The sequence below is a fragment of the Cajanus cajan genome, chromosome 3, assembly GCF_000230855.2.
Source record: "Cajanus cajan strain Asha chromosome 3, NIPB_CcT2T_4, whole genome shotgun sequence".
Classification (NCBI taxonomy): Eukaryota; Viridiplantae; Streptophyta; class Magnoliopsida; order Fabales; family Fabaceae; genus Cajanus; species Cajanus cajan.
In genome coordinates this window covers 41,062,617-41,134,705 of record NC_138519.1, presented here as the reverse complement: position 1 = coordinate 41,134,705, position 72,089 = coordinate 41,062,617, and the positions used below count along the sequence as shown (strand labels likewise).

At 36.0% G+C, this 72,089-nt stretch overlaps 2 protein-coding genes and 1 pseudogene across 2 annotated transcripts; 2 read left to right on the top strand and 1 right to left on the bottom strand.

Moving 5' to 3' along the window:
* Positions 1 to 35,397: 35,397 nt before the first annotated feature.
* LOC109793892 (G-type lectin S-receptor-like serine/threonine-protein kinase RLK1) lies at positions 35,398 to 37,932 on the bottom strand (annotated as a pseudogene).
* A 2,676-nt stretch (positions 37,933 to 40,608) lies between these two features.
* On the top strand, positions 40,609 to 43,649 carry LOC109793893 (small ribosomal subunit protein eS6). Its single transcript, XM_020353358.3, has 6 exons — positions 40,609 to 40,756; positions 40,850 to 40,914; positions 41,820 to 41,877; positions 41,981 to 42,089; positions 42,240 to 42,512; positions 43,156 to 43,649. The coding sequence occupies exons 1-6, from the start codon at positions 40,751 to 40,753 to the stop codon at positions 43,392 to 43,394; spliced, it is 750 nt and encodes a 249-aa protein (XP_020208947.1). The 5' UTR covers positions 40,609 to 40,750; the 3' UTR covers positions 43,395 to 43,649.
* A 2,797-nt stretch (positions 43,650 to 46,446) lies between these two features.
* LOC145955762 (protein FAR1-RELATED SEQUENCE 5-like) lies at positions 46,447 to 49,705 on the top strand. Its single transcript, XM_083070915.1, has 3 exons — positions 46,447 to 49,091; positions 49,184 to 49,316; positions 49,479 to 49,705. The coding sequence occupies exons 1-3, from the start codon at positions 47,007 to 47,009 to the stop codon at positions 49,493 to 49,495; spliced, it is 2,235 nt and encodes a 744-aa protein (XP_082927041.1). The 5' UTR covers positions 46,447 to 47,006; the 3' UTR covers positions 49,496 to 49,705.
* Positions 49,706 to 72,089: the final 22,384 nt, after the last annotated feature.

Here is a 72,089-nt window from a genome sequence, read left to right as displayed (position 1 = left end):
AATGTTGCATGGTCTTATCATGAACCTAGATATAGCCAATCTAAACCCAAAGATTCCATCCTTGGCCACCAAGTTGCATCTAGGGTTCATTTGCATTTCATTTGGAATGCATTTGCCTACTCCAAATGCAACCCTAGATGCCTCCCCTCCTATATACCCAACACCCCACACCTTGTAAATACTTTGGATTATATAGATTTTGAGTGAGCATTTTATGCCTCAACATCTCTTCCTTAATCACTAGGTTGGATTCGTCTAACCCCCTCCTATCTCCACCCTTGGAGAGTAGGAAACCTAGAGTGGCCTCCACCTACACTTGGAGTGAGCCAACCTTGAGCAACCATACACCACCACCCTAAAACACTTCCGCCACCATACTCTTGTTCACGCCTATCTTCCTTTTCCCATCCTAAATCATCCTTTGTCTACCCTTTGGTGAACCTAGATCAAGGGCAAGGAGTCTCCTTTCAACCATTGTCATCACCCATGGAAGAAACTACTCCATCAAGTTGTACCCGATCTACTGATCGTAGACCAGTCTCGTAGTTGATTCTTCGGCTGTTATTGATTTTTCTTTAAAGGATGCACTGAGTCTGTCCCGGGATTGAATCTTGTTCAGTGAAGCGAAGAAGGGTATTTTACTTACTCCTTAGAAGATTGGATTCGAGTGTCACACTCTTTAGCTGTTGTTAAGCGGTTAAGTAGGAAGGATAGGTCTATAGTTGTTGTAGTAAAAGCTAAAGGTTGTCAACTTACATTCTGTTCCAGGTTTTCCAGCTTGAAAGTGAAGACGAAGCCAGCCGGTGAGTCGAAAGTTTTAGCGCTGTGTTGCGGCATGGGCCCTTCCGCTTCTTAGGCAAACTCTTTCATAACCTTGTCCCTTGTGTCGTTGAAAGGAGTCTAAAGCCAGAGGGATCATTCCCTAAGGGACTAGTCCTTCTATCTGACTTCTTCTACTCAATCAACATGAAAAGGCATTGAAGGGTGCAATACTTCTATCTTTCTTCCACTTCGTCTTGTACCTGTCCTTTTGGGACAGTCTCTCTCTTCACACCTTGAACCAGGACTAAAACCTATCCCTTCTATTATGAATAAATCCTACTTAATCGCTAAAGGAACGTAGTTGCATTTCTATAAGGAGAGGGATTTAAGCTTGTTTGATAGAACCTGGGAGAGGTATGTTTAATTGCAAGTTCTTTAGAGCTTGGAGTTTAGAAGCATACTTGTTAGAGTAAGGAGTGGAGATACTCGACTGATAAGGAGAGGAACGAAGTAGCGTGTTGTTGATAGAACAAGGTATGAAGTAGCTCGACATTCTAAAAGGAGAGAGGTTGGCTGGCTTCCCACCGATCGATAGGTGATCCCCTAATTATAGCATGCTTCCTTTCTCTAGGTATGCCCTCGGCTTCTTCCTCAGGGTCATCCCCTTCATGAGAATTATGGGACTACAGAAAGGCCTAACCGGTGTTAGCAGCTTCTCAATGCCATTCTTTCTCTTACTCAGAAAAGTAAGCATCTAAATCCGAGGTTGGAAATAACATTTTTTGATGAAATCACTTATATCTTTGCTTTAGAAATGATCTTGGGAGGCTCGCTATCCCGATTTATTCTAAAGTGCAGGCGGGGTAAACTAATCATAGCGAGGACCTCCTGTGAATCTTTGACTCAGTCAGCTCTATGCCTTTATCTTGCCTTTGTTTACCCTATCCGATTCTTTACTTATAGTCTCTACCTTTGTATCTGATGTTCCTGCACCCTTTGCTTTAGCATATCCATCTGGATGGCAGTGAAGAAGCATAATAGCCTTCTCCATAAGTCTAACTATAACCATTGGTTGGTTCAATATAATTAGGATCACCTTCTATCTTTGGACTGATTATCTACATCACCTGAGACTTGGGGTTCTTCTCCAACTGTCTCAGAAACCTAACATTGCTCTGTCGAGGATGAGGAGCCATCACTCTGACTGCTAGAACAAAACAAGGACCTTCTCCGATGACGCAACCTTCAAGAAGGGAATTCGGAATCATAAGACGACTTTGCAAAAAAGAGAAAAAGAGTGCTTTCTCAGAAAAGAAAGAGAGATTGGCATTCCTCCGATCAGCATGAGAGCTCGATCCAGCTGAAAGCGATCCCTCAGAAAGTCCTTATAAACGGACTGCTCCTCTATGTGCTCCGAGACCCTCTCCTTGCTCGAGGGAAGATGTGCGGTTCTCTACTTCAGCCGCGGGATGAACACTGGCAAAGAAAGATGATTCTTTGGAGTAATACACTGTGTGGGATGGAGTAAGGGCCCAAGAAAGAAGAGAAGACTGCCTCTTTTCTGTCTTACATGGACTCCGGTCTCCCTACCTTCAGCGTGCCAAATCCCAATCTGCAACAGAGCGAGTAGCCTGGTCAACAAGTGCGAAGGGAGGTTTGGTTACGAATTAGGTTTTTCTATCGTAGGAAGTGTAGTCGCCAAAAGGCGAGTTGAACGAAGGGCCTAGGGAAGTCGGGGCTGAGCAACCTTTCTCTAGCTTTTTCAGTGGGGGAACTTGGCCTGGGAAGGGCTTCAGATGAGCTCTTTCGACCTTTTCGATAATGATGTCTTCTCTTCTAGCTTTGGTGGTCGTGGTATAGCCTTTTTTTATAATATAAGATCCTCTTCCCCAGGAAAGCTAACTCAATAGGAATTCTCTCTCTCGCCGATGCTATTGAATCCGCTCTTTTCATTATCAAGGGCAATTAACAAATGTATTAAAGGAAGAGAGTGGTCTTTCCGGACCCATCCTTGGTACTTAATGTGAGACCCATCACATGGTTCATGACTAGGAGAATGGAGAGATACCATGTATGGATCCACCTCCTAGGCCCAATTTGAGTAGTATAGAATTTTATTACCTTATTCCAATTTTACCCTTGTATTTTGGGGTGTTTAGGACTTAGAATTTATTTTCTCTTGTATTTCCCATTTTACCCTTGTATTATGGGGTGCTTTAGATTATTAGGGTTTTAATTTTGGGCTAGGATGTTAATTAGAGGGTGACACATGTTTTTGGTGTTATTGGGTCTATTTTTGGTGTTAGAAAGGCTTAGGCCCAAGTGGAGGGCAAAGGTTGCATGGTCTTATCATGCACCTAGATATAGCCAATCTAAACCCAAAGATTCCATCCTTGGCTACCAAGTTGCATCTAGGGTTCATTTGCATTTCATTTGGAGTGCATTTGCCTACTCCAAATGCAACCCTAGATGCCTCCCCTCCTATAAATACCCAATGCACCACACCTTGTAAATACTTTGGATTATATGATATTGAGTGAGCATTTTTGCCTCAACATCTCTTCCTTAGTCACTAGGTTACCTTTGGCTAACCTTCTCCTATCTCCACCATTGGAGAGTGAGAAACCTAGAGTGGCCTCCATCTACCTTTGGAGTGAGCCAACCCACCTTGAGCATCCATACACCTCACCTACACCCTTCCTCATCTTTACGTCCAAAACCATACTTCACCCTAACATCCACATTTCCTTTTTCCTTTGGTGAGCCTAGATCATGGGCAAGGTGACTCTCTTCAACACACCGCTATCAACCATGGAAGGGAGGTCTCCATCACTTAGTTTTACAGAGACTTAAGCTTGAGTGTTTGGGTTACTCTCATGGAGAGGATACATAAGTTTACAACACTCACTAAGGTTTAGTCCCTCACTGACATTTTGAACACCTTAGTCTATAGAGATAAAAATACAATATTACATTGTACATATGACTATGTATGCTCATCTCTGGTCTTTGTCTCGTGGGCTTGATATCACTTTTTTTTTTCCAATCAAAAAGCCCAAGGCAAAGCTTATGATTATTCTTTTGTTGTTCTTTGCCTTTCCTTTTTTGATTTGATGTTGTTGCATATTTATAGGCCTGTAAAGTTTTCCCATTGCATATGTCCGTTAAGGCTAATATAGTCGTTCATGACTAGTTTGATCCTTTCATTTAATGCATTTGGTCTTGCATTAAATGCTGCTTCCAATCTTTAGACATTACGTGTATTCTTCTCTATCCTGTTGTAGTAGTGTTTGACTTTATCAAAGACCAAGAAATTATTTGTCTTTTTCTGGTTATGCAACAATATAGCCGTTGTCCTTTTCTAAAAAGGTAATGCACTTTTTCTGACACATGCATGCTCTGCTTTTATGTGTTTTTCTTCATCTTTGTTTCTTCTACTATTATGTTGAGGATGCTTATGTGATCGTATATGATGCTTTGAATAATCTTTTGAGACTAGATAAGTGCTTGCTCAGTAGTCTTCGTTTGCATCTCACGTTTAGTTCTCCATCTGAGTATTTGTCATTGATGCTTTGGTGTCTTATATGATTTGGTTGGTATTACAGGCAGACTTGTCTTTGTCCAGAGTTTCTTTTAGTTTGTGCTGCTCTTGGTCCTAATGCTTGATTGGCTTTCTTCTGGCCTTAGACATATCCCTCGTCTAATCTGTAATTTAGAGCAGTTGCACTTGACCCAGGTTTGTTTGGATATTTTGTGATCATCTGGTACATGTTTGTGCTCCAGCTATTCATCTCTTGACGTTTGGTTTCCTATGTCATTTGCTTCATCTGTCTCGACTTCATTAGTTCATGTCTCGCCTTGACTATTCCTTATAGGCTTCGTCTGATACTTTAGTGTCTAATTTTGGTAATAGCAGACTTTGTTCTTATGCTTGATTTCTTATCATCTGATTTTTTCATCTGGTTTGTACAATCTTCATGAATTGTGACATTTAATGCTGCTGACTTAGCATTTGATGTTTGCTTGCTGAATCTGCACTTCTCGGGATCTTCTATACTTTCTTGGTACAGTTGTTGCAGAGGTGTTGTCTTTTCCTGGCTGGTAGGTGGACTTGCTCTGACACACGCTATTTTGATTTATGGATAAGCGCTCGTCTATTTGTCTTATCTTCCTTCTTCTATTTTGATGTCTTTATGTATTCTTCCGAAAGTGCGGATGTTATGTAGTTTGTCTCATTGTGTCTTCAGACGCAATACAACTTTCTTGATCTTTGTCTGTGTATCGAGTCTCTATCTGGTTAGCTGTTGTAGATACTTGACTTTGTCTAGGGTGCTTTAACTTTAGTTTTGCCCATCGTCCATGGTCTTGTATTTTCTGAGGCTTTATTATTTTTCTTATTGTGGTGGGCTTGATTCCGTTTGATTGCTTGATCTCCTCATCTGACGTCTTGTCACCTTGGTTGTTCATTCTATTTTTGTGTCTTCGTCTAATGTATCCCTTTCGTTTGTTAAGCCTTTATCCAATGCTTGGCTCATATCTCTTGATTCTGGTATGGATATATATTCTTTATTCTTCAGTTTACCTGAACTTATATTTGAAACACTATCACACTTGTTAGTAATAACAATATGTATTATATTTGTCTCATTCAAAACCTTGCTAAGAATTGCTTCCGTCTTCATCTGACTTAACAAAAGCCACACAAGTAAAACAAACAAAGTAAAAGGGTAAAATATATTTGAACTATTATTCTTATTTTGCTAATTTCATCATTTATTTGGGTCTGACCCTCTTCAAGCATCCCTAGTGGAGTCGCCATCTATCGTAACCCGAAAAATTCTAATCTTACGACCAATGGTTTGGACTACCTTTTTGAAAAATCACATTAATTAAGGAATTCCTGGAAGCCAGACTAATCCTCAAATAATAATTTTGAAAAACAAGTTCATGGAGTCACCACCAATGGTTTACTCAAAACATTGGAAAAAGAAAAGATTTGAAATTAAAATAGAGGTCTTCATAACCAAAATTGGATTTAGGGATCGATTACGTGTAGGGAAGATGTTAGGCACCCCTAAACGCCCTAAATTGGTATCCTATGATGAAATTAGCATAATAATAAATAATATTTTAAATATCTTATCCTCTATCGTTATTTAGTATTATTTACATAATAAAAGAAAATACCTATTATCTACATGATTATTTATTGGTATATAAGAATTATAAATAAAATGATAAATAAAGAAATAAATAGAATAATAAATGAAATAATAAATAAAATAAATAAATAGAATAAGTAAAAGAATAAATACAAGAGAAGAATTTAGAACCTCTAAAGCAAGCCTTTTATAAGGGAATCTTCCCAAATGCTTGCGGGGCGCGTTTTGGCAGCCCTTCGCTCTACAAAAACCTCACTATCACTCAAAGGTTTATATAGAGAGGGGAGAAGCTATGCAGCTTTTTTCTTTCCCTCATCCCTTGGCTAGAGGGTTTCTTATATAGCCAACTAGGAGACAAAAGCATAAGAGAGTTATTCGATGTGGGATTAAAATTTATAAAAATATCATCTTTTCCTAGGTACCTTGCAGGACCTCTAAAGAACTTGTTAACCGTCAGATCGTGATGGTGTTTTAATGGTACACTCAAAATATATTGATATTCAATTTCAACGGTTGGATCATTGAAATTAGGTTTGTTGTGAGAGATACTATCATAACAAAAACGTTGTCTGGTATAGGATTTATATTTTCCAGCTGCAATGTGAGGCCTTTAGAGAAATCATTAACCGTTGGATCATGCTAAAAATTTGATGATATCTTCTTAAGACATTGATATGTAACTTAAATGGTCGGATCATGAATATGATGTCTTTAGAGGGAGATATTATCAAAACAAAAACGTTGCCCAGCATAAAATTTTCTGGAAAGGAGAATGGGCCGTTCCGGTTTCGAAACGGTTCCAACATTGGGAATGGCCATTCCAAACCTTAGATAAGTTTTTTTGAGTTTTCTAGGCCTTCCAGAGCCATCATGGCCCATTTAGGTGTTTTATTGGGCCCTTAGGGGTTGTTCATGCTATTTTTTCCAGATGCACTGCGAGGCTTCTAGAGAACTTGCTAACCGTTGGATCAAGTGGGAATTGTGATGATATCTTTTCAATACATTGATCTTTAGTCTTAACGGTTGGATTGGCAGAATTAGTTTTGTAACAAGAGATATTATCATAACAAAATTGTTTTCCAACGTGTTGGGCCCCTCAAGGGTTGTTTGTCTCGCTCTAGTAGACCTTTGTCCTTGGTTTGGGTACCCCAGACGAAATTGGGTGTTTACAACTAGAACAACTATTCCAATTAGATTTGAGGCCTATAAATAGATGCCTCATGCACAGTGCTTAGGGAGTAAAGTGGAACAAACGTTTTTGCCTATTTTAGACTATATAGCTCAGAATCTCTCTCTTGCTCTCTCTCTCCCTTTTCTATTTCTTGAATTTGTGAGGATATTTGTTAGTGAGAAAGGCTACCAAACCGCGCCTACAAACCACCATTAAAGGATTTTTATAAAGCTTGCTTCGGAGGTATTTTCATCAAATTCTTCTCTTCTTCTTTACTGTTTTTATTAGTATTGTATTGCTATAATATAAAGCAACCATGTACATATATTAGTTTTAAATGTGTAAAATTAATATGTAAATAATAATTATTAAAATGGATTAAATATTCACACTTTTATTTTTTATTGGGCTAATTTCATCATAGGGTACCGATTTAGGGCGTTGTAGGGTGCCTAATACCTTTCCTACACGTAACCAACTCCCGAACCCAATTCTAGCTTTGAAGGCCATTTTGGTATTTTTAAAATTCTTTTCTTTTTTCGATGTTTTGAGTAAAGCATTGGTGACGACTCCTTTGAACTTTTTTTTCTAAAACCATTGGTTAGAGATTAGTTTGGTTTTTGGGCATTCCCTAACCGATGAGATTTTCAAATGAAAGTCCAAACAATCTATGGGCAAGATCAAAAATTTTCGGGTTCCAACTGTGTCACAACTATAAATCTATAGAGCAATTCACTTTGTCTTGCTTGTTTTTTATTCATACATCAATCTTTTTGAATCAATATTGTTGTATGATTTTAGGTTATTACTGTACCTGCATTTTAATGTTTTAGGTTTGCTTTAATCTTGTTTGAACTCCTAAACAACTCGGTCAAAGAAAATCCTAAAAAAGAAACTAGTATTGAAAGCATTTTTCATTTCTTAATCTCCTAGTTTTGTCTTAGAAGTTTTGTGCAGTTGCTTTACTTGTCATAACTTCTCTTGTGTGCCTTTTTCTTTTGAAATCTATAAACATTGGTCTCTGTTTTGTTGTGTTAACATTGTTGGGTGAACATGTATTAAATCTTAGAACTGCTCATTAAATGATTCTATGCATGTTATTAGACCTAACATGTTCTAGTGTCCATTTTTATGAACTTCAATTGCTAATTCTTTCTTAGCATCATAAGGCTAGCAATTCTTTGTGTCTTGTGTGCTTATTTTGAGCAACAAAAACAAAGTAAGAAGTGTAAAAACGAAAATCTAAGGAGGTGTACAAAAAATAAAACAAACTAGTAGTAAAAACTAGTAACTAGTAACATTGAAACTTGTCTTGTACACTTACACTTCTTATTCCTTTTCTCCACCACTTGGAAACCTTTTAATTCATTGTTTAGCCTCTATTTTAAGTGATTATATTCTGTAAAAAAAAATCCAAGAAGGCAATTAAAAAGAAAAATAACAATAGTATACAAAAGATTATGAAAATAGAAAAGTATAAAACAAAGAAAGTTTAGAATCACTTAGCCTTGTAATTTTGTGAAATTTTTCTTGTGTTGTACTCTTTGTCTAGTGGCTGGAAATAACTCTAAATTTCTAAAAAATTTTAACACAATTTTTTTTCATTTTGTAATCAACTCTAGTGTCATTTCTAGGACTATTCCTTTGAAAGCTAGTGTTGAAATTGTCCTTTATTTGTTATTTTGTGTCTTTTAATATTCTTTGAGTTTGTCACATCAATTCATATTTGAGTTTAGCCTATTCTAATTGTTCTTTTAAGATTTTATTTTGTTGGCTCCTACTCTCTCTTGTTTTTTTTTATTTCTTAGTGGTGGTAGATCTATTTTCAAGTCATTACACCCAGAAAGGAGCTAATAATTTGAGACACATTGGATCCACCTCAAAGGGGATGCAATTTGTGGTAGATTGAGGTACCATAAAACTTAAGAGAAACACATTGGAGAGACTAACTTGTGTTTTCTTTTTGTAGGTACAAAATCAACAAAAGCGGATTAGAGACCAAATTTAGAGATGGAAACTTCCATCACTAAACTAAATCCGTCTCTAAAGCAATCACTAAAGCTGTCACTTTTTTTTCTTGGTTTTCATTTCACTTGTATTTCATTTGAGTTTCAATTAGTTTCTAGAATTTTCATTTCCCATGGATAAATTGTATTGTATTGACTAGTAGGAGTGTCTTGGAAAACCTTTGGTGTTCTCTCATCTCTCCTAACTTTTTTTTTTCTAGTGAAACTTAATTACCCAACTCTGGTTGTAATGGCCGAAGTTGATTTATAAAATCAATTGCCTTATCCCTTTTTCCAATGTTTTGAGTAAAACATTGGTGGCGACTCCATGAACCCTTTTACTACGAAAACCACTAATCCATGGAGGGTCCCGCTTGGGATTAACATGGATTGGTGAGACATTTAATAAATAAATTGGATAAGATCGACAAGGTCTCAGTTTGAGAACAAGTCGTTCTAATAATCCAATACATTTTCAAAACTAAAATAAAAGCGAGCTCGACCGTCTTCGCGAATGCCGAAAGTCCGTTTCGGGCCGGTGGTGACAGATGGCGACTCCACTGGGGAAGCCTCGAGAGTCAGTCCCATTTAGTGACAGATTGTTTTTAACAAATAATAGTTAAAAATTACTTCGTTACCCCTTGCTTGTATGATAACATGATTTATTATATGGCTTTAAATAACTGTTGTATTTTTAAATTTACGCAATTGTTTGAAATAAAAACTGCACACAAACCTTTGCACACAACAGTTCCCTCTATACCCGGGGGCATGAGTGATTAACCATAGGGAGTGGATGTTAGTACGGCCGGTTGTCGAATGGGTCTATAGGTGCCCGTAGACCGTTGTCGGAAAACATCACTCAAGGTGATAACCATGAACTTGAGTCCGACGGTGCGTTGGAGCTTTCCATCGACCTACGATGAGAGGAATTGGGTCCCTATAATGGGGGCACCTTGGGGGCCTTGGACTGGTGAGAACAGTTAGAACCTACCTTGAATATGCACCTTTCTGCAGGATACCCCTACCTCGTGATTCGCTCGTGACTGTTCGTGGATGAGTGAATTGTTTGTGCATTCGTTATGTGACATTGTTTGAGCATACATTGCATTTCTTTAAACATACAACATTAAAGAATAAATAGGAATAAAAATCTTCCATTACATGGTGTTAACATCTACCTTCATCACATTCATATAGGTAGTTTCCCTTTTCACCCAAAAAATACAAAAAGATACAAAATACCCAAAGAAATAAAGAAAAAGGGTTATTTATCCAAACCAAGCAATATCATGCATCATCTTAGGGACATCCCGAAAACATGATAATGCTTAGTTGAATAAACACTATGCATGCATATTCACCACCATCATCTCATATCATGCATATAGATCATGGAGGGATCTAGGAGTCATTCATACATCTCTCCTAGTAATCCATTAATAAACATTAATAAAAAGAAATTAATAATCGATGCGTATGTTCAAGATGGATCGCACGCCATTTGTTATTAAGTGTAAGCCAACAACCGCGCCAAGCGAGCGCACATCAACTCCGTTGTTGGTAATCAAGACGAATAAAGGGGAAGGTCCGACACCATTAAGGATCACAGTTCCAAGGCCTTTCCCTTACAAATCAAATAAGGCTGTGCCGTGGATATACGACATCCACTCTTCTGCCGACAGCGATATCTCCAACATCGCTGGACTTGGGGGCATGACTAGGAGTGGCAGGATCTACACTCCCAATGATCTTCATAACAAAGCTCCCAAGAATAAAGAAAAAGAAGAAAAGAAAACCGAGGAAAAAGAATCCGAGGAGGAGACTGACAAGCTGTTAAAATTTATCCAATAGAGCGAGTACTCCATCGTGGATCAACTTCATAGGACGCCAGCAAAGATTACGCTGTTGTCGTTGATCCTATGCTCCGAACCGCATCGGCAAGCTCTGTTGAAAGTCTTGAACGAGGCATACGTGTCGCACACTATCTCCCAAGACGAGTTTGAGGGGATTGTTAGTCACATCAAGGCTAATGATCACCTCACCTTCATCGATGAAGAAATCCCCGCCGAGGGATCAAACCACAACAAGCCCTTGCACATCTCTATAAAGTGCAAGGAGTATCACATCGCTAAAGTCTTGGTAGATAATGGATCTTCCTTGAATGTGATGCCCAAAAGAACTCTTGATCAAGTGGCAATCAAGGGAGTCCAAATGCGCCCGAGCAACATGATCGTTCGAGCCTTCGATGGATCTAAAAGAGAAGTAGTGGGAGAAATCAATCTTCCAATCCAAATTGGACCCACTATCTTCAACGTCGAATTTCAAGTGATGGACATTACTCCGGCATACAGCTGTCTCCTTGGCCGACCTTGGATTCATGATGCGAAAGCTGTACCCTCTACGCTCCACCAGAAAGTCAAATTCATTGTGGGTGACAAGCTGGTGATTGTACAAGCTGAAGACGATATACTCATCAGCAAGCCATCCAACATACCTTATGTGGATGCAGCAGAGGAAGCTTTGGAAACCGCCTTCCAAGCATTGGAAATTGCCAATGTTGAAACGTTTCCCCGAGAAATGAATAAGGTAGCTCATATGCTCACAAAGAACGGATACTTGCCAGGACAAGGATTAGGCAAGGACTTCCAAGGAATCCCGGAGCTACCCATTATCAAGGACAATCCGGGGAAACAAGGGTTAAGATACAACCCTAACAAAGATCAAAGGACGAAGAGGAACCAAGATCCTTCTCGACGTTCTTTAAGCCAGATCTTTAGGAAGGCCGGTTCACAATCGTCAAGGCCGGTTGTCGTCATCAAGTGTCCTTTTCCTTCTAATAGGGATGTGTAAATTCAGTGACTATTAGAGATCACTCCTCGGGGACAGCCCGACCCCCGAGCCTCGATAGGGCACATGTTTCCACTATGATTATAATAAAATCATTCTTCATTATTTCTTATTGCTTCTTTTCTTGCTTGCAATAGAATTCTAAACCACATTATTTAACCCTGTTTGAATGAACATAAGTGAGGTTAAAATCGTCTTAATAATCAATAAACCCGCATCATTTTTATGTGGAAGTGTGTGTGACAACTTGGAGCACCTTTCCTTGGCCTCAATAAGTGCCGTCATGGATAAAAAGAAATCCATTCAGGACAAAAATCCTAAAAAACAAAAAGCTCGGCAGGAAACCCAAAAAGGGGACTGCGCAAAAATAAGAGCAAAAGACCCGCTAGGAATCCCACAAAAGGGTGACCTAGGCAAAAATTAGGGTTACAAAATAATGAACAAAAACAAAAGCCCGCTAAAACTCCACAAATGGGTGTTTTAGGCAAAAGTTAGGGCAATCGAAAAACAAAATAAATCCATGATGGTACCATCAATTGAATTCAACAAGGGGCTCAAGAAAAGCTATCCAAGTTATCAAAGCACAATCATTAATAACAAAGATGTGCTTAACCTCATAAGTGTTTAATCGAACAAACCTAAACATTTAAGCCTACCATTGGCCAGCCATTCTTACAAAATCCATTTTTCAAAAAATAAAATAATCCCCTCTAAAACACAAACTTTTGAAAAATATACCCTTTCCTTCTTTTCTCTCTTGTCCCAGCGATTTTTGAATAATCTAGTGGAAACATGGAGATATAGTGGTCAATAGGAGGGTTGACACATCTTCTAAAGAAAGGGAAGGATCATTTGGTTGATGACACCAAATCCCAAAATCAAATACGCATCATTCCTCGGTTACAGAAATCGGCAAAGCACAGTCTGTCTGGAGGAATGGCAAGATCCAAACAAAGAACGCATCGATTAATTCTTTTGAAAAACTGAATCAAATAGAATTAGGTGCATCTCATTTGCATACATGCATACAGATGATAGGTGTACTAGAAGATCACTTATTCTCTGTTTATATTTAAAAAAAAAAAAAAAAAAAAAAAAAAAAATCAAAAATCAAAAATCAGAAAAATCCAATAAGCCCGTATTGGTATTAATACGGTCGTATTGGAGTTAACGTTAAGTACAACGTTTCAACTCCAATACGGGCGTATTAAAATCCAGTACGCCCGTACTAAACCCCAATACGGTCGTATTGAATCCAATACGGTCCATATTGATTGTAAACTTTGTACATCAACGGAAAGGCCAATACGGCCGTATTGAATCCAATACGGGCCGTATTGGCGGAATTTGGCCTATAAATAAGACCTCCCCTCCCTCATTTTTGCATACCTTTCTTCATTCTCCACATTCCTTGCTTGTGAGTGCATTCCTACAAAGATTATCAAAAATGGCAGAATCTTCTCGCAAAAGGCAGAGAGCCCCGGCCAGACGTGTAATGACAGATCGACACCGAGACCGGCTACAGCTTATAGAGACGTTCACCATCGAGCCGTCAAGAGTGCTCGACTTTGAGCTTCTCCAAGCAGTGGGCTTGGAGAATGATGTCAGGAACTACTTCGACGCCATAGGATGGGGATTTGTCCCTAATCCACCATCCCAGCTATATTTGACGGCCACGAAGGAATTCTTGGCCACAGTCGGCGTCACGGAGTCGACTAACAGCTATGGGGAGGATGTTTGCGCGGTGGATTTTTGGATGAATGAAGGATACCGCTCGCTGACGTTGGACGAGATCAACGTCCAGGCAGGGTTTTTCAGCCGCACTGATCAGCTGGCATTCCGAGATGCCATATGCGAGTGGCCTGATCAGTGGACTCCGGTTGAGATGTGGAGTTTGCTCACTGGCCGACGGGATTATCATTCAGGGGTGAAGGGCTCCCGGCTCCCGACTGCTCTTAGGATCTGTCACAAGATCCTCACCAGTACTATTCATGGCAGGTCCAAGAGTCCGGAGTCGATTACACGGCCGGATCTGCTGGCCTTATATTGCATGGCCACCGGCCGGAAGGCCAATCCTGGATATTTCTTCCTCGAGCACGTGAAGAAGCTTGGGGTACGAGAGGGAGGAGAGTCCAGACAGGGGTACATCTTGGTGGCCCCACTCCTCTCACAGCTGGCGGAGACATGGGGATGTCCCGATGGTGCAGAGCCAGGGGCATTGGCGCCGAAGCTGATTGGTGCCTCCACCCTGATTAACATGAAGATCATCGCTAGATCGCCAGGAGGGGGGTTTGTGCGAGTAGATGGCCTCGAGACCTTCGACGACCTCCTCAACAACCTCGACTTTGAGGGAGGCGACGCCCCGCAGCCAGAGGCTAGCACATCACGGTCGGACAGGGGATACTTTGACGCCCGCTTCGACACACTGCAGCAGAGCATTGACACGCGATTCGATGCTTTTCAGCAGAGCATCGACACGCGATTCGATGCTTTTCAGCATAGTGTCGGTACATGGCAGCAGAGTACCGATACTCGACTAGACAGCTTGGTGCAGGGTTTTGACAACCTCTCAGTCTGGCTTCATAGCCACTACCCCACTCCTCCTCAGGATCCGCCGGCCGATGAGTGAAGACCGGATTGCTTCCTTTAATTTTTATGTATTTAGTTTGTTTGGGCTGTGTCCCATCTTTTGATTTCTTTTGATTTCTCTCGTACAAACTTATTTTCTATTTAATGAAAATTTCCACTGTTTGATTTTAAATTCTCTAGCAATTTAAATTCTGTACAGCAAAAGCCAAAAACATAAAAAAAGGCAAAATACAGAAAAAGCCAAATCAGAAGAAAAGGCAAAATACAGAAAAAAGCCGAAAATGAAAAAGGCAAGGGTATAGAAAATCCAACAAAAAGATTGCACAGAATAACTGAGCCTGAAGAGGCTTGCCGAAATAATACTCCCGCAGAATAACCGAGCCTGGAGAGGCTTGCCGAAACAATACTCATCAGTTTGTACAGAATAACTCAGTCTGGAGAGGCTTACCAAAATACTCCTCATCCTCCACATCAAAGAATAATTGAGCCTGGAGAGGCTCGCAGAAATAATACTCCCCAGAGAAACCTCAACTCACGCTCTTGGACTCAAAATCCCCAGCAAGAGCTATCAAAGCAAGATCGACGACATTCCCAATGGAAGCACGATCACCCAAGCAGTATATTTAGTCAAAGGACTTAAAACTTCCTCAGTGGAAGATAACTCTCTGACTCAAGCGCTGAGTGAGGCTAAGCCTGCAGAGGCTTCCTAAAAAATACTCTGGGATACATAAGATCCCCAAATCCCCAGTCGCCTACTCAAGAGGCATCCCTGCAAAAGGAGAAAAATCAAAAAATATCAATAAATATTCCCCAAGCGGAATCCGGCACTCAGCCGAACACTGAACCCCATTCCCCAGTCGCCTACATAAGAGGCACTCCTTCAAAAGGAAAAATCATAAAAAGATCAATAATCATTCCCCAAGTGGAATCTGGCTCTCAGCCAATCGTTGAACATCAAGGTGATATGCCTAACAGAAGAGGCTAATCAAAATCAACGACAAAATCCCCCAGTGGATAACAGCCTACACAGAGGCAGCAAAATCAGAAAACCAAAAGAGACACCCGAACAAGGATAACCGGGATACTCCACCAACGTCGAAAGGACGTCAGCCAATCATAAGGCACCGCTCACATCAGAAAGAGCATCTTTGTGTCTGCACCCCAAAGGAATCAGAAATTCCCCAGTGGGCACCAACTACGCAATGGAAAGTTGGGACACAAGAACCTATGAGTAACTGCACATCCCCTAGACGGATCCCTGCGTTATCCAGCCCTCAGTGGCACAAAAATCAAAAAACAACCGTCGAAGCAGCATCGTGGACTGTGGAGACAAAATCATCACAAATCCCTGGAAAAGAGATATTCACGCTACCCCGTCGTCACAAACACGGAGGTATGCAGCTTCCGGCTCGAGCAATGAGCGAAGCTATCTCTGGAAAGGAGGTACTCATTGCTCACCGTCGTCACAAAGGTACTTAGCTTCCGGCTCGAGCAAAGAGCGAAGCTAAGCCTGGAGAGGCGGTATTCACAGCTTCCAGCTTGGGCAGCAAGCAAAGCAAAGCCTGGAGAGGCAAAACTCACACTGCTCACCATCGTCACAAAGGTGCTTAGTTTCCGGCTCGAACAAAGAGCGAGACTAAGCCTGGAGAGGCGAAACTCACACTGCTCACCGTCGTCACAAAGGTGCTTAGTTTCCGGCTCGAACAAAGAGCGAGACTAAGCCTGGAGAGGCGAAACTCACACTGCTACCGTTGTCACAAGGGTACTTAGCTTCCGGCTCGAACAAAGAGTGAAGCTAAACCTGGAGAGGCGGTACTCACAGCTTCCAATTTGGGCAGCAAGCAAAGCAAAACCTGGAGAGGCTACTCGACAATTTTCCACCGGAAGACGCTACAAGTCAGAAGGTTGGCACATCACCCGGACAATTGGGTCAACTCCTTTACTTGTCAGCCGGTACACCAAAAGACCGTTTGACTAAGTAAAGGGGGGGCAGCTGTAGACCCCTAAAATTGTCCGGGTCGGAAATAAAACTCGAAGACCCTCAAAGATCGAAGGAAAGTCAGCCAGAAGGACTCCTAGAAGACCATAGGATGGCTATCTGTAGATTTAGAGGTCTTAGAGTAGCTTAAAATAAGGAAGTGGAGGGAATGAAGCCCAATACGGCCGTACTAAACTTAATACGGCCGTATTGAAGCTTCAACACGGCCGCAGTGAACTCAATACGGTGTATTGAAGTTTCTGAAACTTCAATACGGCCGTACTGAAATCAATACGGCCGTATTGAAGCTTCAATACAACCGCAGTGAACTCAATACGGGCGCATTGAAATTTCTGAATTTCAATACGGCCGTATTGAACTTCAATACGACCGTATTGAACTTCAATACGACCGTATTGAAGTTCAAAAATTTCAATACGGCCGTATTGATTCTGTAGCCCGTATTGCGCCTATTCCCTATAAATATGACGTCAATTGGACGTCATTCCACACTGGGGAACATAGTTTCAACCCTCTCCTTGAGTATTCTGGGGTTTTTGAGCAGTGTTCTGCCCTAGAAATCACTCGGAGAGTTGATCCGACGAAGTTCTTGAGCCCCGAGCCATTTTGCTTGAGGATCGAACCTAGTCGAAGGGAAATCCTCCGGATTTCCGTAGTCAAAATTTTATAGGAGGGAGCGAGCGGGCTTGTAGAGCGAGGGAACGCCAAAAAGCTTCCCAGTTTTACGAAATATATAAAAGCACGCTTCAAAGGTTTCTTCTCCAAAATCCTTCCTTTTACTGCTTTCTGATTGTTGCATAGCATATCTAATTTATTCGCCATGTAGATATCTTGTTCATAATCGTTTAGAATAAATAGGGGTAATTTAGTAATTTTGTACTATTATTTTTAGAAATAATCTGTCATAGGGAACCCGAAAGGGGCGTTGTGGGGTGCTAACACCTTCCCCACACGTAACCGACTCCCTTACCCAACTCTGGTTGTAATGGCCGAAGTTGATTTATAAAATCAATTGCCTTATCCCTTTTTCCAATGTTTTGAGTAAAACATTGGTGGCGACTCCATGAACCCTTTTACTACGAAAACCACTAATCCATGGAGGGTCCCGCTTGGGATTAACATGGATTGGTGAGACATTTAATAAATAAATTGGATAAGATCGACAAGGTCTCAGTTTGAGAACAAGTCGTTCTAATAATCCAATACATTTTCAAAACTAAAATAAAAGCGAGCTCGACCATCTTCGCGAATGCCGAAAGTCCGTTTCGGGCCGGTGGCGACAGGTCCTCCATCACAACTTGACCTTACCCGCTTCCGATTTGGTTGGTTTTCAGTCTACCGTGTACGGTAGATAAAAGAATGCATGTTCACCCGGGCATTGAGTCACAGGGCCCTATGTCTTATCTTCCTTAGTGATCTTTCTATCCAGGTTGCTTGCTCTGGGTGCAGCTATCACGGTTAGGCTGGTTGGAAGCAGATCATTCCTCGTCGATGAAGCCGGCATTGCCCTTTCCGTCGCTAACCTGTGAAATGGAGCTTTGTCACGCCGGTTCTTTCTTGATATCAAGGAGGTGGCGATCTTTCTTTGCATCACAATGAGTAGGCCGGGACAAAGCCAGATTTCAAAGGAAGAGAGGGGATCAGCTCTTTCACCGGAGAGTCGAGAAAGCAGGTCCTTCTTGGAGAGGGGACTTTGGCTAACCCAACCCGCCTACCTCAAAAATGGATAGGTGGGGAGAGGGTCTTAGCCGGATCATGGTGGAAGCTTTCCTTGGTTGAGCTGTGAACTTCTTGTCACCGGTAATGAAGGAAGGGAGAGTGCTCTTACCTTCCCACCACCCGTCTTTCTGGCATTATCTCCGCAAGAGCGGATCCCTATTATAGTATAGAGATATTCCTATATAAAGAAGTGAATCCTGATACAAGATCTGAGCATGCGGGTCCTTTGGCTGGCTCTTTAGGATGGTTTAGCTATAGGAGACCGAGGTAGCCGTTGTTCCATCATCAAGGGCAAGTCTTCCTCATGGAAAGAGCATGAGCGTAGAACAAGGATGAATCCATAGAAAGAAGCAAAGATAAGATAAACTCAGAGCATAACAGAGTACAAACCCACTCGAGAGAGCCTAAGAAAGAGCTGAAAAGAGGCAGCCCTAGTGAAGACCTTTCATAGATGCCTACTCAAAAAATTCTTAGAGTTCCCACTATCGGCTAAGCGGAAGGAAGTGAAGAAAGAAAAATGGACTGGACCGGCGGGAAAGGGTGATCGATCATAAGGAAGGCTTACGTCTTCATCTCTTACTTCCAAGTGAGAGTCAGGAGGAAGAAAAAGACCAAGCAAGGGTTAAGATTCGTTCTCGCAGAGAATTAGGGAGAAGAAAGAAGACCGTAGGACTCTGAAGTCAGGGATATGAGGCTCAGTCTACAGGCCTTACGTCAAAGCCCGGGAACAGATGGGAAGTGCACCAACGCTCGGATATGAATTGGAACCCCCTCCTAAATTCGGTTAATACTAAAATAGATTCCCAATCCCATTCCACAATCTACGCTATGGGTCAGGGAGGCTAACCATATGAGGAGCCCTACCACTAGGACTTGTTCAAGCAACAAGTTGGTATGGCCCATTTCATACCTAATCCCATGGACATATCTGATCATTGAATGGGGGCCCTCCACAGGGATAGATACCCGAGTTAGGTATCAGTCCCACCTACCGATCATTAGTACAACGACCTGTCATATCATATACCCCAGACGGCTTGATCAGATGTTTCGGTACCAATGCAGTTAGTCTAATGCATTCTGGACTGGATATGGCCCACCTATCTTTCGAGGTCACTAGTTTACACTTTCACCAACCTTTCCCATATCCGTTTTTTATGAGCAAGGGATAAAGGCCAGACATTAATCAAGCTACTTACAATTGGATAGTACCCCTTCCATCGGAGGACTGGGTAGAGAGTGACAAATACGAGAAAAGCCTACTTACTAGCCTCCGTGAGAGGATACCACTTAGGTAGATGCTAGGGATTGGTGAGTTAGGGCAGCGAGGGATGGTGTGACATGTCTGGTCATCGCATCGATGAGAACGATGGCCGATGATATTCGAGGAGATTAGGCACCGTCAGCTTTTTTACCTCAAAGTAAACTCGTGCTTTTCGTCGTCCTTCCCTATCTAGAGCTGGAACTTGACTAGAAAAAGACTTTTTTGGATCCCATACTGACTGACTTGTCTTCCTGTTGGTGGTTGTGAAAGTTTAGATTTTGAGCTTAAACAGCGGAGAAGCGGATAACCTTATCTTTTTGGGGGAGTCTTTCAGGATCGATTCAAAATGCCAGTGAAAGTACGCGGACGGAGAAATCCAACAAAACCACACCGTACCGGGCTAGTAGACCTTCTTTCTCTTAAAGGCTGTCTCCTGCCCCCAACTAGCGAGCGGCTATAACCGATGGGCGCATGGCGACCACTACTCTACCCGAAAACTAGGGTTAAGTGGGGAACCTTCTCATCGTGTTAAGCTTGCGAGCCTGTCTGTAATAGGCCCAAGCGTCTCTTGTGCTTAATCTCGAGTCTATTCCAGTGAGAAGCTTCGCAATACCCTAACACTCCATAGGCGAAATAAATCAATAAGGATAGATATATCGATTACGCACATAGTGGTCTGGGCATTGATTTCATGTAGTGCGTACCACTGGCGGAAAGTGATTCGCTTAACACACTTGTTCGCTTGAATACAGTAGGTAGGGAAGGACAGGATATTACTCTTCGGTTCTATTCGGTGGTGGTGGCTTAGCTTTGAATTTCTTTCCACTCATTTTGGCTTTTTCCTTTTCTTATTCATGCTTGCTCCACTAGCCTCAAACTCCATTCCAATTTCGAATCGACCCATTAGAGAAGGCTTTTCTGCTTAGCAGAACCGCTCAAAACATCTGATCTTCCGACTTAAACAACCGATTCCATTTCTATCCTTTTTTTTCTATGATCAATTCAATAAAGACTTCCTTCTCAACTGACAACCCTTGGGCCTGTTCATAAGCGATATTCTTTTTAGGGCTTTCGGCTGCCTTTCTTTATTTTTGGGCTAAGGCTAGCTTTCCTAAGTAAGTTTCAGAGTGCATGAGTGAATCTTGATCTGTATTCAAGGTATGCCCTTTCTAGTTCTGTTAGATATTGACTTCGGTTAAGCTGAGGTTAGCGAAGTCAATCCGGTCCTAGGAGGTTAGAGATCAGAGTGCTTTGTTTAAGTTGTCTGGCCGTAAGAAAGACTTTCTCTACGCCAGTAAGAGTAAGAGCTTGAGAAGAAGGGAAAGAGGAAGAAGTATTCAAATCATTCACTCCTTTCCCGAAAGCTTGACTTTATTCTTTCTTTATATTAAGAAAATACTATAAAAAAAAAAAGACTTGGACGAGAAAAGTCAGATTGAGAACTATGAATAGTAGGAATAGTCTAAAGCAGTGGTTAACTAGAAGTAGAGTCAAACTTTTTCCTAGCCGCTGATGGAGACAATGTGGGACCTCGTGCTCAGCCGGTTGCTCTTTTAGATAAACCTAATTTTCGAAACATTGCCTCGGTAGAAGCTGTCGCCACCCGCCGAAACGGACATTGGCATTCGCGACGATGGTTGGACTCTTTTTAAGTTTTGAAAAATGATGGATTGTTAGAACGACTTATTCTCAAACTGAGACCTCATCGAGCTAACAATTTTGTTTAAATGACTCTCACCAATCCATGTTAATCCCAAGCGGGACCCTACATGGATTAGTGGTTTTCGCAAAAAGAAGGGGTTCTTGGAGTCGCCCACCAATGTTTTACTCAAAACATTGGAAAAAGATATAAGGCAATTGATTTTCGCAAATCAACTTCGGCCATTACAACCAGAGTTGGGTAAGGGAGTCGGTTACGCGTGAGGAAGGTGTTAGCACCCCACAACGCCCCTTTCGGGTTCCCTATGACAGATTATTTCATAAACAATAGTGTAAAATTACTAAATTACCCCTATTTATTAGAAACAATTATAAGTATAATATTTACATGATGAAAGCTTTAAACGTGTAATGCAACAATCAAAAAGCGGTAAAAGAAAGGATTTTGGGAATAAACCTTTGAAGCGTGCTTTTATATATTCAAAACGAAGTTTAGGAGGCTTTTTGGCGCTCCTTCCCACTACACGTCCGCTCGCTCCTTTCCCTAAAGATAATTTTTACTATGGAAATCAGAGAGATTTCCCTTCGACTTGCTCGAGTCTCAAGCTAATGGCTCATGACTCAAGAACTTCGTCGGATTGGCTCTCGGAGAGACTTCTAGGGCAGAGAATAGCTCAAAAACCCAAGAATACTCAGCACGAGGGTCCAGAAGTCTGGAAAAAGTGTGGGAGGACGTGCCAATGACGTCCTATTTATAGGATTGAGGCGCAATACGGCCTGGGAGTTCAATACGGCCCGTACTGGGTTTTTGAACTACAGTAGGGCCGTATTGAATTTGGTACGGTCCGTACTGAGCCATTTTGAACTACAGTACGGCCGTATTGAGTTCACTACGGCCGTATTGAAGTTCAAATGGCTCAGTACGGCCGTACTGAACCTCTGGGAAGGTGTATTGAGCTCCAATCCTCGCACACCCTTATTCTAAGCTACTCTAAGACTTCTAGACCTACAAAGAATCATCCTAGGGTCTTCCAGGAGTCCTTCCGGCTGACTTTTCTTCGGTCTTTGAGAGTCTTTGAGCTTTATTTCCGACCCGGACAATTTTAGGGGTCTACAGCTACCCCCCCTTTACTTAGTCGAACGGCTTTTTGGTGTACCGGTTGACAAGTAAAGGAGTTGACCCAATTGTCCGGGGAGTAAGCCATCCTTCCGACTTGTAGTGTCTTCCGGTGGGAAAATTGTTGAGTGGCCTCTCCAGGTTGAGTATTAGTCGTCGCCTCTCCAGGCTCGTGCATACCTCGGTGTTTCTGACAACCTCGGTAGCGTGAGTTTGCCCTCTCCAGGGTCTGCATACCTCGGTGTTTCTGACAACCTCGGTAGCTGCATACCTCCGTGTTTCTGATGACGGGGTAGCTGAGTACCGCCTCTCCAGGCTCGTGCATACCTCGGTGTTTCTGACAACCTCGGTAGCTGCATACCTCCATGTTTCTGACGACGGGGTAGCTGAGTATTAGTCGTCGCCTCTCTAGGCTCGTGCATACCTCGGTGTTTCTGACAACCTCGGTAGCTGCATACCTCCGTGTTTCTGACGACGGGGTAGCTGAGTACCGCCTCTCCAGGCTCGTGCATACCTTGGTGTTTCTGACAACCTCGGTAGCTGCATACCTCCGTGTTTCTGACGACGGGGTAGCTGAGTATTAGTCGTCGCCTCTCCAGGCTCGTGCATACCTCGGTCTTTCTGACGACCTCGGTAGCGTGAGTTTGCCCTCTCCAGGGTCTGCAGTTTGCCCTCCCCAGGGTTGCATACCTCCGTGCTTCTGGTCACTTTGGTAGCGTGAGTTTGCCCTCTCCAGGGATTTGTGATGATTTTGTCTCCACAGTCCACGATGCTGCTTCGACGGTTGTTTTTGATTTTGGTGCCGCTGAGGGCTGGATAGCGCAGGGATCCGTCTAGGGGATGTGCAGTTACTCATAGGTTCTTGTGTCCCAACTTTCCATTGCGTAGTTGGTGCCCACTGGGGAAATTCTGATTTCTTGGGGATGTAGACACAAAGATGCTCTTTCTGATGTGAGTGGTGCCTTATGGTTGGCTGACGTCCTTTCGATGGTGGTGGAGTATCCCGGTTATCCTTATTCGGGTGACTCTTTTTGATTTTCTGGTTTTATTGCCTCTGCGTAGGCTGTTATCCGCTGGGGGATTCTATTGTGATGATTTTGTCTCCACAGTCCACGATGCTGCTTCGACGGTTGTTTTTGATTTTGGTGCCGCTGAGGGCTGGATAACGCAGGGATCCGTCTAGGGGATGTGCAGTTACTCATAGGTTCTTGTGTCCCAACTTTCCATAGCGTAGTTGGTGCCCACTGGAGAAATTCTGATTTCTTGGGGATGCAGACACAAAGATGCTCTTCCTGAGGTGAGCGATGCCTTATGATTGGCTGACGTCCTTTCGACGTTGGTGGAGTATCCCAGTTATCCTTATTCGGGTGACTCTTTTGATTTTCTGGTTTTGCTGCCTCTGCGTAGGCTGTTATCCGCTGGGGGATTCTGTTGTGATGATTTTGTCTCCACAGTCCACGATGCTGCTTCGACGGTTGTTTTTGATTTTGGTGCCGCTGAGGGCTGGATAATGCAGGGATCCGTCTAGGGGATGTGCAGTTACTCATAGGTTCTTGTGTCCCAACTTTCCATTGCGTAGTTGGTGCCCACCGGGAAATTCTGATTCCGTGGGGATGCAGACACAAAGATGCTCTTCCTGAGGTGAGCGATGCCTTATGATTGGCTGACGTCCTTTCGACGTTGGTGGAGTATCCCGGTTATCCTTATTCGGGTGACTCTTTTGATTTTCTGTTTTGTTGCCTCTGCGTAGGCTGTTATCCGCTGGGGGATTCTGTCGTATTGATCTTGATTGGCCTCTTCTGTTAGGCGGATTATCTTGACGTTCGGTTTTTTGGTTGAATACTGAATTCCGCTTGGGGAATGGGTATCGATCTTTTTGGATTTTCCTTTTTTGGAGGAGTGCCTCTAAGTAGGCGAATGGGGATTGAGGATCTTATGTATCCCAGAGTATTATTTAGAAAGCCTCTTCAGGCTTAGCTTCACTCATTGCTTGAGTTGGAAAGCTATCTTCCATTGAGGAAGTCTGAGCCCTTTGACTCGGATATTTTGCTTGGATGATCATGCTTCCATTGGGGAATCTTGTTGATCTTGCTCTGATAGCTTTCACTGGGAATTCGGCCCAAGTGTGCAAGCTGAGATGTCTCTGGGGAGTATTATTTCGGCAAGCCTCTCCAGGCTCAATTATTCTGTATGATTGTTGGATTTTCTCTTTTTGAAGGAGTGTCTCTGAGTAGGCGAATGGGGATTGAGGATCTTATGTATCCCAGAGTATTATTTAGAAAGCCTCTTCAGGCTTAGCTTCACTCGTCGCTCGAGTTGGAAAGCTATCTTCCACTGAGGAAGTCTAAGTCCTTTGACTCTGATATTTTGTTTGGATGATCATGCTTCCATTGGGGAATCTTGCTGATCTTGCTCTGATAGCTTTCACTGGGAATTCGGCCCAAGAGTGCAAGCTGAGATGTCTCTGGAGAGTATTATTTCGGCAAGCCTCTCCAGGCTCAATTATTCTGTATATTTGTTGGATTTTCTGAATTTTGCCTTTTTTCAATTTTTGGCTTTTTCTGTATTTTTGCCTTTTTTGTTGATTTTCGGCTTTTTCTGTACGGAGGGATCTCAAACACACTCACAGATAAAGTATGCAGAGGAATGAAGATGTTGTTGATGTACAAAAGAATGGGCCAATACGGGCTGTATTGAATTCAATACGCCCGTATTGGTGTGGACGTTATGGCCAATGCTGCCGTATTCATTTCAGTACGCCCGTATTTGAGTTGAAAATTTGTTCATAACCCTAATTTTAGTACGGGCGTACTGAACATGGTACGGGCGCATTGTTTTTTCTGAAGTTTATTTGTTTTTTTTTTGTTTTTTTGTTTTTGTTTTTTTTTTTTGTTTTTGTTTTTTTGTTTTTTTGTTTTTTTGTTTTTTTTTTTTGGATAAACAGAGAATAAGTGATCTTCCAGTACACCTATCATCTGTATGCATGTATGCGGTATGATGCACCTAATTCTATTTGATTTATTTTTCAAAATAATTAACCGATGCGTTTCTTTGCTTGGATTTTGCCATTCCTCTTAGACGGGCTGTGCGCTGCCGATTTCTGTAACCGAGGAATGATGCGTGTTATATCGAGATTGGTGTCATCAACCCAGTGATCGTTCCCTTCCTTTAGAAGATGTATCAACCCTCCTATTGACCACTATATCTCCATGTTTCCACTAGATTATTCTAAAATCGTTTGGGACAAGAGAAAAGAAGGGAAAGGTATTTTTGTTCAAAAGTTTGTGTTTTAGAGGGGATTATTATTGTTTTGAAAACGGTTTTTGTAAGAATGGCTGGCCAAGGTAGGCTCATGTGTTTAGGCTTGTTTGATTAAACACTTATGAAGTTAATAAAGTCTTGTTATTGATGTTGTGATTCGACAACTTTGATGGTACCATCATGGATTTCTTTTGTTTTTTGATAGTCCTTATTTTTGCCTAAAACACCCCTTTGTGGCGTCTCAGCGGACCTTTGTTTTTGTTTATTTTTGCAACCCTAATTTTTGCCTAGGTCACCCTTTCGTGGGATTCCTAGCGGGTTCTTTGCTCTTATTTTTGCGCAGCCCCCTTTTTGGGTTTCCTGCCGAGCTTTTTTATTTTTATGATTTTTGTTTTTAAAGGATTTCTTTTTTATCCATGATGGCACTTGTCGAGGCCAAGGAATGGTGCTCCAAGTTGTCACACACACTTCCACATAAAAATGATGCGGGTTTATTGTTATTAAGACAATTTTAACCTCATTCATGCTTATTCAAACAGGGTTAAAATAATGTGGTCTAGAAATTTATTGCAAGCAAGAAAAGAAGCAGTAAGAAATAATAAAGAATGATTTTATTATAATTATAGCGGAAACATGTGCCCTATCGAGGCTCGGGGGTCGGGCTGTCCCCGAGGAGTAATCTCTAACAGTCATCAGGTTTATACATCCCTATCGGAAGGAGAAGAGCACTTGATGACGACGACCGGCCTTGACGCTTGTGAACCGGCCTTCCTAAAGATCTGGCTTAAAGAACGTCGAGAAGGATCTTGGTTCCTCTTCGTCCTTTGATCTTTTATTAGGGTTGTATCCTAACCCTTGTTTCCCCGGATTATCCTTAATAATGGGTAGCTCGGGAATTCCCTGGGAATCCTTGCCAAGTCCTTGTCCAGACAAGTATCCGTTCTTGGTGAGCATGTAGGCTACCTTCTTCATTTCTCGGGGAAACGTTTCGACATTGGCGATCTCCAATGCTTGGAAGGCGGTCTCTAGAGATTCCTCTGCTGCATCCACGTAAGGTATGGCAGATGGCTTGCTGATGAGTATGTCATCTTCAGCTTGTACGGTCACCAGCTTGTCACCCACTATGAATTTGACTTTCTGGTGGAGCGTAGAGGAAACAGTTTTCGCATCATGAATCCAAGGTCGGCCGAGGAGACAGCTGTATGCGAGAGTAATGTCCATCACTTGAAATTCGACATTAAAGATGGTGGGTCCAATTTGGATTGGAAGATTAATTTCTCCCACCACTTCTCTCTTAGAACCGTCGAAAGCTCGGACGATCATGTTGCTCGGGCGCATTTGGATTCCCTTGATTGCCATTTGATCGAACGTTCTTTTTGGCATCACATTCAAGGAAGATCCATTATCCACCAAGACTTTAGCGATGTGATATTCCTTGCACTTTACAGAGATGTGCAAGGGCTTGTTGTGATTTGGTCCCTCAGTGGGGATTTCTTCATCGATGAAAGTGAGGTGATCATTAGCCGTGATGTGACTAACAATCCCCTCAAACTTGTCTTGGGAGATAGTGTGCGACACGTATGCCTCGTTCAAGACTTTCAACAGAGCTTGTCGATGCGGTTCGGAGCTTAGGATCAACGACAAAAGAGTAATCTTTGCGGGCGTCCTATGAAGTTGATCTATGATGGAGTACTCGCTCTGTTGGATATATTTTAACAGCTCGACAGTCTCCTCCTCGGATTCTTTATTTTCCTCGGTTTTCTTTTTTCCTTTTTCTTTTCCTTTATTCTTGGGAGCTTTATCATGAAGATCTTCGGGAGTGTAGATCCTGCCACTCCTAGTCATGCCCCCAAGTCCAGCGATGTTAGAGATATCGCTGTCGGCAGAAGAATGGATGTCGTATATCCATGGCACAGCCTTATTCGATTCGTAGGGAAAAGGTCATGGAGCAGTGATCCTTAACGGTGTCGGACCTTCCCCTTTATTTGTCTTGATTACTAACAACGGAGTTGATGTGCGTTCGCTTGGCGCGGTTGTTGGCTTACACTTAATAACAAATGGCGTGCGATCCATTCTGAACATACGCATCGGTTAACTCTTTCTTTTTATTAATGTTTATTAATGAATTACTAGGAGAGATGTATGCAATGCACTCCCCTAGATCCCTCCATGATCTTTGATAAGAATGCATGATAAGAGATGATGGCGTTGAATATGCATGCATTGTGTTTATTCAACTAAGCATTATCATGTTTTCAGGATGTTCCTAAGATGATGCATGATATTGCTTGGTTTGGATAAATAATTTTTTTCTTAGTTGGGTATTTTGTTTTTTGTATTTTTTGGGTGAAAAGGGAAACTACCTATATGAATGTGATGAAGGTAGATGTTAACACCATGTAATGGAAGATTCTTATTCCTATTTATTCTTATTTTAAAAGGGAATGTTGTATGTTTAAAGAATGCAATGTATGCTCAAACAATGTCACATAAACAATGCACAAACAATTCACTCATCCACGAACAGTCACGAGCGAATCACGAGGTAGGGGTATCCTGCAGAAAAGTGCATATTCAAGGAGGTTCTAACTGTTCTCACCGGTCCAAGGCCCCCAAGGTGCCCCCATTATAGGGACCCAATTCCTCTCGTCGTAAGTCGATGGAAAGCTCCAACGCACTGTCGGACTCGAGTTCATGGTTTTCACCTTGAGTGATGTTTTCCGACAACAGTCTACGGGCACCTATAGACCCATTCGACAACCGGCCGTACTAGCATCCACTCCCTATGGCTTTCCACTCATGCCCCCGGGTATAGAGGGAACTGTTGTGTGCAAAGGTTCGTGTGCAGTTTGTATTTCAAACAATTGCGAAAATTTTAAACATTCAACAGTTATTAAAGCCAATTAGATAAAACATATTATCATACAAGCGAGGGGTAACGAAGTAATTTTAAACTATTATTTTAGAAATAATCCATCACTAAATGGGACTGACTCTCGAGGCTTCCCCAGTAGAGTCGCTATCTGTCGCACCCGCCGAAACGGACATTGGCATTCGCGACGATGGTTGGACTCTTTTTAAGTTTTGAAAAATGATGGATTGTTAGAACGACTTATTCTCAAACTGAGACCTCATCGAGCTAACAATTTTGTTTAAATGACTCTCACCAATCCATGTTAATCCCAAGCGGGACCCTCCATGGATTAGTGGTTTTCGCAAAAAGAAGGGGTTCTTGGAGTCGCCACCAATGTTTTACTCAAAACATTGGAAAAAGATATAAGGCAATTGAGTTTTCGCAAATCAACTTCGGCCATTACAACCAGAGTTGGGTAAGGGAGTCGGTTACGCGTGAGGAAGGTGTTAGCACCCCACAACGCCCCTTTCGGGTTCCCTATGACAGATTATTTCATAAACAATAGTGTAAAATTACTAAATTACTCCTATTTATTAGAAACGATTATAAGTATAATATTTACATGATGAAAGATTTAAACGTGTAATGCAACAATCAAAAAGCGGTAAAAGAAAGGATTTTGGGAATAAACCTTTGAAGCGTGCTTTTATATATTCAAAACGAAGTTTAGGAGGCTTTTTGGCGCTCCTTCCCACTACACGTCCGCTCGCTCCTTTCCCTAAAGATAATTTTTACTATGGAAATCAGAGAGATTTCCCTTCGACTTGTTCGAGTCTCAAGCTAATGGCTCATGACTCAAGAACTTCGTCGGATTGGCTCTCGGAAAGACTTCTAGGGCAGAGAATAGCTCAAAAACCCAAGAATACTCAGCACGAGGGTCCAGAAGTCTGGAAAAAGTGTGGGAGGACGTGCCAATGACGTCCTATTTATAGGATTGAGGCGCAATACGGCCTGAAAGTTCAATACGGCCCGTACTGGGTTTTTGAACTACAGTACGGCCGTATTGAATTTGGTACGGCCCGTACTGAGCCATTTTGAACTACAGTACGGCCGTATTGAATTTGGTACGGCCGTACTGAAGTTCAAAAACTTCAGTACGGCCGTATTGAGTTCACTACGGCCGTATTGCAGTTCAAATGGCTCAGTACGGCCGTACTGAACCTCTGGGAAGGTGTATTGAGCTCCAATCCTCGCACACCCTTATTCTAAGCTACTCTAAGACTTCTAGACCTACAAAGAATCATCCTAGGGTCTTCCAGGAGTCCTTCCGGCTGACTTTCCTTCGGTCTTTGAGAGTCTTTGAGCTTTATTTCCGACCCGGACAATTTTAGGGGTCTACAGAAGCAAACCCAACTAATACGCAAGCCCATCTCCCGATACAATCAAATCAAAGCAAAGCAAAAGTGCCTTGCGGCTGTCGCGCCTCTCTCTCTGTCTCTGTACCTTGTGTTTGTCCTTGTTGTTGAAGATTACTAGGGGTATTTATATTCCTTCCTCCGATCACATAATGCACATACTTTGTTGGATCAAATTCCCCCTTTTTTTCGGGGCTCCCTTCGAACTGATATCCAAAGATTCCCTGTAACAAGATGGTTTGAAATGATGGTTTATTACAGGTTCTGGTGACATGAATAGGATGAGCATACGAATGAGCCGGAACATGGATAACGTAGTGGTTCGAGCTGGTCGAGAGTACGAGATTACTGACCAAAGACTCTTCCATTGAGATGGGCCGAAGCCCTGCTAGCGAAGGAATGCATCCAACAGTGTTCTGTCTCATTGGTCCTCTCATGCTAGAATTTTCTCATAAATCCACTTTGTTCTCCCGGAAATCACTTTCATTATAATACATGACTTATGTGACTTCGATCTGATACCTCTCGATTCAGAGAGGAAATGCGCATTTGTATCATTTTGACTCTCCCCATCTCGAATTCTACTAATTGGATATGGGACTGGTTGTGAAGGGAAGCTTTGTGGGAGAAAGGAGGAAAAGGTCAGGCTAGTAAAGGCTTTACTCAAACATATGGGATAGATTATGAGGAAGCCTTTGCCCTGGTAGCCAAGATGAAGTCTGTTCGTCTCCTGCTCTCTATTGCTGCAAATCGAGATTGGCCTCTGTTCCAATTAGATGTTCAAAATGCCTTCCTGAACGGGGACCTAAAGGAATAAGTTTACATGAGTCCTCCACCCGGTTGTGTAAAGGGGGGGAGAACAAGAGAGGTCAACTGGAGTGGAAGCCAAACGACGAGGCCAAGAATCTGTGATCGATCCAAAGAAAAATTGCCAGATACGATTATGCTCCCCCTTCGTACTACCAATGTGATTCTTGCCCGGCTTTCTTTCGGCTTAAGAAGGTTGCGGTGAGAATGAGGATCACTTCGGAACTCTAGGAAAATGGGCCCAAACACTCAAGCTTAAGTCTCTATAAAACTAAGGTAGGAAACCTTAGTGAGTGTAGGAAACTCCCAATCCTCTCCGTGAGAGTTATGTATGCACTCAATCTAAATTGTCTAGCCAACAGTGTAAAGCCTGAAGAGGCTAGGAAAAGAATACTTGTAAAGCCTGGAGGGGCTTGTCAAAGAATACTTACTGCTAGCTAGAAGTGGCTGAGAAGAATATACTAGCGTTGGTGAGTGAAGCTGACGGGCCAAGAGTGGTCGAGAATACTTGGAGAACTAGAAGTGGTTTAAGAATACTAGCGTTGGTGAGTGAAGCATATAGGCCAGGAGTGGTCGAGAATATTTGGAGAACCAGAAGTGGTTTAAGAATACTAGCGTTGGTAAGTAAAGTTGACGGGTCAGGAGTGGTCGAGTATACTCAAGGCCAGGAGTGGTCGAGAATACTCAAGGCCAAGAATGGTCGAGAATACTCAGGTTTAGGAGTGGACGATAATACTCAATGTTCTTCATTTCATATCCAGTGGAACCCTTCAAGTTGAAGGAGACTGGACGTAGCTCTGTTGAGCGAACCAGTATAAAATGATTGCATTCTTTATTTACTTAGACGCAAATCTTCCTTATTGATGAAAACTTTGTGAAAGACTTCGTCCAATGTTTATATATCTTTAAAACAACTTTTAGAAGAATATGCTAACTTTGCTTGACAGACTTATTACACTAAAAGTTTCATCTTCCACTTATTCCTAAACGAAACTATCTTGGAAAGGAAAATGTAAGAACTTCAATTAATATTTTTACAGTACATTTTCCCTAGTGGACGATAAATCCTTCAGACGCATTGATCGTAAGTTAAGCAAACTCTTCATAACTGTCTGATATTCAAAAGTGTAGTGGACGAAGAGCACTACTCTTGCGAAAACGGTTTTCAAATACCTTTGATCACACACACATATTTAACCCCCCTTCTATGTGTGTTTCCACTAACCTCAGCTTTGATATTTGTTTGTTTGTATAAATTCTGTATTTGTTTGAATTAAAAATTGTACACAAACCATAGCACACAATAGTGCCCCTATACCTGGGGGCATGAGAGCGCAAACATAGGGAGTGGTTGACGTACGACCGGCCCTAGAATGGCCTTAGAGCCTGTAAGCCTTGTCAGAAATTACACTCAAGGTGATAACCAATTACTCTAACTCGAAATACTACGACAGACCTTAGAGTTTGCCAGGTAATGGTGTTAGAGATACTTGGTCCCTATAATGGGGGCACCTTGGGAGCCTTTAAAGACTAGTGAGATTAGAACCATCCTATACAATGCACTTTTCTTGACAGAGACCACAAACTAAGGATTTGGACGTGACTGTTCATGGGTTACGTTGCATGAGCATATGTTTGTTGCATTTTGTTTATTCAAACCTACAACGAAAATAGAGACAAGAGAAGAGCATGAGAAAACGAGAAGAGATACAAGAGAAGAGGAAAACGAAAATGAAAACGACAACAAAATTTACCTCTTTAGAAAATGAGAGCGCGAGAGAGTAAAAAAATGAATGGAGTGAAAGATTAAAGAGAATGAGATTTGAGGGAAATATAAAAAGTTTCTAACGATACTTTTTAAATTGGTTATTTAAGAACCGATTTTGTATACTACATACAAAATCGGTTCTGAAATAACCGATTTTAAAAGTAGCACTTTTAAAATCGATCATAAAATAACCGATCTTAAAAGTACTTTTAAGATCAGTTATTTTATAACCGATCTTAAAAGTTATGTCTGATACAACTTTTAAGATCGGTTAAATTTGAACCGATCTTAAAAGTGTTCATATTATTTACAAAATTGTCACCGCATCACTTTTAAGATCGGTTACCTTATAACCGATCTTAAAACTCTAATTTTAAATCGAATTTTTGCACTAGAATATGGCTGGTAGACATGATATAGCTTAGCTGATACTATTTATGATTACTTCATTCATTCTCATGATTACTTACTTGTTTTGATACTTCTTTCTTATGTAAGAAGTAGTGATTAGGTTTCTTGTGTGGCAAGCATATGTGCAAGTAGTAGTGGACGAAGTATTGTGCTAATCAACTAGAAACTATTAGGACCTTTAATTTGGTTGAGCTAGTGATCTGTTGAAGGTATTACGAGTCTATGGTTGATGGAGTTTCTAATATCTATAGCTGTAGTGATTGAATCTAAGGAGGTTGTATGTTGAGAATTGAAGTTTGGTGTTCTTGATGAGATGCCAAAATGTTGGTAATTTCCTTAAGTTTTGGTACTTGAATATTAACCTTTTATGGCTTAGGTAGCATATGAGTTTTATTTCAATTTCTGAGTCTTTTGTATTGAATATGTGAGTTATTTTGGTTTAGGATTGTAGTGGGAAGCTTGGATGTGAGTTTGGGGTGGAAAGGAGTGAGTTTGGAAGGTTTGAGTTATTTTTGTAACCTTAGACGTTGGTACACTCTTTTGCTTCTGGTGCAGGGGATATTTTTTCTGCAGTTTTGTTGTGCCAGTACAAGTAATTTATTGACAGAATTAGATTTTGTGGTCTTCATAAAAGTTGTATCCTTGGATGTTATATTTCCAATGGCACCGGAATCATGTAAAACGGAGGTCTAGAACTCCAATTATGGCTGTTTTAGTGAACAAAGGTCTAGTTGTTAAGACTGATTATATCTGTTACGGTTTTTGAAATTTTTAGCTAAGAAGATTATCTTTTTAGAATTTCATATCTTCATAAGATTTGTAGGTTACTCTCTTATATTTCTTTTGAGATATGTTTGAGCTTATTTAGATGAGTACAACTCTCTATCTGTTATTTTCCTTGACAATTGTTGAAGGGAGATGTATGTTGTCATGATATTTTTGAGTTATTAGGCAATGCAAGGATAAAAACTGATTTTGCTATGATGTTTTGAGGTGTTGTCATGTTTATTGAAAGGTTTTTTTAAGGTTGTACAATGCTATGTGGTAAAATTGATTCATGTACATGCTATATGGTGTAAAATAGTGATTGATTGATATATATGCTTGGGAAGGATATATTTGAAAGTTTAAACGGGTATTCCCACATGATTTGAGATGCATGTATGATGATATGAGGATAGATGACATTATGGATCAATTAGTGGATGTTCGTGTGTTTAGTAAGATTGACCTTAGGGTGTGATATCATCATATTAGAGTTGAGGGTGAGGATATATCCAAGACAACTTCATGCTAAGTTATCTAAGTATGATTTTTTTGTTGTAAGAGGTGAGTTTTCTAGGTCTTGTAATTTCTAATAGAGGTATAACGTAGATGTATCTAAGATAGAAGTTGTGCTTAAGTGGGAGATACCTAAGTCAATTAGTGAGGTTATGAGTTTTCTTAAGTTAGTTTATTATTATAGGAGATTTATTGAGGAAATTTTCTTAGACTCTAAGCTCTTAGGAAATTTTCCTATCTTCCCGCTTTTTAGGCCTTGTTCGACTCTTTCCCTGATAATGACTATGTTGACAAAAAGAGTTGATGTGTTTCCTATCATCTTGTCGTAGTAGGGTCCAGTTAAGGAATTGATGAAAACGGTCATAGTCTCTTTGTCCGACAGCAAGGGCTTTACTTGAGCAGCTAGTTCTCTCCACCTTTATGCATAAGCTTTGAAAGGTTTGTTACCCTTCTTGCTCAGGCTTTGAAGGTCTGACCTGTCAGGTATCAGGTTGATGTTGTACTTGTAGTGCTTGAGGAATGAATTAGAGAGCTGCTTCCAGGTTTGAATTTTGCCCCCCTCCAGTTGCATGTACCAGGTCAACGTCACATCTGATAGACTCTCCTAAAAGCAGTGTATTAGGAGCTTCTCGTTATCGATATAAGAACCCATCTTTCAACAATACATTGTTAGATGGCCCCTTGGCCAGTTGGCCCCACTGTACTTGGAGAAGCTAGGGATTTTGAATTTCAAAGGGAATTCAATGCCCTATACTAGGCACATCTCCCCAGCTTCCTTGATATTGAAACTATTGCCTTCGACATCCTTCAGTCTCTCTTCCAAAGCATTCAAATGGTCCTTAAAATTGTCTTTGACGTTGTTGGCGCTATTTTCGTCGTGTTGTAGTTTGTTCATGGTTTTGAACATCATGGCCATTTGTTTTTTGAGCTATGTGAGCTCCTCAGTAAGCGTGCAATTCCTTTCTTCTAGAGCCTCCATAACTCTTCCTTTCCAAGCCCTTGTAAGCACAGAGTGTTGAAAAGCCAGCTTCTAGGAGAAATATGTTTTATTAGGCTAATGTGAATGAATATGCATGAGAAGGTCTCTAACAAAGATTGGCTGACCTTCCTTCGAAGAAAATGACGTTTTCTTTGAAGGTGGAAGTGATTCATTACCCTTGTTATGAATATTCCTTTTCGTAATGTTTTACGTATGACAAAGGTTATATTGATTAGGTAGTATTTGTTAGAGATCTTTTGGTGATTCTAAATGATTTTGTTTTTAAAAAATGCATGATGGCTTTTTTTTTTATAAAGGGATGCATGTTTCTCGCAGATTTTATTTTCCCAAACTAGGTTTTCCCTCGTGATAATGCATTCTTTTATTTTTTTTTTATTTTTTGAGTGTTTTCTTTACCTTAAATGAATTTAAATGTCTAATCCTATAAATATTTTTAAACCTAGATATTGGAGATCTCATAATGCAAAAAAATTGGATATGCAGTTAGAAGGTCAAATACAAAAATCCAAAGCATAGGATGGGAGGTTTCATTTTACTAAGTTGTTATAAAATGGTTTGTAATATCTAGTGACTTTTATTGAATAAAATTTTAATTAGATAAATGTTTTCTTTTGTTTTAGTATCTTTTCTACATATTATCCATAACAATATAAATATTAATAACAAAAAATAATTAGTTATGATTAGCATATGTAATTTGGAAAGAGGGTTACAGTCCCGCTTATGGCAATGTTGGTTCTACTTTGGTTCATCTTCAAAAGCTTGGCCAATCCAAAGTCAGAAATTCTTGCATTATAGTACACATCAAGGAGTATGTCTTGAGGCTTTATGTCACAATGGATAATCAGGGTGATGCACTCTTCATGCAAATATGCAAGTCCTCTAGCAACCCCAAATGCAATTTCTAACCTTAGTTTCCAATCAAGTTTCACCTCATTGAAAAAAAGACTTGCCAAAGTGCCATTGCTCATGTACTCAAACCAATAATCTTTCTGCTTCAACCTCACAATATGTTATCAACCGAACCATGTTCTTGTAATGAGTGAGGCCATTGACATGTAACTCATTCTTGAACTCCTTATCAACCTATTGCAAAAGCAAAGTGTTCAATTTTTTCATTGATATTGGAATTTTTGAGCCTATATTTATGAATCCTTCAAAAATAACACCAAAAGACCCCCTTCCTAACTTTTTTTGGAAACCATTGGTAGCTCTTTCAAGCTCCTCATAACTGAAGCGACACAAGTTAGTCTCAAGGGCATTGTCACTTTTCCCAATCCCTCTAAGCTTTTTCTTGTACTGAAAAATGAAAAGAAGGTTCATGCATGAGGCTCCAATAAACATGACATTGAGAAATGAAGAGCTACCAAAAAGGACCCATGTAACCAAATTGAAAGTGCTCTTACTATTCTCATTCACTTTGGCTTATGGAACAACCAAAGAGAAATTATCCTTCCACACTTTGATGAAGGTCTTGGCAACATTAAGTCCAACATCAACTTTACCATTTGAAAGAGGTAACTTCTTCTTGAAGAAGCCATTACTTGATCTGAAAATGGTAACTACACTTATACAATCTTCCAAACATGACTTTTTACATTGTTCCTCAGTAAAAGGCTTAAGAAGAACATAATCTAAAAGAGGCCAATTTGTGTTTATCATCACCTCAAAATCATATTCATCAACATCTTCTTTCCTCCTAATAAGCTCATCTTCTACGTATCCTTGTATGAAGTCTGACTTGCAGCTACCATTGGGGTCATTAGTGTCAACCAAAGAGTACCATTTTGGGCATTGGCAAATTGGCCTTTGATCATCTCCCAATGTGCAAACACTATTAAACCCACAAACACCACTACCTTTAGTAGAAACCCTGCTGACACAAATGTTATCTGGTTGAGACCAAATAGGACTCCAACCATCACTCCCAAAGGAACTATTTGCAAGCTGATAGAGAATAAGCACCCTATCAAAATTAAAAGTCGCTCTAAAGTAAGACTCATTAGTGGAGGCTCCACTCCATGTTGACAAGTTATATTTCTCATTGTTCTTCCTTAAAACATACACATACCTTGATGGTTCAAACACCAACTGAATTCCAAGACTTGATGTATTACACTTTAGTCTTAGTTTCATAGTAGTTTTCATTGGCATACTCAGGGTGAGTTTAAAGCATGAATGGAAATAATACCATCCATTTGAAAAAGAAGCTTAAACCTTCCCTTGGAGAAATTTGACTCTAGAAACCTAGAAGAAAGCTTCTCATCCTTTTCAAGAGTTTGTGAGGGCAACAAGGTGTCCCTTGGATCCTTGAAAGTCTCCCACACACCCTCATGGTTTTCATCCACAAGCACAAAGTTGCCAATGTCCTTTAAGAAACCATGTGCAACTTTGCCATTAAAGGACTCACTTTTCCACAACTGATCTCCATTTGGGGTAGTGAACACTAACCCATCATTAGAAGTGAGTTCAACCTTTGACCCCTTTGGTGCAGGAGTGTCTCCATTGGCATACCAAAGAACAGTTTTATCAAGAATTTTAGCATACCAAATGGAAAGCATGAAATGGTTGGTGTCCTTAAGTGGGAGAAACCCAAAGGCAAAGTCACCAAGAGGTGAAACCACCCATGATGAAAAGTTATTGCTAGTTGTTTCTGCATGAAGAGAATCACCAATGATTATGTTGCTTCCGGTTTGGGCTATGTCACTAGAAGGTGAAGCCACCCATGAGGATTTGATAGTTTCTTTAATGATTTTGTTGCTTCTAGTTTAGACTACAACAAAGATGTGTAGCAGAATCATTGAACAAAGGAGAAAGGTAGACAGAGGAGAAGTCATGACTAGCTAGAATCAACTTGTTGGATCATATGTTCATTGAGATTCTTTTTTTATATAAATCATGCAATGTTTTGCAAACTAAAATTTGATTCATTGTGCAGATAAATATTTATTTTAACACAATTAAAATTCATAATAAATACATTTTTTTAGTTTTAGTTTTACAGTGAAAATGCAATGACTTATGGTTAGCTATTATTAATTGCTTTCGTACTTTCATTTTGTTTCATGAATTTTAGTGCTCCACTTTGTCAACATTTTTTTGCATGACTAGTCTACACTAAATAAACCAATCAGAGATAACAAACTTCCATGATTGAGAATTTTCGATGGACTGGACACGCTTTGATAGTAAACAAGTTGCAAGTCTATGCATCCGTGAATTTACAGATTATTTTTTTTTCTTTTCATTTGGTATTTGCTTAAGTTTAATTTTAGCATTTTTCTGTATAATTTCTTTTATATTATCAATAAATTAAAATTATTTTAAATATAATTTTAGAATAATTATTATAAAATTAATTTTTTTAATCATATGACAACATATAATTAAATAATAATGAAATTTTTTGAATTGGTTGAATTTATGGGTCTATCCAAACCGGTGATCACTCCTAGAGACAATCAATATTAACCCTTTTATGAAGTCTTTGCCTTTATATTGCCTTTATGAAATAGGCCAGCTAGGTAAAGAAAAAGGGGGAGAGGGTGTGGATATCACTTGAAGTGTATGTCTATATATAAAGAGAAGGTGTCCACTTGTTTTAATTAGACTTATTCTATTCAATAATTCATATTTTACAATAGATTTTAATGATTCAATTGTTGAATTAAAAGTTCTTAATGTATAAAACAAGTCTGCAAAATTTTAAAAAAAAAATTATTTGATATTTCATTTCATTAGTTCAAATTAACAGATAATTAGAAAAATATTTTATACGTTAATTTGAACTAATGACATAGAGTATTAAATATTTTCAACTTTTTAAAAACTTTGCAGACATAATCTATGTATTAAGAATTTTTAATTCAATGGTTGAATTGTGAAATTTTGATGTAAAACATGAATTATTAAATATTGGATGCAAAATTAGTGACATGAAATGCATCGGTTGGATTAAGCAAATTTTGCTGAAATTTGTTGCTTCGTTATGATATTATTATGTTATTTTTTTTTCACAAGTTTACCCTTATTTTTCCATATTGTTGTATTAGAATGATCATATTTGGTATAAGAGCAAGACAAGATTAGGTTGAAGGCTTTGTTTGGTAGATGTTCATGCTAAAGATAACCTGATTCTGGGTGTATTATTATGATATAGTACTTGTATAGAGAGACATTTGACTGACAATAGGATTATTTTGTATTCAGTAGTGTATATTGGATGTATATTGTATATTTGTATATGATATATATGTAATCCCATAAAGGATTTTATGTTTTCTAGTTTTATTGGCAATAATTGTTTTACATTTTCTGTACCTTATACTTATATCTATTACATAAAATTCAAGTATTGTTTCATGAGAAACATATTGTAGTTGATTACTTTATATTTTTCGTTGCATTATTACTAGATCGTTACAAAAGTGTTTCAATTTTTTTATAATTTTTGTCATTTAAGAATTTCAATATTTGTTAATATTGTTTTTGATTTATTGATTATAAGTATATGGGTTATTGTTTTTGTCAAGTGATTTTTTAATATTTTTTTATTTTTTTTTCCGGAGTTATAAGTACATTTAATATTTTATTAAAGGGATTAGTTAATACCTTAATTATTTGTTTTGATAACGATTATAATAATTTTTGCTTTTATTTGTTTTGCCTTAGTTATAACGATTACAAATCAGTTAATTATTTTTTTTTATATTAATGATAAGTAATTATTAAAATATTTTATTTTATTTTGATACGTTTATTTTTGTAATTATTTTCAACAGCAGTATATTTTATAATATTATAGAAATCTAATAATGATTAGTAACTATTAAAATATTATTTTCCAACTTTTTTCTTTTATTTTGGTATATTTATTTGTTTAATTATTTTATAATATTGTGAAATTTAATAATGATTAATTATTAAAATAATTTTATCTAAATTTTACCTTTTATTTTAATATTTTTTTTGATATATTTATTTATTTTAATTATATTCAGTTTATTTTATAGTATTATGAAATTCTACTAATAATTAATAATTATTAAAATATTTGTATCTAATTTTTTTCTGTTATTTTGATATATATGTTTTTTAAAAATATTTTTAATAGCACTTTATTTTATAATATTGCAAAAATCTATTGATGATTAATAATTGTTAAAATATTTTTATTTAAAATTTTCCTTTTTTTGATATATTTATTTTTTTTAATTATTTTCAGTAGCACAGAAATCTAATAATTATTAATAGGAAATATGATAGTTGAAGGAAGTATGAGGTATTAAGATTTATTTGGAAAAGACTAAAGCAGATAGTGTTAAACTATATGGAAAAATGAACCTTCAAGTAAGACTTTCATTAAAAAAAAAAAAAAAAAACTCAAAAACTATAGTAGAAAGCCTGTAATTTGTATATAGTAAGATATTTTTGTCAATGATGTTTTTATATATATAAAAAAATCATAAAAAACTAGAGTGTGTGAATATCAAAGCCCAAAGAAACTGATTTGGGCCTTTGAAGCCCATTTGGGGCCCAAAATCTCGGCGATGCAGGGTAAAACCCTAGTTCATTTCGTGCTTACGTTTCAAGTTTTGAAGCTCTCAACAGAGGCATAGTTCCTTGCTTCGTTCGCTCGCACCAAGAGGCTACAACATGAAGGTTTCACTCCCAAACCCTAATTTTTCATTATATTGCTACGATATCTCGTTGTGTTGGTTTCTCAATTTCCGCTTTTTTTCTTTTTTTGTGCAGTTTAACATTGCGAATCCAACCACTGGCTGCCAGAAGAAGCTCGAGATCGATGACGATCAAAAGCTGTAATTTATCTGCATTTTTTATTTTTGGTTTTTCAAATGTTACGTGGTGCGTGTGTTTTGTTTCTTCGTATTAAACGCTGCGTTTTCGTGGTAGTTTCAATTAGCAAGTTGTTAGCTTCACTTACAAGTTAGTTACGGGTGTTTGATGTGGTTAGTTACCATCTATCAATGCTTATATAAGTGTTTTGTGATGAGTTTTCTTCTCGCTATGGGTAGGGTTAAAGGTCGGGTCTTGGAAACTTAAGAAAAGTGGTGAAGTTGTAGTGGATTTAATGGGATATTCTTGAACTGAGTTTCCTTTCAGCTGATGTTGATACACACAACAAGGAAATGGATAGGGATAAACATGTTTTATGTTTTTGGTCCATGACAATATTGCTTTTTTTGGGTTTTATGTCCTTATAAGAATTTTATTCGTTTTTAGTCCCTATATTTAATATATTATTACGGGTTTAGGCTTCACCTGCTTTTGTTTGTAGTCCTTAGTGAGCGACGAAGATCACATTGTTTTGTTAAATATAAGGTTTAAAACTAAATAAAATGTTTATAGGGACTAAAACAAAAAAATTGTGAAATGTTCAGTAGAAGAATATATTTAAGAAAAAAAAAATGTTGATGCACACATCCCTATTCCTGGACATCATATTGGAAACCCGCATAGCTTCCTGCAGCATGAATCTTGCTTGCAGTATTAGTTTTACTAGGTTGAAAAGTGTTAGACCAACTGACATCATTTTTGTTGGTTTAAGTACTGGTCAACCCTTTGTGGAGAAATGCAAAATAAATCAGATTTGATGTTCATTGGAATTTAGCTCTTCTGTTACTGTTACACAAGTTGCTTCTGTTAAATGTGCTAATCATGTGTGACTTGTTTTCCTGTTATAATATTCCACATGAAATTGTAGTCGAGCATTTTGGGACAAGAGGATTTCGCAGGAGGTCAGCGGAGATGCTCTGGGTGAGGTATGCTCCTTAGATGGAAACCTTGAAATGTCTGTTTTAATTTATATATTTTGGGGAGCATTGATAATTGGTCTGTTCAACTCTACAATTCTTCTACCAACAGGAGTTTAAAGGATATGTCTTCAAAATCACTGGTGGTTGTGACAAACAAGGATTCCCAATGAAGCAGGGAGTGCTAACACCTGGTCGTGTTCGTCTGTTGCTCCACAGAGGTAGGACTGTAATGAAGCTTTGATTTTTAATTTGGGTTGATTTACCAGATTATAATGTAATATATGTAACTTCTTTCTGGCAGATGGATGCCATTTGAAGATTGTCCAGATGGATATTGTTAATTCTCTTTGCATTGATTGTGTGAACAGGAACACCTTGCTTTCGTGGATATGGAAGGCGCAATGGGGAGCGTAGGAGGAAGTCTGTCCGTGGGTGCATTGTTAGCCCAGACCTCTCTGTTCTGAACTTGGTAATCGTTAAGAAGGGTGAAAATGATTTACCAGGGTTGACTGATGTTGAAAAGCCAAGAATGAGGGGTCCAAAGAGAGCATCCAAAATTCGTAAGCTGTTCAACCTGTCTAAGGAAGATGATGTGAGGAAGTATGTCAACACATACCGTCGAACCTTCACAACAAAAGCTGGTAAAGTTCTTCGTACTAGTAAATATGTTTGTATTTGATGTAGCCAACCTGCCATTAAATAGGCAAGGGTCGAAGGGTATTTCATAATGAGAAAATGGGTTGGTGTTTAGCTCATTCACATTTTGTAACTTGTCTGCAACTCAACAGTCATCTTTTTGTTTTATTTTTCATCATCATCTACCTATAAGCTAGTTTTTATTTAATTCCATAGTTTGATTGTGATACCATTAACAGCTAATTTTTTTGTTCATGAGGGGCATGTCTCCATTAGTAATGTGTTTTTTGTTTCCATGCATTAACAATGCAATGGACATGTAATGTTTTTCTCTAAATGTTTCTTCTGTCTTTTGGTATATTAAATGTTATTACGTTGATTAAAAAATGATATTTGGGTTGCTTGACTTCATTCTTTGGGAAACATTGGTTTAACTGATGCCTGTTAAGAAACAGCCTCCTGTCAGCTAATTCAAATTTGAAAATTTAAACATGGATGTTTATGACAGCCTGGATTGTGGATTGAAATCCGTTTGAATTGTAAAGTTGGCTTAACCAAAATATGTGATTGTCCTTCTTGAATTTCCAATTAAAACTGGATGGGTGTATATTATGAATTCTAGTCTCAGTAATGGATTTTTGTGTGCAGGGAAAAAGGTGAGCAAAGCTCCTAAGATTCAACGACTGGTCACTCCATTGACACTGCAAAGAAAGCGGGCAAGGATTGCTGATAAGAAGAAGAGAATCGCAAAGGCAAAATCCGAGGCAGCTGAGTATCAGAAACTTCTTGCCTCCAGGTTGAAGGAGCAGAGGGAGCGCCGCAGTGAGAGTTTGGCCAAGAGGAGATCCAAGCTTTCCAGCGTTTCTAAACAAGCTGCCACTGTGTAGGCCACTGCTCTCACAGACATGGTGAATTTTAACCCTCATCGTAGTTTTGGTAGTTTCACTCCATGATGGCTGCTTTATCCTAAACGATTATGGTTTTGCTATTTAAACATACTTGAGTATATTCAATATTTGTTGATGTTGTATTTGGAATGACCTAGTTGTGAATTTTGGCCTGCTTGAATTTTGTATCCGTTTATGTACTATGTAGCTTGTTGGTATTTGTGAACTTAAATATATTTTTCTCTTCATTATATATATTCAGCGAGTAATGGGAACAAAACCATTTGTTTCAATTATTCTATCGGCAAATCTGCCTTGTCTTTTCTTGCGATGTTGAGTATGTGATTGTGTGGGGTCCTAGTTTTTGAATCATCCTATTTTCTTTTTCTTTTTTCCTTGCTAGTCTTGATCCACTGTTAAATCATTTATGTATTATGAACTGTTAATTCACAAATTTATTAACCGAGGCGACACGTTTTCGTATGGTTAAACCTATACAGTGAAACAATGTTATCATATTACCCGTTATATCGCCATATCTGCCATGATATCTGTCATGGACTCATGGCTATGGCTTTGTTGCGGTCATGGCAGAATTTATCCTTTCTTTTTCTTTTCTCGTGTTTTCTCTTGTGAAAGCTGCTAAGTTGCTACCTAACAACTCTGCCAAGCCTTCTTAAGGTCACCTCGCCAGCGAGCTGAAGTGCTGAACCATGACACCCTGAGTTCCGAAATGTTTTCTGGCAAAATGTTTTCTGGCAAGCAAATCCATAAGAGTTTTTTTCTTCTTCCTTCCATTTCTTTTTCTGTTTGTTTTTCATCTTCATTTCTTCAGATGTTCCTCATCTCTGTCTATCTTTTGTTCTCTCCTTATTCTCAGTGACTGTTCAATGCTTTTGTGGTCCGTATTTTTAAAATTTTGGAATTTAGTTCTCTGCTTTCTTTATTAAACCTATAATGTTGTTCCCATTCTGTTTCACTTATAGCACAATGTAAAGCAGTAAGAACCCAACATTAAAGTCATGCATCTAAATCTGTTTTTAATTTATTTTTGTTTAATATATATATATATATATATATACACATAATAATAATAATCTTGTGCGCCATCTGCCTTATGTTTATGGTGGATTTTGGCTCACCGCCGTAGGCCGTAATCGTCATTGATTACCTCGATTTAGCTCTGTTCACTAAAGAAAAAGCTGTGTTAATCTTTGATTATTAACAAAAAAAAAAACTGATTTTAGAACGGGGGAATAAAAATAAAATAGCTTCTTTAAAAGAGATTTGCCGGAGAATCAATCAGTTGTAAAAATAGGACAATGATTTGTAAATCAGTAAAATTAAGATTTAAATCATTTACTTGCATAGCAGGGTAATCATTTATTTATTATAAATGAGAATAATTATCGTGTAACAAAATATTTTAACAGATTATCTTGAATGAGATTTTAATCTATCTTTTTCCCAATTTATTTTTAAATTAAATAAATGTTTAAATATGTTTAGTCTTTGTAAATTAATAAATTTTGATTTTGGTACCAGTAAAATTATTTGTTTTTCATCCCTTTAATATTTAAATTATTCTTATTAGTTCTCATTATTATGTAATCTTTCTTAATTGTTGATTTATTTATTAAAAGATTAAGTGATTATCTTAGTTCTTACATCTTATCTACAATTGTTAATATTATGATAGTGTTTCACATTTCTAAAACAAATTATAGGTCATTAAAATAAATATTATTTATATATCTTAAAATCATTCTTATGGATAAAAAATAATGATTTTAGAGGGATTAAAATCAAAATTTATTCATTTTATAAGGATTAAAAATATTTATAAGGATCAAAGACAATGTTTACAAAATTTAGAAGTATGAGAAATAATTTTTATAAGGGTTGAAATATAAACTTACTCATTTTACAGGGATTACAAACATATTTAAGTATTAAATAAATTTTAATATTTCTTTTATAAAAATGAACAATAATTAAAAATAATCTTATCACAATATAAGAGATATTTATCATAAATGTAAAATATAATTTATATGTTAAAAATGTTTATGTGTAGGATTTTAGTTCTTGTATTTACTCAATGATAAAGTTAGCTAAGGGCATATTCCAGAGTAAGAGAGAAGAAAAAGAAGACAAATATGTATAATTTATATAGTCAAATATTTATATATAATTCTTTATATTTATTAATCTATATATATATATATATATATATATATTGAATAATTATCGATCTTGTAAATTTTTACTCTTCACATTCTTAAGTTTGTTTTTGTCTGAATAGGTGTATCTCTTTTTACGACGAAGTCAAAGGTAAACTTTACATTCTTAATATATTTTTAACAATTTCCCCTATATTTTTAAGATTAGTTCTACGGTGAACCATACTATCATGTGGTTTATGGTGCACCACAAATAATGACTAATAGATTATTGTGGGTTTCAATAATTATGATGGACCTTCCCATATTATAACGGTGAAGTCTCTGATAGTGAAGTTTAGTAAGTGGTCCATCCGTGCAGCATGTTTAGGAATTAGGATGACCGTAGATATAATATTAAAATATTGAACGGTTGAGATTATGATGTAATGAGGAAAATTTAAGTATTGCAGAGTCGTCCTTGTAATGTATTTGCCCGTGTTTGGTATGTTTATGAAGGGTTATGTTGTTTTTCAGGGTTTTGCATGATCAGTTGATTTGCGATCTGGTTATTGTGCCGTATTTGTTGTAGGAGTTCCGATTAGCAGGTGCGATAGGCGGCGGTGTGAGTTTGTGGAGAGCATCTTCGTAGTGGTCTTCCGGGGGCGTATCCTTTGTTGTTGGCGGAAGTCGGCAAGCGGTGCGAACATTTTTTAGGTTTAACAGGTGAGGAATCGATTTTTTTATTTTTTAAAGGTAAATTGTCGCGTACCAAAGGAAGCCGTTTTCCAGGTTTACGTGATTTGTTTAATTTGCATTTGATTTGATATGTATGTGCAATTTTGTTGATACATCTGTTGCTGGTGTGTACAGTTAATCTATGGTGCAGAAGTGTTTTCAGGTTCATACATTGATTTATTGGTAGTAAACGTGAAAGTAGAATGGAGTTTGAGAATTGGAGTATAGAGGTAAATGACATTTGTGTGATGTTTAGGGTTGCGTCCTTTAATATTGCGTTGTGTCATGTGTGTCATAACTGTGATGATGTATGTTGATATTGTTTTTAACTTTGTGATGGTCATAAAAGGTTTAATTGAGGATTAAAATTGTTTAGGTGCCAATAGATAATTGTGAAAGCATAAGTGAAGGAGTAGAAAACATTGAAGGCATAAATGAAGGAGTATTTAATTTTCAAGGAATAAATGAAGGAGAAGATAATATAAATGAGGATGAGGTTGAGGATGAGGATGAGGATGAGGAAGATGAGAATTTGGTTATTGATTTACAGGAGAATTGTGAAGAAGAAGTGGAAAATGTTGTTAATGAAGGAAGATCTGAGGTTTTTGACAGTGAAAACGGGGTGATAGTTTCTACTTTGGATGATATTTTTAATTTAGATTTGCATTTAAGTCCCTATGAACTCAGGAATGTTCAATTTGTAAGTGTTGAGATGGCTTACTTATTTTATTACTGGTTTGCAAGAGTTAATGGATTTGCCGCAAGAAAGAGCAAGATTTTGAGAAATATTAAGGGGGAAAAATTACAACAAACATTTGTTTGTTTCAAGGAAGGATTTAGAGATAACCGGCGTATGAACATACAGAATCAAAAGCGAAAGGAAACACCAGTGACAAGGTGCGGATGTGAAGCAAAACTAAGAGTGCATATTGATAGCACATGTGGACTATGGTACATTACATATTTTGTGGATGATCACAACCATAGTTTTTTGGAAGATAAGTATTGTAGAATGTTAGCTTCTCATAGAGATATGAGTGAGTTAGATATTATGCAGTTGAATAAAATGAGAAAAGTTGGCATAAGTAGTCCTCATATTTATGGGTCACTTGCAGATCAGCCTGGAGGTTATGAGAGACTTTCTTTTTGTAAAAAGGACATATACAATCAAATTGGAAGGCAAAGAAGGTTGCAAGGTTTGGATTCAAAATGTGCGTTGGAATTTTTGAATGGTTTAAAACGCAATGATCCTGTAATGTATGTTGGTCACACTGTTGATGAGGAAAACAGATTGCAACATTTGTTCTGGTGTGATGGCATGATGCAGATGGATTATGAAGTTTTTGGTGATGTGTTAGCTTTTGATGCAACATATGGGAAAAATAAGTATTTATGTCCTGTAGTTGTATTTTCTGGTGTTAATCATCACAATCATACGATAGTATTTGGGAGTGTTATTGTTTCAAATGAAAGTGAAGAAACATATATTTGGGTACTTGAGCAATTTGCAGAAGCCATGAAAGGAAAGTCACCAATATCTATTATCACTGATGGTGATGTTGCAATGAAAAATGCGATAAGAAAGGTGTTTCGTAATTCAAACCATAGGTTGTGTGCATGGCACTTATTACGAAATGCGACAACTAACATTAAGAAGCCAGCATTTACAAAGGATTTAAGAAAATGCATGTTGGGTGAGTATGAAATTGGTGAATTTCGAAAGAAGTGGTCTGAAATGTTGAACAAGTTTGAGTTGCATGATCATCCTTGGGTTATAGAGTTATTTGAAAAGAGGAAGATGTGTACAGCTTATATTAGAGGGGCTTTCTTTGCTGGTTTTAGGGCAACTTCTCGGTGTGAAGGATTACATTCTGAGTTGAAAAAATATATTCATCCGAAGATTAATCTGACAGAGTTTGTTCAACAATTTAATCGTCTTGTGAGTTATATGCGTCATAGGGAAGTTGAAGCTGACTTTGCATCAATTCATGGTGATCCTGTTCTAGAAACAGATTTTCATAACCTTGAGGTATCGAGGGCAAAGTGTTATACGAAAGAAATATTCAAATTATTTCGTGATCAGCTTCATAGTTCATGTTTGATGAGGGTCATTGGTTGCAAGCAGACATTTGGTTGTTGTATATACATAGTGAGAAAATATGAAATGATGCACAAAGAATGGCATGTGTCATATCAATCAAGACCGTGTGATTTGAAGTGTTCGTGCTTAAGAATGGAATCAGTTGGCATTCCATGTGATCATATACTTGCAGTGTTGGTTCATCTGAATGTATCAGAGTTACCAAAATGTTTGGTGTTAAAAAGGTGGACTAAGTTGGCGAAGGATGAAGTGAAGGGCAATGTTAGTACCAATAGGTGGGACTCTGAGAAAGATGCCAGATACTTGTCATTAATGGAGTATTTTAAAGAGCTTAGTACTTTGGCATGTGAAACATATGATGATTATGTTGATAAAAGGGATAAAGTTGTAAATGAATTAGTTGAAATAAGAGGTAAAAAAGGTCATGAATCCGAAGAAGGCAATGCATTGGGTGATGAATCCAGTGTAGTTATAAGAAATCCTGCCATTTCTAGAAGTAAAGGAAGGTCTGTTGTTGAAGGTTCATGGGGCAAAAGTAGGAAATCAAAAAAGAGTATTAAGTGTAGTTTGTGTAAACAAATAGGTCATAACATGAGAACTTGTCGAAGACAACAAAATTTGGATGATATGGAACAAAGCACAGGTGGAATGAGTTGTGAATTTGAAGAAAGTTATGTAGCTTACCAAAATGAAGAGGTAACGAATATAAGTTATATTAAAATTATGTATTTGTTTTATAAACAGAGTTAAATGTGATGTGTGTAATGTTGTCATTGTTGGGATTGAAGGAAGATGAATACATTGAAGATTTGTTTGACAAATGCGATGAATTTGATAATGGTGTTGCTGAGATGTCTGTTTCACAGTCAGAATCGATATATAGTTATGAAGTGTCGTTATCTCCAGCATTCAGTGATGCAGGTAATGTTTATGAATTAGTAAGTGAAGTCTGTTATTGTAGTTGTATGAGGAGTAGTTAGTTAAATTTTATTGTATTACTATGATGTTATAGTATTTTACTTGTGTATGTGTAATATTGCAATTAATGGATTGCTGATAATTGATATTAATTTTGATTTGCAGGTTTTATATACAATTGATGACGGATGCAGTAGAATGGAAATGCATGAATTGACATAGTTTGGATTGAACATTTAGGTGAATGTGATGTTTGTTGGTTATTTATGGAGGAGTTTTATTTTATATTGTTTTTAATTGAAGTTGGTAAATATTATGCAGTAATGAAATTATGATAGATCAGTTGATGTAGTTTGGATGGAAAATTAAATATGGAATACCGTTATGTTGTTTATTTTTGCAGCAATTGTATTTTGTAATATGATTAGTTCAATTGATAAAAGATATAATTAATATTTTGATGATTTGTAATTAAGAAAAATATGAACATACAATATGCATTAAAATAATGTATGTTGATAGAAAAAAAAAGAATTTATTAGTTAGATTTATTTTATAATTTTACTATAATAGAAAAAACAAAGGGCTGGTTGTTTTATACACTAACACAGGAGTTGATTATTAATAATAAATTAGTAAATTATTGAATTTATTGAATGAATTTCGGGTTTCATTTAGGGTTGGTTAATGGTTTAATTTGAATAGGTAATAATTGGTATTTAATCACGTTAAATGTTATACGATGAGCATTTTATGTAAGTGTCATTTTTGAACTTGTTCTCGGTTACAGGAGTATAATAAGAATTGTATTTTGATTGCAATGAAATGGAGTCAATAGTAGAAATTTAATGAGGCTTCTGTATTGAACTTTTGTGTTACTGTAATTTAAAAATACATATTTTGTAATATGAAACTATAATATTTATATATTATGAAAATATTGGGTTGCGATTGAGGTAAGTGTTGTGTATGACGTGGAAAGTATAATCCCAAATTTGGGGTTTATTCCTGAAATTATACGGTGAAAATTAAAGTAAAAAATAAAATCATGCAATGGAGTAATAATACAAAAAACGATATAAAAAAATTGTTAGAAAATAAAAAGTGTAAATAAAAAAAAATTTATTAATAAAGAAACCTTTGTTATTGTGGAGGTGTATCGGTGTGTGGTGTTTAGGGCAAAGAGAACGAAATATATATTTGGGCAACATAGAAGGAAAGTAAATATTTTCATGCAAGTAATAATTAAACATATAAAAATATAATAATGGATGACAATATTAAAGTACCAGTATCAAAAAAATAAATTACAAAATATAAAATGTTGAGTTCTAAATTTGAAGTAGCAGTAGTTCCCGTAAAGCCGGGCATGCTGAGAATCAAGCTTTGTGAACATTTAAAACTAAATAATTGGGGTCATTCATTTTTTCAATTTTCAACATTTGGTGTTGGTTGTATCCTTGTCGCTTAATCAGGTGACCCCATTCTTTGCCGACGTAAAACTCGTTCTTGTTTCGCTTTGTAGACTTTGTGATGTCAGACTTGACCATATTTCCTTGCTCATCAATCAACACACAAATTTTGTAGTTGTTAACGTTCCAGACATGAACAAATTTTACTGGAAAATACTGCAATGAGTAATAGTTGTTGGTCATAAATGTTAATATTGCTTTATAAATAAAAAAAATAGAATTCATTTTATTGCTCACCAATGGCTGTCGTCCGGTTGAACCGGCCTTTGTCAGCGTGGGAAACCAGGTCATTGAATGTTTTTCAAGTTGGGTGGCAGGATGTGTTTCAAGTTGGGTTGCTGGAATGGTTTGATCATTGTCAACTAAATCTTGATTTTGAATTTCAGGTTGCATAACTTGCACAGTATCGATGCTGAGAAAATAAAAAGTTTAATTTAGTAGTACAAATATTAATAAAAATAATAATACATTGGGGTTTATGTGTATGTAAACTTTACCCGATATCTGTTGAAGTGTTGTTGGTTTCTTTTTTCAACTGAGGATAGCATATTTCCTCCTCAGCAAGATTATAAATACGCATATCAAAAATGTTAGTGTCATTGTAGTAGAACTCAACAATGTGTGTGGATGTCAAACCATAGAAATTTAGAATTTGTTTTACACCATAAAACATGCCAACAGTTTGACCTAAATTTTTCAAATTAACTTTAAAGGTGTTCCCATTTGGGTCTCTTATGATGCACTCTCCTACTTTTATCTTACCATTCCAGTGTCTGTAAAACTGAGCATTTAAAAATATCCGATCCTAACAATCACAAAAGAATTCAACCAACGATCAGTATGAATATTAATACTTTATAATAGTATTAAACCATTTATATGGAATTCCAAAGAAAAAATATAAAACAAGTTAACCTTATTCGGTGATAACTCAGATCTGAAGTGTTTCAGTATGTTATCCATTTCAGAAATCATAAGAGTGTCCATTTTCTGCATTTGAATGTTTTAATTTAATATAGAACAACATGCAACAAAGACAATACATGGGACGAAGAAAAGAGTTTTAAAATCAATGATTTTGGTTATGATAACAGTAATAATAATGATAAAAAACACAAGGTTTGTTAAATTTTTCATGATATTCGTTATAGTATAAAATCGAAAGTTACTGAAAGGTAAAACAACATACATTTAAGTGTCCTGAATATTTATGTGTTAAGAGAGAAATGTGAATAAAATCAACTAAAAATATAAATTTGTCGAATGCAAATAGAATCATACCAGTACATGCTGTTTAGGGTTGCAAAATGGGAAGGCGTTGATTTTGGGTGAAACCCATGAAATGTTCAATGGATATTAGGGTTTTGGCAGACGGAAGAGGAAGAAGATGAATACTTGATTTTAGGGTTTAAAAGAAAAAATTATATACATTTAAAACCCAAAGTTAGTGAAAGGTAAAACAACATTTAGGGTATAAGTTTCCTGAATATTTATGTGTTAAGACATAAATTTGAATAAAATGAAGTAAAAACAATTTTTTTTTGAATGAAATAGAAGCATACCAGTAGATGCTGTTTAGCGTTGCGAAATGGAAAGGCGGTGATTTTGGGTGAATCCGTTGAAATGTTGAATGGATATTACGATTTTGGCAGATGGAAGACGAAGAAGATGAATACTAGATTTTTGGAATGGTGTGTAACTGTGTATCCCAGTTGTGAAAAGAAAAAATGATTTTCTGAAACGTGTAATTATTATCTTTGATCGTGCGTTTCGGAGTTGGAACTTGGAAGTATAAATGCTTACGTGTATCAATGGAAACCAAATGAAGGGTCACATGTGTTTAGGGTTTAACGTTCCCATTAGTTACCGAAACCGTGGCATATATATCTATATATTTTATTTTATTATCAAATTTGTTAAGTGTTTAAATTTTTTTTTATATATATTAAATTTCATCTTAATGTACGATGTGTTATAAATAAATATTTTCTTAATATGTTTCAAGTTTATTTCAGTCTTAATTATTGATTTTATAATATTATTAATTTATTTAATTACATTATTCATTATTTTCCTTTTTCTAATTGATTAAATTTTTTTTTTGAATTTTTTTTAAATTTATTAAAAATTGTGTTTTTAAAATTTTAATAGGCATTGTTTGGTTTAACGTTCCCATCTGTGTTAATGTTGGTTGCCGCTTTATATAAAAACAAATTTGGTCATAAAGTAATAATTAATAACTTTGATTATATAAATTATTTAATAAATGTTTTGTTCAAATTGCGTACAACTGCTTATTTTATGTATGCACCTATTTATATACATTTATCTTTTGTTTTATATTTTAAGTATATTTGTAGATAATTTATTTTTAAAATGTTGTATAAGAAATGAAAAGTTAAAATTTTATTGTACATTTGTACATCTCGCATGGTAATAATTACAAACAAACTAATTTTTAGCACAATGCCCGATGAAAATTGTTACATAATATATGTTGTCACATTTGACAATTTAGTCATTATTAGTATATATATAAAACCTTAAACATATTTTTAAAAACATCAGCAACCAATTATGATATAAATTAAAAAATAATACTGTATACAAAAATAAAGTTGTTTTAAATTACGCAATAAGTTAAGAAAATTTTAAAAGTAGCGTGAAATTGTGATAATTGTTAATAGGGATAGTAATAAAAAAAAGAAGATTGTCATCATACAGAAAACCATGTCATCATACAGAACCAGTTAAATTAAGTGAAAGAGTTCTAAAAGAAGCATAAAATGAGAAGGCCAAGTCAGGCTTTGTTAACTTGTAGGATCAGGAAGTTGAAGTTTTGAACTTTTTCAATCTTAAGTCTTATGCCTGTGTTGTATCGTTGGCCTTTAATAAGCTGCCCCCATTCCTTCCCAACATAAAACTCCCTTTTGTTTCGCTGTGTTGATGTTTTTTTAATGTCAGCTTCAATCATGTCTCCATGTTCGTTGATTAAGACACACAAATTGTATTTGTGAATGCCCCAAACATGAAAGTATTTGACCGGAAAATACTGAAAATAATAATGAAATTCAATTATTCACACCATTATGTATATTGATTAATGAAAAAAAAATTGTTTGTTAATTTAAAAATAATGATGTAATTCCATACCAAAGGTTGTCTTCCACTTGCTGCAGATTTGGTTATAGTGTGAAACCAAGGAACAGGATGTCTTGGCATATGATCTGTTGGAAAAGGCAATTGTACAAGTTGTTCTTCACGTGGTGGTGAATCACCCTCCGTTAAATCTATAATCTCATTGTCAAGGTGGAGAACTGGGACATTAACGTTGCTGAGATAATTAAAAGTTCATATTAATTATAAAATAAATAAATAAATAAATAATTAACATATTAAACTTAATGAACTATAGGTTCGCAATTATATGTACCTTGTAGAACTCTCTGGCCAATTTCGTTTTTAATTTTAGGATAGGATATTTCCTCTTCAGCAGCAGTAAAGATCCGCAAGTTAAATTCGTTTGACCCCTTGTACCAAAACTCAGCAATATGTTTTTCTTTTATACCATAAAAAGCAATCATGTCATTTACCCCTTTGTTAAAGATACCAACAGTTTTACATAAATTTTTCAGGTAAACCTTGAAGGAGTTTCCTTGAGGGTCTGTAATGAGACACTCCCCTGGCTCAATTTTACAGATCTAGTATTTGTAAAATTGAGCATTTAAATGGATGCGACCCTAAACAAAAAACAAAACAAAAATATGGAAGAATATAAGTTGTTAATAGCATTGAATTTTGTTATTTTATTTTATTTAACATAAAATAAGTTTACCTTATTTGGGTAAACGTCAGATCTGAAGTGTGTTGGTGGGTTTTGGTCATCAGCGTCGTTAAAATAATCCATTATGTCTTCAACAAGAAGAAAGACAAGTAAATTGAAGGGTTTATTTCCAGCATCCAATATAAACCCTAAACCGTAGACATAAAAATAGATAATGCAAAAAGAATATATGCAATGTATGAAATGATGATTAAGGATACATGCAATGAAGAACAATAGGTTTTTTATTTTGTATTACAGAATACAGACGAAGAACAGTGATATGGACGAATTTAACATGTAAAGTTTTGATTTTTATATTAACTGAAGTATGAAAATCATTAAGCCGTAAAATAAAGGATTTTTTGTCTAAACAACCATAATGAAGATGATGAAGTTAACTAACCAACGATTTTGAAGTTTTTGAGATGACTGTGGCAACAATATGATTCTTCGGAGAAGATGAAAGGGGGTTGCTGTTGCTGTCTTGTATTTCTTGAGAGAATGATAAAGTGACCGATTGTTTTCCGCCCACGATTTTTGTTTGGAACGTTAAGAGTTGCGGTACTGGGCAATTAATGATTGTACATTGAGAAAATCAAAACCACAGGTGTGTACCTTACCGTATAATAATGTCTTTGGTATTCCCAAACCATATCCCGTGGTTAATATTTATTACATTATATTATTATAATTAAACAATAGGATTTTAATTTTTCATGAATATAATCAAACTTTAACAATAACAGTTAAAAAAATTGGAGATAAAAGGAGACAAAAACCCTAAACCAAATTTATTAATTATGAAGATGAAGCAGTAAGAAAGTTTGGAATAATAACATTTAAAAAAATTGGAGATTAAAAGAGAAAAAATTATAACAAATGACGTTGTCCAATAATATATGAGAAAAGATTTGATTATTATACTTTTTGTCAGAATTAAAGGTTAAATGAAATATAATTGATAACATAAATGTAATAATTACATTTATTTTATAATGTTGTGTCTTTGGTCCTTGAATGTTCCACTTAGCAACGAATAATTCACTTACGATTCACATAAAAATTATATAATATATAACATATATATAGTATTCAAAAACCAATTCATAATATGTTGAACCAATGATGTTAAATATTAAATTACAGCTAATAATGTAAGGTGTGAATAATCATGCAAAATTACTGATTGTTAAAACAACATCAATTATAACCTTCTACAAGTTTGTTTCTGAAACTGAGTTTTCATATTTTGATTTTCGAGTGCACTTAAGTGAGTTAAAAACTAAATTCAATTTACAGTAGTTGAAATTATTAGCTTTTGATGCTACGTTCGTGTATTGGAATTTGAAATGCATACGTGTATGTATGAAAAGCAACCGAATGGTCTGTGTTTAATGAGTTTAGGGTTTAATTCCATGAATAAGGCATTTTGTTAGCTACTTATTTTTTAAAAAAATGCGTTAGATCATATGATCAGTTTTAAAGTATTGAATAAGCCATTTTTTTTAAGTTGTTCGTTGAAATTGCATTGAAAAAATCATTGATATAAAATGTATAATATCAAATATTATATTTATATAATTGAATATATAGTCAAGAAATTGGATTTCATAATATGTTTAATAAATTAATACATGATATTAAAGATTATACTACATCAAATAATGTAACAAAAGCATAAAAATAATAAAATTACATTAAACTTAGGTTGAAAGCAGTGTCTCTTCACACACTATCATCTCGTGCTCACATTTTGTGACATGGCCAAAATTCCTATATTGTAATGTCTCATCTATTGCATTCCATGTTGCCAAAAGTCCCGTTTGATTGTTGACAAATAAAATAGAATCATCTGAAGAACAAGCCGGCAACATAAATCCTGGAAAGTCATTACTGACTTCCATAGATGTCAACTTAGTCCAAGAAGTGTCCACACCATATTCTTTCATTTCCCATATGTCGACCATGTAGTCCCAGTTTTCATCTCTCATGACAGTACAAAATGTCAAACAATCTCTTATATTTCTCAAACAACAAAGAGTATAGTCCTGTAATTTAACTTCCGTTGGAATATTTAGTTGATAAAATTTTGACTCAATCAAATTATAAGCCAAAATAACATCAACATTGGTTTCCCAGTTTGAAGTAATCCAGTGAAGACAATCGCCAAAATACACACCGATACTTCCCTGATGAACAGAAATAGAAGGATAGGTAATTCTCAAAAGGGACTCATCTTCGAAATCCCTCCATGAAGCACCATTCACAGAATAGACGACAGCGTGATGAGATGGATCACATTTACTAAGATAAATTTGAACCACAACATAATTGTCTTCAGATGGGTCATAACCAAATCCATAGTAGTTGAGACCAAAATAATCACCACAGATTTTCATAGTAGGTGGATATGCAAAAAAACAACGAGTAAACCCGGTTGACGGATTCCAAATGAAGAAGTATGTAGGAAGCCAAATAAGTATCATGCCCCTGCATGTACCCATAATTTTCATGTATGCATTGGAGTAGGTCATTGGGTATGGAACAATGCAACTTGCATCTGCAGCAAAAAGAGGCTTGCTTGCGTCTACGGATAGTACTTTAGTTAGGAAACATGAAAAGAACATTAACTTTTTAAGGATTTTGGATTCTTTGTAGTGCCTTTTTGCGAAGTCCGATTGGGCAAACAAAGAAAACCAAAGTTTACACACCGCTTTGGCTCTACACACTGATTTAACGGGTGCCCGAACAAAACTTTCAACTATTAAGTCCGTTGGAAGTTCCATTTTTGAGGATGATGTTTACTGTAGATAATTACCGTACACTCTGTGTTCTGCAGTAAAGCAATGATGACTAACAAATCCCTTTGGTCATATTTATACGAAAAATGACATATACGAAGAGTTATATGTATACTAGAAGTTGCATCCCCATATAGCCCACATCTATTCCCAATAACTGGACCTCCCTTCGGTCCCACGTCCGTACATTACAACCGTTAATTTTAATTTGCATCGTTTTTATTTAATTTTAATGAGTCGTTTATTTTAAGTGAATTTAAGTGGATCAGGTTCATTCCTTTGCGTAATTAAAGTCGCATATTTTAATTTAACTACTTTACAATTTTTAATAAATGAATTAACAAATACAAAATTAATTATATGTACTGTATACTTCATATTAATATACTTTATCTGTATGTGTGTAAATACTAACAAAATGTGTTTTATATTTAAATACATTATTTTCTGTATATATTTAAAGGAAGTCATATTATATGTAGTTTATATTTAAAATTATTAAAGTTTAGGTGTATGTGTTTAAGGGGGTTAAATATGACTTTTATATTTAATTAAAGTAAGTCATATTATATGTACTTTATATTTAACATTAATAGAGTTTAGGTATGTTTGTGTAAGGAGAAAAATATGAATACACTATGCTAGTTACTTACAATGATGACTCTAATGTTAACTAATCATGACCAAATGACAAAAGTAAAATGATATTATATATTTAGGGTTTATTTAAGATTATTGAAGTATAACTATATGTGCGTAACAAAATGTTTATGTTAAAAAAAATGTTAATTTATTTTTTTCAACAGTTAATTAATTGATATAAATTATTTCATAACTCAAACGTTATTATTGGTGTTTATTAAAAAAACTCCGTAATATTGCATTTGAAGTAAATGCAGGTAATAATATATGCAATGACTTAGACTATCTCATCCCGATATTCAATACTGCGGATAATTATTGCTTGTGGAATTTGAAATTTGTCTTTTGAATAGAAAGGGACATTATGGGTTGTGCACGTTCAAAAAGGTGAAACCCTTTATTGAATTCTTCGGAGAGTAATCATAACTTTTGTAAAGAATTTAACTCTGAAATAGGAACCGTTCATGAGGAAAAGGCTATATGTAAACCCTTTCAACTTTCTACTTAAAAGCAACAATGCTGTTTTTGTTCACGAAACTCAGGCTTTTCACATTCCGTCTTCCACAACCCAAAACCATCTATTTCCAGTTCACTTCATCGTTGTGTCATCCAGGTATGTCGCTTTTCACTTTCAGTTTCAATTTCAAATTTATTTCAACTACACAATGCAACAACATAAATAATTGTTAGTAAACAAATTTATTGGTTCAGATTTTAAAAATGGCATCTTCATCCACAATCCTAAACAATGGCAACTTCAAAAACTGGTTTCAAACTTCCGGTTCAAAATTAACCCCGGGAATCGTAAGTTAATTTTATTTGTAATGCTAAGTAGTACTGTTTATAAAGTGGTTTTTTTTGTAATGCAACTCTTTATATTTGAATATACAGGATTCAATGAAAATATGCAAGTACTTTAACAAATTTTGGGGTCATCATCTGCTGACTGATTTATGTTATGCCATGGATCCGAACGGGAATGTCAGCACACTTGAAATTTGTAAAAGAAAACATAAGCATTGGTTTAGAAGTGGCTGCACTCGTATGGCAAATTTCTATGAAATGAAGACAGTTCATATTATTTTCCTGCACTTTATAGGAAATAATTATTTCCATGTACGTATATACAATGACAAATATGTTGAAATAGATTATCCAATTCCAAACGGATTGATGGACCCAAGTACTATTGACTTTTCAACCAACTTTTGGCAAACTTTCAAAACCAACCTAAATAAGGAAGAGGTACTCATTTTACATTTAATCTTCCATAAAATAATGTGTGTAGTTTTTTGTATCATTATGTAATTTCATTTGTTTAAATTTGATGTTATATTCTTTTATACCAGGATATATTGCCACTTGGAGGAACTTTTAATTTCTTTTGGCAACATAAGATGAATGTTGGCGTTGCGCTGATTAGTGATCTGGCAGGAAATGAATTTTGTTTTCAATTAGAATACGACTCACGTGGAGTTGATTTCCAATTGAGAGGTGCTTTGCAACTGGTACAAAGTTATCAGCTTAAAAAGAATCATCTGCTATGAATTCATTATGTGGAGCATAATAAGTTCTTAATAAGGGTTTTTTCTGCAAGCAAATTTGAGATTAATTATGATATTCGAAAAGACGAAGATAATTTACAATCGTTTATGCTTGACAAAAGTTGGATCAAAATAAATAGTCAGGATGATTTATTTCAATTACAAGCGTTGGTAAGTTTTGTTAGTAATTAAGTACTCAAAATGATTTTAATTAATATTTTATTTGATGACTAATTATAAAATCTTGTTATTGTAGACTATTCCATCTGAAGTTGTTAGAGATTTTATCCCAGATGAACAACAAAAAATAGTCATACAAGATGAAGAAGGTAATCAATATTTATGTCAACTTAAGGGAAGTTGTCATAAAAGGTACATGGCTGCAGGATGGTATGACTTTGTGTGTTCAAACAACTTTTTGGTCGACGATGTCCTTCAATTTTATTTTACTCATGATCCGAAGATCCTATATGTACAAAAAGGGTAATAGTGTTTGTCTTTATTGCAAGACATACTGTATTACATGACTTTCGTTCTGAGTTATAATTTGTAATCATTCACGCTACAATTATATTGTTAGTTTATAATGAAGTTGACTGCATTCAATGAACACAAATTATAGACACAAAATGTTTATAATTAACGACTGAATTAAAACAGCCAGACTCCCATGAAATAACAAATATGAATCAATTTGTGGATGTTAAAAGAAAAGTAAATGCAAGTGTATGTAACATGTGTATTCACGACAAATAATTGCACCACATAACGCAAACAGTCACTGTTGAGTGCATAAATAAATAAAGACAATGTTGGGTGACTTGAGTGGAAGTTCAACAATTATGACGAAGATAACACATTCGTCATTTTTAAAAAAGGGACAACTTATATACATACAGCATATGACAAAACATTCTCATAAAAGGAAATAACCACCCCCCATCCAAAAACATCAAAAAACCAAGAAATACATTTATGATGTCCTTAACATACCAGCAAAACATGCAGTCACTAGGGCGGAGTAGGAAACGTCTTTCAAACAATCATTCTTTTTGTTTTTCCTTCGCAGCTCTCAAATTTGCCATCTGTTGATTCAACATACAAACCTCCATCTCCAGCTCCAAATTTTCATTCATTGTTTTTTCAAGTTTTTCCTCCAGGATTTGAACATTATAGTAGTTGTAGTCACGAATCTTTTTACCCATTGCTGCTAGTAGTCGACGAATCAATGAAGCCGACACATCCTCTTGAGCATCGTAGTCATTTGCTGCAAATTTTCCCAATGAAACCAGGTTCCCAACATCACCCGTAACCAATGTTCCATAGTACCTACGATACTCAACTCCGTCAACAATCTGTTTTCGCTCCAGTGTTAACATTGGGTCAGGATAACCACGAACGGCACATATGTCAGACAACAATATTCCCATGCTTTGATGAACAAGAAACACCTCACAATTACTGTCCTCTGCAATATCATGTGGCTTACTACCTAATAAGAAAATAAAAAAACAAAAAGTAATTAACAACTTTTAAAATACATATTTATTCATAAATTAATGGAAAAATCAACCTTCTCCGCTACTCGTTGATTCTTTTCGACATTTTTTGTGACCTTTGTTTTTATTTTTTTTTGTCTTGATTGGCTTCTTTGTTGCAGTACATTATCCAAGCGGACCATGCTTCTTCATACGTGGCATATGATTTATGCTTGTTACCCTTATAGCCACTAACCTGTGCTTCACATTCTTCCCAACAGTAATAAATTCCCGGGTTCCGTCCCTCAAAGACGACATAAACCTTTGGCTGAGAGCTGTTTGTACTCATTTTTTTCCTGTAGAAAGAGGAGGTATGGATGAACTCAACCTCACAAATGACAATACACATTACCATTTATAATCAAATTACGACGGTAATAAATAATAATTAAAACATTTATTATTTTATTAATATTGTACAACACGTATATAAAAAAGCATACCATATGATTTGATATTTTGTTTTCGCATCTTATTTCGTCAATGAAAAACCAAAACAAAGGTCTACACACTGGACAACGAAATTAAAAGTAATAAACTATTGGAAAACCATTGCCATCTTTCAACTTTGCCAGTCACACAAAACAAATGAATCACTTCCATTCCACCACTATGCGGTCAGTAGCTTCTGTGGATGAAGGTGCCAAATAATGATGACAATTGAAATGATTTGATGTCCTCGGTTTGCTGTCCATGTTCAAAAAATATATGTATTGTATAAATGGTAAGTTAATTATATAGACAACTAAAATGCTGGAACTTAGGTCTCATGTCCTCGGCTTGCTGTACATCTTAAAAAAATATATCTATTGTACAACAAATGAAATTTTATATTGATTTAAGTAATTTATTTTACTTAAGAACACGTGGTGTTCTGTATTAGGATTCTCTTACTTATACTTCTGTACTGTGTTCTGTATGAAATGCTGCCTACACACGTTGTACTACTTCACGCCTTGTGTTCTTTTATTGCTGCATGAGGTGACCACTCACCACCGTCTGACTTGTGACGACGGACATGGCGCATCACATCACTTCTCACCAGCCTTTGACCAACCATTCCCTTAATGCCGCGTGGACCCAGTGTTTTTTGTAATTTCCAGTTTCTCTATTTATACATCATGCCTCTCATTCTCCACCCAAGTGTTCATCCTTTGCTTTGCCTACATTTATTGTTCTCCGCTAGACTTCCTTGCTGTAAGTGTTATTTTCCTATTAATGTATCTTTTTATATATCATATTTATATGACAATAATATAAATTATTAATACTTCATATATATTTTGTCAATATACTTGTCTTCTTGGATTGCAGGTTTGAAATTATTTTGACGTATTTACTACTCATCTTTACACGTAAGTCTAATATAATAATTCAATATTTCAATTTATCCTTAAATTCATGTTCTAATCAAATGTCATGTATATGAACTATCTATTAAAATACAATACTATATTTATTATAACCCATATTCTAATAAATTTGATACTTAATAAATGCTATGTAAGATAAAAAAATTTAAAATTAAATAATTTAATAAAAAAAAACCTATATTTGCATATATGTTACTTATATTCTAAGTTAATATAAATAATATATTTAAGCAGTATTTTAATTTTTATAATAAACACATTTAAGTAAAAATATTGAAATTATTAAACACAAATGTATGAAATATCCTCAACCTACTCAAATGATATTATTTTCCAGATATTATAAGTTAAATCATTTCAATTAATTTAAATAATTGTACGTACCGTGTTTAACTAAATTATAAAATACTATAAATATCATTAAAAAAAGTATATATATATATATATATATATATACTGAATGTATTATTTAATAATTGTAAATAAAAATCGTACATCAAATTTCTTTAATTTATTTATATTGAAATACATGATAAATATAAAATAAATGACAAAATCAAATAATAATATTACAATAATATTTTTTTTTTATTAGAAATGTCTCGGTCAGAGGAAGAAATCATACATGAACAATTACTATCTCAATGGAGAAGGATTAGGGCAGCTAAGGAAGTTGATGACGCTACAGAACAACGGTCATTGTCTCCATTATCACCACCACCGCAGGAACTTGGAGACGATAATGATGACCACACATTTAGGTCATTTAACATACCCACTGTTATTCCTGGACCTGCTGGTATGGTGCAAGCTGAGATCACCAACAGGCAATCTGATAATCCTTTATCAACACAACAATTGCATTCAAATATTGGCCGAGTTGCCAACATGGTGTTCAACACTAACCCCTGGCGTTATGCTCTACATTATGTAAAATCCAGAGGTTTCTTCCATTATTTATGTCTATCTCTTTAAATATTCCAACGCAATTAAAATAATGTGTTATATCTGTTTATTAACAATAGGACTACCAGAAGTGACACCATTGATTAACATAGACCATAATTTAGAAAGGGTTACAACTGTTGTTGCTTTTGTCGACTCCATGACCCCAACAGGCAACGGCAATTATACACTTAAATTGAAGGTATCAATACTAAACTTTCGTATACTTCATTAAAAATGTTTCATTTAATAATAACATAATGCTTAATTTAGGACCCAACTGCAACCATTGGGGCAAGCCTACATTACAAAGCAAAGGACCACCCACAATACGGCCAACACATTGTTGTTGGTTGTGTCTTAGTGTTGAGGGAGGTAATATTTGTACTAACAATATATCAAATTTAACTTAATTGTCCAATTTATTTACTTTAACTTTTTTTCAGATTGTGGTCTTTCCCCAGGCCGTTTTCGTGGTCCATACTTTTTAAACATAACCAAAAACAATGTGCAACGGGTCAGTATACACAGTCAATTTTAATTTAATAACATTTTTATATTGCATATAAACCAATTAATATTATTTACTAATTGTTTGTTCCATGTTTGTCTCAGGTAATTCAAAAGGATATATGACTTAATCATCATAACAATATTGTATTTTAAGTGTATGTTGTTTTTAAATATGGATGACTGTTATTAAATGTTTTATTTTCATTGTTAAATTTTCATTTGCTGCATAATTACAATTAAATATTCCTATATTTTTGGTATCGTGGCTTACCAACTCGTCAATAATGCATCAGAACTTTCAATTTCATAAATAATTCAAAAAAATCAAGTTTAATTTTCAAAATTGTTATAAATAATCTTTATGAGAAAATAAATAACTTTTAACAATTACTATAATAATGAATTTTATCAAAATTTGTCACAAACTCTACGTTCAGTTGTCAAAAATCGAAGTATGACCTATAAAAATGTAAACGTCATTATAACCAAATTACATTTTCACAAAAATTCTATAAATATACTGTGAATTCGTTTATGCTTTATAAGTATTGTCTTATTTTGTTAATAAAATATTTATAGTCAATATTATAAATATCTAACAAAACCAATAAAATAAAAACTGAAACTATAAACATCAAACATTTAAATATTCTGTGTATATCATTTATGGTATGTGGCTTTCAGATTAGGGTTTACTTTTTTATGCTATATTATGACTAAATCTTACAAATATTTACCCCAAACATACATACTGTAACTTCTACTTAAATTAGAATTCATATTCAATTTACATAATACAATTCATATTAACTTTCCCTATCTCAAGTATGTAGTAAATACATTATTCTAACTGTAACTTCTACACCTATGTCCTTAACATCTTAACACAAACATTTATATTTATTTAAACATAATATACAAAAAATATAACTATATAAATTCAATTAATTATATATATACATATATACATATATAATTATATATAAATTACAATTTATACAAACTAACAACTACATAAGTGAAAGTAAAAAAAATTTAAAAAACATTAAATTGTGCATTTTCATTATTATTTATGATTTACATTTTAGGATTAAGCTTTTGTCTTTCATAAACCCTAAACTTTAAAGTCTTACGTACATATCCTAAATGCTACCATATGTCATGTGATACACCATTTTAAGAAGTCGTGCATGGTTCACCATGAGTTTTGACAATAACAATCATCTAAACTAATAACTTATAATAAACCTTATGACACAATATATAAAACTAAAACTAACAAAATTTTCCAATAATTTCAATGACACAAAACTATATTTAGAATACAAAATTTTCTTCGTTGTTATGTTCTAATTACAGTTACAAATTTACGCATATAATTAATGTGAACCTCTAATTGTAATACAAACACATTATAAAATGAAAAACTATATTTAATTTAATGTAAACCTCTAATTGTAATACATAAACATTATGAATTTTAAAAGTATACTTTAATTTTTAAATGTAATTTAGGAGAATGAAAATAATATATAATTTTCCTTTATAAATTTGTTATCACAAATATGTTCTTACAACGGACCGTTCCGATTGCACAAGGGTCTGTTGTCGTTTAACTAGTATTGACTATGTTTTCAACCTGCAACGGCCCGACGTAATGTCTGAACGGTCCGCTGAGATTCCGCAACACCTCGTTCTCATCCATTCCTCCTGTCTTATTTTGATATCTGCAACGGGCCGTTCTTATGTCAGTACGATATATTTCGAAAATCATTACCAACTGATGCACTACATCGTAACACGTGTGATATTTTTTGGTTTTTAAAATCAATTCATTATTTTAACTCAAATTAACGAAAATTTGGATCCATAGTAATATGGTCTCTTATGTTCTATTACTTTATATGTTTAGGGTTTAGGTTACAATTCATGCTTCACTTATATACCACTTATATAAGTGCTTCATCACAAAATAAACCTTAAACATTAACGCTTAACCCTAAATCCTACACCCAAAACACTCACATACATGACAATTAATAAAAATGTACTTCATACTATTCATATTAACATTCATTCTTTGAACTATGTACTTAATACTTAAACCTAACTTGCATGACTAAAGCCTTTAATGGTAACAACTTTAATATATATTATAACAACATATATAAATTTAATATGTTATTGTAACAATTGTTTTTTTTTCTCTTCACTAAAAAAAAATATTATATATTCATAACAATTACATTTTTTTTTATTAAAAATTTATAACTCAAATACCAATATTATAAACACTAGAAATTATTTATTTCTGTGTACCGTTAAACATTTATGGTTTCCAATATAATCACTTCTTCCTATGAATTCTTATATACATTGATTTTATATTATTCAAATCTTGTTATAATAAATAAATTAACCATTCTTTTAACAAATCACACAAATTTTGTATTTCTTTTTTATTTTTTATTTTTCTTATATTATTTTTTATTATAAAGTCTTATATAAATAACTATCATAATCAAAGGTTCTGCATTTGTACACTATAAACATTACATTAATATGAAATTTATTAAGTATGAAACAAATGAATTTAAAGTCTTCAAAATATTATGTAAGTATCATCAATTTTAAATTATAAGTAATTTTGTTATAATAGTATTTATTTTTGTTCACGACATAACATTTACATTTTTACCCACTAACTTGCTGCATCAATAATTCATTTTACATATGCTGTTTTTGAATATTCATTCATTAACAAATAAACTTTTCAAAACGGAAGGGCAAACAAAGCACCGTAATTTTGCCCAACCAAATCTTACAACCTACTGCTCTACGTAATGATGGACGGTCTATCACAGGTTTGATGAACCTTTTACTGTCCCGAGGAAGCTCATTAATTTGGCAACACACCTGTCTCCGTCCCACTCATCAATAAATCCATAACTTTTTCCATATTAAATTATTAATCCAACTATCACAATCCATTAACCTAGCATCCATCGAAGCGTCACAATATGAGTATTCATGTCACAAATCATTAAATTATAAAATAATTTTAACAACATTAATTATTACGGCTGATGGTACAAAATTACCACACATTTCTTACAATATTTCACTGCTGCATGCAATTAATTCTTCACTGCTACATGTCAAACATTAAATCAACTATTAATGAATTTCATTATTAACCCTAAGTCTACAAAATTTATATAATAAAATTAAATCTCAATTACAAAACCTTAACACATTTTACTCCTTTACAATGGACACAAATAAGGAACTACATTCTTCACCACTTGCTATGAATTCTCCTGATGCCACCCGCATGAACACAGAAGCAATTACTATGGGAATCTCAGCGCCAGCAACAAACAAAACTCCAACCATTACGTCGTCAACAAATGTTGAACCCTTTGAAAACACTTCAACTTCTTTTGGGTTAGTTTAACAATGCATTTATTGTAAAACAATTGTATTCATTCATCAAAGTTCCATGTTTGGTAAACAAATCTTTTTTTACAGGCCAATAGAAGTTATTGCTTTAACGAATAATCCTGACACAGCCAACCAACATGAAAATCATTCCAAGGTAATACTCTTATTCTACTACATCTCAAAAATCGTTGTCATTATGTACATGTATATGCTCAAATCATTTAATGCTTCATTTTGTAGAATGCATTTGAAGTACTACTTCTTGACAAAACTATTCAGGCCATATACTCCGCAACAAAACTCATTTCTAACATCACTCAGGTTTTTCATCAAACATTTTATACTTTTTTCCTTACGCAACAACCTCAATCTCATATATGGTTCCCTCATATATACTAACTTCATTTTTTTTACAACCTTCTTTTATAAGGTGTTAATGACCCTCTTCAGGAAATGGAGAAAAAACAAAATGAAATACATACGAAGCTTGCAAACATTGAGTCTCAAATTAATATTACAAGAGATATAACTATGACTGCAATTTCTCGCTCAATGAATGTTCAACAAAATTCTCCAACATTAACAACAACAAATACAGATACTGGACTCAACACCACACCTAAGCGAATATTTTGTCGGAATTCATCTCCATTGTTAAAGAAATCCCAACGGAAATTTATGAATCAGTCACACATTCTGAATCAAGTTGATACAAGACCAAATAAGCGTAAGATGATTGGTAAAAGCATTTTGAGCAATAACAATATAGTTGGATATTCATCTACGAACAACACCAATGCAATTCAACTGGGAGTTCATCATCGTCAGTCAACACAACCACCCAACTACAATCAAAATAGTAGTTTTTCCATTCCACTCAAACGGAAGGTCGTATGCATACTTTACTTTACATTTACTTTATAATACATTCAATTACTTGTCAATGAAATTACTTGTTCCATTCCACTAAAGCTACAATTCCTTTTTTTTAGCCAACAATTAACGAAGGGTCATTGGAGACACCGTTGCCATCCAATGTATACAGAAACTTGACATTTAACGACTCAGCTGCACAAACCAATGTTAAAATACCTAACATACCAACTGAGTTAACACAGAATGCAAAAACCAGGTTCAACAGCCAAACAAGACAGATGTGCAAGATATACCATCAAGTGATGATGAGTTACATGGTTTCGTTGCTGTAGGCCACATTTTGCCACGGGTAAAAATCTTTACCTTTTCCATCTTTTTTTAATACAACTCCTCTAACACATGTCTATTGTAGAAAATCAACTCAATTTTCAGGCCTACCCAAGAGATGACATTAACAAAAGAACAATTACGACTTTCCACCTATATTTTTTACCCTGACTATAAACTCAGGTTACCATTTTCATAACTCATTCATACTGTGTTAAATATTTACAACTACAATTTTGTCTTCTTATTTCTTCAAATAACATCTATTATCAACATTTTCATCATTAGTTTTCCTTCTTTACTACACCTAATAACATCTATCAAAATTGTCATATTTACAGAGAGCTATCATTGAAGGAGACACAATTGAAGACCTATTGGAAACATATGCAAAACACTGGATGAAACCATATCAAAAATTAAAATATGTATACTGCATTCCATATTTCTTTCAAATGAAATACTAAACTATTTATTTAACTACATTTCATTTACCCATTTAATAAAATATTTTGCTTTTCATAGATATATATGCCAATTGAGGAATATAGCGGACACTGGTATTTGATGGTTCTTAGCTTAGAAGACAATGTAATATACCATTTGGATTCTTATCTGAAGGACGAAACAATGGATCGTAGACGTCACAACATGATGCGAATAGTATGTCACAAATAACTCCAAATAAATCAACCATCCTAACTTCACTATCAATTTCATATATACTATTTTCCTGTTTCAGTCCAACGTCATAATACAATTGATGGAATCAAGTTTTTATCCTCAAAATTTTGTTAAAGAATTAGTACATGGAGAAAGCTAGGATATTTTGCAAGGAAGGGCAGTTCCAAATTGTGGCCATAGGTAACCAATACTAATTTACTTTATTTTTTTTTCATAATGAATTTTATATTCACAACTTTTTTTTTCCAATGCATAACAGTAACAACTCTATTATTTGGGTTTTACAATGGATGGATATGGAATATGCATTTCAACCAAACTTAATCAAAGTGGTGAGCAAATAATGCAATACATTTCAAATTACATTCTATTTTACTTATGCATATTAATATATGTCAAACAATGTAACATTTTCAGAGCCTTGATGAAGAAACTGTTCGAATGAAAATTGCTTTAGATTTGGTTTCCGGTGATCATAATGAATATAAACGCACCATCCACATCAAAGCTGCAGAATTCTGTCAAAGTATTGGACTATCATAAATTGAATTCAGAAAACAACTTCACGAATGAGCCTACACGTTTAGGATTAATATCATCAGCTGGGCTGCACATTTTTTGATCCTTATTCTGCAACCAAAATATTGTATCACTTCGCCCAATTATTTTTTGATTAGTTTTTTGGATATATATATTGCAAGAGGTCCAATATAATTCTACCTTTCTTCACAACTTTGAAACACTCAGCCAAAAACAATCACATTTTTGTATTTCATATTTTGTCATTATTAAATGAAACTAACTTCGTTATCTCTAATTTTAATGTACTATTTAAACATGCTTTTTATTATATTCTACATCCAAAAACACACGAATCCATTTTTAATCACATGGTTTTAATAATTATTCATTACTGACATTATTAAACCAGTATATATGAAATTAACAACTTCAAATCAATACCTAAACACCAATTTCATATACACGATAAATGTCATAGCATTAAACTCATGAATCGTAAATAGGTAACTAACAATCTTACCCATTCATGGAGCCATTGCTGCCCTTTGGGTCTGCTTTTATGTAAAGCTTTACATCCAGTAACAAGCTCTACTACCCCAAAGGAGAAAACATCAACTTCTTTACTGATTTTACCACTTTCAGTGCATTCTAGAGTCAAATACGTATCCATACAAGAGCAATTTTTCCACCATCACTTACTAATGATAAACAATTGCCTTTCATTCAGTACTACACTAACCAAATGTTCCAGCCACCCTGCTTTCCACTTCCACATCCTTTTCTCCATTCGTATGCCACCTGGCAAGGCCAAAATTTTCCAACTAAATCCATTACTCGCACTTAGTTCAGACATCTTATCCGCTGAAAGCATGATTCTTTATATTAACATACACAATCCTTCAGAATAACCACGTAACACGAACTACCTAATAACATACTATAATAAAGATGTAGCAAAAAAAAACATACAAGATTAACATCAACCTACTAATTGCAATGGCAAAAAGATAGACTTAACAAACAACCTTACATTCATACATTTTAACATTACAAAATTATTGGAGTTCAACATACTAACCATAAATTTTCTTCCATCCTCCACACAAAACCCTAAACCATCACAACATTACGATGTTGTGTTCAACTTAAAACCTCTATTTCTAACAAAAATTCTTCATCACCCTGAGCACCAGTTAACTTATACCTCATCATTACAACAACCTGCTCATCAGGTACCACTCCACGGTGTAGATAACCAAATTCATCTTCAGCCAAAACAAAATGGGGGGGTCGCAGTAGTGGCAATTGGGACTACTGAAATTGCTTCTGTAACACTTTTATTCAACTTCACATCCAGTTTACAATTAGGTACTCCTAACATAACATCATCATCCTATTTGTATTCTGCTAACAAACACAACATTCTACAACAATTCACAACATTAACGATTACACAAACACCTAACCATCACGACCACCTCCTCATAAAGTTTGCTTACTTATTCCACCTTCTTTAAGCTGCAGCTGTATCTCTGCATTCTATGCTTCAACTAACCAAAATTTCTGTTTAACAATACAGGGGGGCACATACAGCAGTACAAACGTATACACACAAAATCAAGGATCAACTTCATAAACTTCCTAAAACAAATCTAACAACCTCACACTGCATTTCCTCAATCTCACTTCGCCTACTCTGCATACCACGCCCCACTGTCTTCCATTCATGTAAAACTATATTTCATGTAATCAAATCTAACAAACATCAAATTTGTCAATAAGATTTTTACAAAAACAAAATCAATCTAGTAACAAACATATTTCAATGCTCAACAAATAATACCATTACCATAAACACAATTTTCAACAAAAATGTTAACAAACAACAAAACCAAAACTTCAGCCATCAACGATGTTCAACCCACCACTATTTTCTTCTTCTAAGCAATACCCTGCACTAACGCATCATCAATCCGCTCTTCCCACTCCACAATCAACAAACCCTTTTCACAGGGGTTGCGGCCTGCGACAAACAAAACACGACCACCGTGCCAAACTCGTAATTCACCCATGCTTCCCAACAAACTACCGCCACAATCGTAACAAAACACCACCACCTCCACCACCGTCGGAGACTCGTACTTCACCCATGTTAAAAGGAACCCTAAACAATAGAAAATGTCCGTCAATATCAAATGTCCGCCACAATCATAACAAAAGACCACCACCTCCACCACCGTCGGAGACTCGTATTTCACCCATGTTAAAC

Coding starts and splice junctions, on each gene's coding strand:
- LOC109793893 (XM_020353358.3), top strand. Junction 40,915..41,819: donor ATCGATGACGATCAAAAGCT/GTAATTTATCTG, acceptor ATGAAATTGTAG/TCGAGCATTTTGGGACAAGA. Junction 42,513..43,155: donor AACCTTCACAACAAAAGCTG/GTAAAGTTCTTC, acceptor TTTTGTGTGCAG/GGAAAAAGGTGAGCAAAGCT.
- LOC145955762 (XM_083070915.1), top strand. CDS start 47,007: ATGGCTTACTTATTTTATTACTGGTTTGCAAGAGTTAATGGATTTGCC. Junction 49,092..49,183: donor TAGCTTACCAAAATGAAGAG/GTAACGAATATA, acceptor TTGGGATTGAAG/GAAGATGAATACATTGAAGA.